This window comes from Mastigoproctus giganteus, chromosome 6 (genome assembly GCF_048544385.1).
Source record: "Mastigoproctus giganteus isolate SK-2022 chromosome 6, ASM4854438v1, whole genome shotgun sequence".
In the NCBI taxonomy this organism is placed as follows: Eukaryota; Metazoa; Arthropoda; class Arachnida; order Uropygi; family Thelyphonidae; genus Mastigoproctus; species Mastigoproctus giganteus.
In genome coordinates this window covers 206,634,433-206,688,799 of record NC_143580.1, presented here as the reverse complement: position 1 = coordinate 206,688,799, position 54,367 = coordinate 206,634,433, and the positions used below count along the sequence as shown (strand labels likewise).

At 36.7% G+C, this 54,367-nt stretch overlaps 1 protein-coding gene across 1 annotated transcript; it reads right to left on the bottom strand.

Annotated features, from left to right (window-relative positions):
* Positions 1-11,087: 11,087 nt before the first annotated feature.
* Positions 11,088-45,107, bottom strand: sll (adenosine 3'-phospho 5'-phosphosulfate transporter 1). Its single transcript, XM_090376389.1, has 4 exons — positions 44,709-45,107; positions 23,683-23,749; positions 22,171-22,379; positions 11,088-12,190 (listed from the first exon to the last, which is right to left on the bottom strand). The coding sequence occupies exons 2-4, from the start codon at positions 23,685-23,687 to the stop codon at positions 11,088-11,090; spliced, it is 1,317 nt and encodes a 438-aa protein (XP_090232515.1). The 5' UTR covers positions 23,688-23,749; positions 44,709-45,107.
* Between the last annotated feature and the right edge of the window lie 9,260 nt (positions 45,108-54,367).

The following is a 54,367-nucleotide window of genomic DNA, read 5'->3' as shown; positions in this document are numbered from 1 at the left end:
CCAAATCAAGTTTGGCATTTTAAGATTCCTCATAGAAATGTTGAGCATGATGTGTTCATGTGTTGTAGCTTATGCAGAGCAACTGCTGAATGTTAGTTCAACTCTGCCATAGTATACTGTGATGATACATGACTGTAAATTAGCCAAAACAGTATAGTGCTGGGTAGTGTGTGTTGTGTAGTAGTTTCTGTCCACTTTGCTTCCAGGAAGCAGCAATTACCAATCCATGCCATGAGGTGGGTCACCACAGATTTGTACTGCTACATAAAACCTAGCAAGGAAAAAAAATCATTCATTACCAAGGAAAAAAGGCCAGCAAGCATCCTGTACTGCCAGGAGCCCAACCTGGTAGTATCAGAAAACTGGGGCCAGAAGAGGTAGGAATAGTGTTATTAACAATGGTATGACAAAGTATTAATATAATAGATAGAAGCAAAAATAACAAGTAAGGACATAGACAGATAAGTAATTACATAGTTACATTCTATTGTGTAGAAAGCAGCAGCACTTTCCTCCTGAAAAACAAATTTTGCATACACCTGTAGGTATAGGAAGTTCATTGTATTTTCTAAAAATGTTTGTTGTTCCAGGAAAATTTATATCTATTGCAAATAAAAGCCGAAGCCAAAGTTCATTGTAGATTGGGTTATGATATAAGACATGGACCAACCTTTGTGGTTACCACAAAATTAATTTTTTGAGGCCAATAGATTGAAATGTGACACCATTTTCCTTATATCAAGCCGAGGAAGTTGGTGAAGAGACTACAAATCACTATAGTACAGGTTTATCAATAAAATCTATATAATAATTTGCTTATATCTCTCTGGTACACTTTGAACTTGAATAACTTAAAGGTCTAAACAAACTTTTATCCTGATTCCTTTTGAAATTGGTTTTATTTAGCAGTAAAATCAAGGGGGAAAAAATTCCTACCAATTTTCTAATCCTAAAAATTGATTTAGCTCCCATTAAAAGTAACTTGTCATTTACTTTTAAGAAATGACAATTTCTTAGCTTTTGGCATTAGAATTAAATCTCAGTGCCATACTTTAAACAAAGATGGCAATTTTGCTCATGGTTAACTTTATATAACAGTTTTTAGGTCCAAATAATATTTGTGCAATAATTGTAATTTTTTTCAAGAACGATATAGTCATACATGTAAAAAATATGAAATGGAATTTTACTCAAGTTTTTCTCTGTGACACCTTAGCTACCAGCGAAAGTAGCTCAGGGAAAGGATTTTGTAATTATTCGATATTAATCTTTACTTCTCTGAAATAGATTTGGCAAAATGTTTACCATGGGTATTTTAAATACATTGAAACCTCAATATAATGCTGCTCCTCTTCATACTATGATTTTGGATATACTGCATGTCCCTCAAAACGATTTATGATAAAAAATGTGTTCAAAGATTGGTTGGTTTGGATTTTATTGACACATTAGTAACTAAGGCATTAGTATAATGCACCAAAACTGGGTCATATACAAAAAATTTAAGCATTCAGTGCCATAATAAATTAGGTCACCATGTCAAGATATATAACATAGATGTAAAAAGTATAAAGATATATCAATAAAGAAATAACAAGAAAAGGTAAATTTTAAATGTGATTAAAAAGATTTACTGATTTTAAATAGCTAAAAACAGCAGACACTTGTTCATTGTCAGACAATATCTAATTGAATATATATGGCTCATCCAGATGTTTAAGGTGGTAAGAAATAAATCACATTCACATCTAAAACATGGACACTCAGTTAAAATGTAATAGATAGCTAAAATGGTGCCACAGTTCTCAGGAGAGTGACCTGCCCTCAGCAGAAATGCATGTGTAAGATGACTGAGCTATGCAGAGGTGAGCTACACTGGTGTGCAAAATTTAAGGACCAGTCAGGTTTTCACCAGTAGCTTCTCATAGGAGTGGACTGTATATGGAAAAAGCATACCAAAGGAACCTTGTGATGTACAGAAATGATGAAGGAAACAACGGAAACAAAACGGTACAGAGGGACTTTATTCAAAAATGGCAACATAGCACTGGCTGCCATGATACAGATGTATCACTGCCAATGATGAAATAATGGAAACAGGTGGTCTTCCGTAGGAGATATGGCCACCCCTAATGTCGAGGCAGGCTTTGCACCACCTGTCCATACTATGAACATTGTTGATAAGTTCTTGCGGTAACGTCCATTCCTCTGTTGGTGCCATTTTCGAGTGGTGTGGACGTGGCACTAGGCATCTCCCCAGAGCGTTCCATATGCATTTGATGGGATTTAGATTGCCGGCAATGGGCAAGCCAATCCATATGAACAATGTCCTCGCTTTCCAAAAGCATATCAACACCTGCAGTGCAATGGGATGTAGCATTATCATCCATAAACACGAACTCGGGGTCAATGTAACCTTGGAACATGCACATGGGGAACGATTACCTCAATACAGTAGTGTGCACTGGTTACAGTACCTCCTTCCACTATCTGAGGTTGTGTACATCCATCCAAAATAACGCCTCCCCAGATGAGAACACCTCGACTGCTGTATCGATCCCTTTCAGTGATGTGTGTGAGTGATACCGTGGGCAAACCTCTTACCAGATTAGCTGATGTCCAGAATCTCTGCTCAGACTGAATCTACTCTCATCAGTAAAATAGCACCTTAAGTAAAGATTTTGTGGTTGTAACCTTTAGAAATAGTGTTGGTCCTTAAGTTTTGCACACCAGTATAGAACAGCTTCTTCTCTGCAGTTCCTGCACAGGCTAGACTGCCAGTTGTGGAATACAGGCTTTATCTGATAGAGCTTGTTTGTAACCTGCCCATGCCAAAATTGTTGTCATTGGGAAAGTAATCTTGTTAAAGACCTGCCTGTAGTCTGTATAGGCAACTAACACTCAATGAGTGTCATGGGGTTCTGGTGATCTGGCCTGTTTTCAAATAACTAGCAATTTCATATTGGAAAATGGAAAAAGTGAATACTATATATAGGGTGTCTCAAAAATATTGGTACAAACATTTAGGGGAGGTAGGTAACATCTAAAGGAATGTGAATCGCACAGGAACCCATAACAGGAAACGTCACCGTAAGTTGGTAGATGGCACTGTTCATCAGTGCTCGAGGGAAAATTTCTGATTTACTCATTCAAACAGTAGTCGCCACACAAAGATCTTGCATCAATATATGAACTGTGAGCTGGCAGACATGCTCGTGTATGGATTAGCAGAGGGCAATGGACGAGCCGCTCAATGAATTTATGGAGAACATTTCCCAGACAGACATGTACCGGACCACAGTTTGTTTGCGTGTGCGCATCTATGGGTCATTTAGAGGTAACAGGAGTAGTGCGGGCAGACCATGTTTGATGGGAACTCCTGCCATGGAAGAAAGTGTGTTGAATGCCGTCCAGAATAATCCTACTACCAGCACATGTGCCGTTGCCTCTGCCTTAGGAGTGTCGTTGCAGTGTACAGCGTGTCTGGCACGATTCCTTACACCCCTTTCATCTCCAAAGGGTTCAGTTACTCTTCCCCCAAGATCGTCCTGCATGGGTGACTTTTGTGCAGTGGTTTCTCCAAGAAAGTGTTCAAGACTTGAATTTTCCAGCCTATTTTTTGTTCACAGATGAGGATTATTTCACTCGGAAAGGCTTATTCATGTGTGGGCAGGTATGGTCGGTGACTGCTCAGTCGGCCCATACCTGTTACCATTCTGCATGAACTCCACTAAATATCGGATCTTATTTGAACAAGTTCTACCAGGGTTACTTGACGATGTTCCAGCAAATGTGAGATGCAACATTTGGTTTCAGCATGATGGGGAGCCTGCCCATTATGGAAGGTGTGTTCATGACCATTTGAACAGGCGTTTTGGGCGTTGATGGATTGGCCGTGGTTGAGTGTGGTGACCAGTTCAGTTCAGGTGAGTGTGGGGACCAATTGCCTGGTCCCCACACTCACCTGATTTATCGAGCCTTGATTTCTTTCTGTGGGGCCCTCAAATCTATCGTGTATGAATCGCCTGTGGAGACTGAAATGGATCTCGTGGCGAGACTCGTCTGCACTGCTGCCACTGTCAAAGAAACTCCAGGTGTGTTCGACCGTGTCCGCCAATCCATGCTGCGTCAGTGTCACGCATGCATCGCGTCTCATGGTGGAACCTTTGAGCATTAGTTGTAACATAGTGAAATGCATCCATCTCATACTCCATTATTAATATTGTCAAATAAATGTTTGCCACTAATTACTGTCTTGTGTCAGTTCTGCCTCTGCTACTACTTTCCCGTGACATTTCCGGTTATGGGTTCCTATGCGATTCACATTCCTTTAGATGTTACCTACCTCCCCTAAATGCTTGTACCAATATTTTTGAGACACCCTGTATACTCATATCTACCATATTTCCAACAGGGAAAATTATCTAAAACTGGCTGTGTATTTGCTTTGATATGTTCAGTTGCTGAGTAATTTCTGTAAAAAAGACTGGCTAGGTAACCTGAGACATATGCCAGTACATTTTCATCATAAATATTCATATCCTCAGTACCTGGACGATTATAACTCACTTTCTTAGTGAGAATTTGGTTGTGATGGCTTGGTTTCAAAAACAGTAAAGATGATAAGACATTTCATGCATTTTTTTTTTTTTTTTGGAATAATTTAATTATTCCATAAACTATTACTTTGATTAATATCAATCCACTATTCATATAAATTAATGTATTATGTTATGAATTAGTTATTCACTTTAGCTATTCAGTTTTTTTTTTACTTTTTTTAACATTTCCTGGTTCTATCAATTATGATAAATTTTCTTAAAAAGAGAATGTAATTTGAGTAATAATTAGATATTTAGCCTAATAGCTAAATTCTCACAGCCAGCATGTATATATGTACCTAAGTCTGTCAGTTGTCACCCAAAAATTAAGTGGCAGCTTTACTGTCAAGATCAGATTATACAGGGTGATTCATACTGGTCGACATGCACCTCGCGTATGGAGCTGCGGACGGTAATGGGCGCACCGCTCTGCACTTGTACCAGGAATGTTTCCCGCACAGGCATGCTCCTCATCATACGATTTTTGCACGTGCACAGAAGGTCACGTGAGACTGGCTGTTTCACGAGAGGTACCACGAATCGAGAGCGAACGACAAGGATGTCAGACAATGAGGAGAATGTCCTACGTCTTGCAGAAGGCAATCCGAGTATGAGTACTCGAGCGATAGGCCGATTGGGTATTTCCCAATCCACTGTATGGAGGATGCTGTCAAACCAAATGAGTTCATACCATATGCAATGCGTCCAATCATTGGAGCCTGCGGATTATCCACTCCGGAGGACTTTTGCTACTTGGTTTCTTCAACAGAAACGGTTCACAAATGCTGACTTCCAGCGGGATCGCTGTTCACGCGACCTCCCGTTCAATGTCCTCTACTGCACGACGAAGGCATTTCGGACTCTGCAATGCTATGTGATTCCGATTCGTCTTTGTGCCCCCTACACCTCCTGCAAGTTTGTCACACTGGTAGTGAATCACCCTGTATACTTGTAAGATCCACTGTTGTCTTGTGGTTCAGAAACACCAAGATTTGTGCTTGTTTCACATTGCTACAGGTTGCTCGGTGGTGCTGATCCCGACTACATTGGCTTGAAAACTGCTTGATGTCTAAGTTTTTGTTGGTTTGTCTCTCAAAGACTGCATTTAAATAATATTGTTCCATCAGCTTCTAATGCATGGTTTTATAATGGACTGTGATTAATTGGACTTTATTCCCATTGCAGAGTCTTCAGCATGTAACTTCCTTACCTTACCCTGTTTGGAACCTACATCAAACAGAGTTGTACTTTGACCTATCATTGATGTTAATAGAAGGTGACCGTATACTATCTAAAATAAGAACTGATACTGAGTTGTACTACCAATTACTTGTACTGATTGGTAATAATTTTAACTAAGGTCTTTTTAAGGTGCCAAGTCTTCCGCTGCATTTGCAGTGAGTGCTACTATAGCTATTTTAATGTTTTGTTAAGACCATTATAAGACTTATTTCTGCCACTGCAATAGCAAGGTGCATGATCATAACATGACACCTGTCTGAGCTGTTTAACTACCTGATGTATACATTTTGTCATAATGGTCAATGACAGTTGTGTTGGTTTCCTCCAGTCATCTCCTCATTACTAATTAAATTGTATATACTTTCACCCTTTGATATAGTCATTATGGTGATTTTCTGAGATTCTTAACTGTTTAGCTATTTTAAATGCTTTGACATAGAAAAGAATTTTCTGTTTCTATCCTCTTTCCCTTCCTCCCCTACATAATTCCTATTTCAGTTCTCAAAAGTACCCTTGGGGTTTTCAGGTAAATCCTGAAAATTCCATTAAAGGTTCTTGTGTACAATCCCTGTTGCACCTCCTCATGGCAAGGGACAGGGATCAGGGGGACCAGGTGTCGCCTGGATGCAAAGTCACCAGAACCATACACACACACACACACACACACACACACACACCCACACACCACCAGCTTTGGCATATGCCTTACAGACAAAACTTCGGCATATAGGGGAAACCCTGGAGATTGCCTGAGAAACAAGAATACTTTGTCCTCAACTTCTAGTTTTATTTGTCAACAAATTGTGGTACAAACTTGATTTGCCCACGTTGTACAAATCTCTTGCTATCTTTTAGGAATTAGAGCAGGACCTGCCTACCAGTAATTTGCATAATCTATGTTTGCAATTTCAGAATCACCTAATACCTTGTGCAATAAAATTGCCTTTAATTGGTTCAGCCAGCTGTCATATGAAATCTCCAATAATAAAGAGCCAGTCTACTGCTTTTACTTTGAGAATAGACTCATCTATGGAAATACTTCAGCACATTCTGGAAAAACTATCTGAAAGCACAAATTCAAATTTCAAATGGTCTGTGCCTGCAACCTCTAGCTTTTCTCTGGAATACTATCTTTCAGAATAGCAGTTTTAGTTTCATATTTGTTTTAATATCATAAAAAGGGGTTGAAAAACTAAATTTTAATGCATTACACTTTCATTCCTTTTTTTTTGTACACACACACACACACACACACACACACACACACACACACACACACACACACACACACACACACAGTCCTCAACAATTTCAAGTTTTGTAGCAACATCCAACATTCCCATGGGAAGTGCATAAACGCTAAATTAAGCTGCATACTGCTTAATGTTATGAGCTGAGTTCTTATGAATATTTACCTGCTTGGATTTTTAAGTTAATCTTCAAGTATTAATAATCAACAGTACAAATTATATAATGTTCACTTTTTTGTACTTGTAAATAATGCATTATTTGCAAGTAAAACAGGAAGGTTACGACAAAAAAAAATAAATAAGGGAGTAATTCCAATGAGTATGGCAGATGGGGGAATACAGTAATGGGGTGCTTCACAAGAAATTCTTCAATGGAAAGCAGATATTGCACAGGGATGGTGCTATGATGCAAGCCCAACTGTCCAGCAGTTTTCTCTGAACAGTAATGCTCAATTGCCATAGAACTGTTTGTAGTATTCCTGTTTCACTGCTTGATATGGGACAAATTTAAAATGAACAATGGTCTGCGAGTTGAAAAATATAACAGACAGGAACTTTCCTTTTGATCAAGGTTATCTTGCCTTTTTAGGTCTTCGAGAAGACAGTCTTCCATTGAGAGAGCCTTTGTTTCCAGCCCATAGCCACAGTTCGGCACTAATAATCATGGAAGAAAGAGTGTGGGACATTAGTAATACGTTGACAGGCAAGAACTTACCACTCTGTGACCATCACTGAAGATGTGAGACAAGCTTAGCTGAAAAATATTACATCCCCAAATCTTGTGTCAAAATTGACTGATATCCCATCAGGAATACCAATTTTACTAGTAATTTTACAGACAGTTAAATGCTACTGTTAACCAAATCATGAAAACAAGCAATTGAATCACTGGTCTTTGAAATTGGAAGGCAACCAGAGGTAGGTTCATTTTTAACAAACAAATGATTCTCTGCTCAAGTAAAATCACTTTCAAAATGCAACAAAACAATAAAACACCTATTTAATATGTGCTAAATGAGCAATTCATGCATTACTGTGTCTAGATAAGCTACTAAACATGTTGCAACAAGGCATAATGATGCTGCAATTTTAGGATACAAAGTCAGTCTGCAAGATTTTTTTTTTATCACACATCGTAAACGTGTTTCTTTCATGAGTAAATAGGCAGCAACAAAAACAGTGTTTAAAAAGGAAATTGGCATTCTTCATGGCATGTTCCTCTCACATTAGAATATTATGTATAAGTAAATAAATATGTAATAGAAAATTCTATTATAACACAAAATTAAATGTTTGTTTAAAAAAAAAATTTTTTTTACTTAGCATTAGTAGCAAACAAATGATACAAGAAAGCAAACTCATACAGTATCAACCAAAAAAAAAAAAAAAAAAGAAGAAAAAAACCCCTCTCCATTTAACCTATCCATTCCCTCCAATAGTTTGTCTAGTTCTTCCTTAAATTTATTCAACCTATCCACAACTACAACCACTTGCAATCAACCATCTGCTGGCTAAAAGAACTTCCACATATCTATTCTGCAACCATTCTTCCTCAATTCAATTTGAATTTATTTTTTGAGGAAGGGTTCCATCAGCACTGAGCTTGCTTAATCCTCCATCCAAAGCCTTAAACACCTCAATCAGACCACCTTGCAGGTGCCTAGTCTCCAGATGCTGCAATTTGCAGAACTTTCTTGGTAAGTGCACCCCTTTGTTCTCCTCACCAATCTCACTGCCCTTCTCTGTACCTGTTCCAGCAGCTCTACATTCCCTAAAATGAGGCCTCCATACCTGCATGACATACTCAAGATGTGGCCTGACCACTACCTTATATAATGGGATAATCACCTCCTTATTCCTGCTAACAAAATTCCTGTATATCATTGACAAAACCCCATGAGCTGTCTTGGGAGCCTGTCTGCACTGCTCAGAGAACTTCATATCTGACTGCACAATTACCCCCCCCAGGTCTTCTTCATTTTCCACTATCCTGAGTGTAGTACCACACAGTTGGTACATTACTTTGGGATTATTGCTATCCATATGCAGTACTTTGCACTTTAACATTAAACTTCAATTGCCATTTCTCAGCTCATCTACCTAATTTTTCTAGTCTTGTTGCAGTAGCATACCATCATTACTGTTACTAACCATCCTGCCAACTTTTATATCATCTGTAACTTTCATAGCACTTTCTTTATACTATGAATTTGATGTTTTTTTTATTAATTTTTTTAATACTGCTACAGTTTATTTATCAACTAACTATTAGATACTTAGTTTTACACAGTAAGGCTTTTAATGATATTCATCATCATGGTTTATTTACAAATACAATGTAAATAGGGAAACAGTATACATATAAACAGAAAAAATTTTTACAAGCAAACCAGCAGTTCTGCTGTAAAAACCTGGTACAAGAAAAGTTTATTGTATGAGTGAGAGCCAAGTGTCTCTGTTTTGTGCCATTTGGAAAATATCAGTAGGAGATAATTGTGCAGATTCATTAAGGATTTTGTTGATGTATTGCCAGAATTGAATTTTGAGTCTCTCTCGATTCTTAAGTGCACCCCTTTGTTCTCCTCACCAATCTCTTTATGGCTGTTTCTTGGTTTGTAGAGAATAAGCGAAATAAAGTGGGCTGATGGTGAATATCTAAATTGGTGTCCAAACCATCCCAGTTGACTTTTTTGCAGAGTTGTCATCAAAGGTTCCCAAAGACTTTCTTCTAAAACTGTTGCATTGGTAATATAGTCCCTCCAGGATTATCCTAAAATACTTCTAAGGCAGGAGGTGCCAAAACTATTGATGATATTGGAAGCTTTTTTAGTAGAAACATTCCAGGTTTGTGCACCATATAGGAATAATGACAAACTAATGCTCTTATATAATCTTATTTTTGTATCTGTAGCAACAAAATTGATTAGAGTGATTTCTATATTTTATTTAAAGTTGAGTGAAATCACAAAGCCTTTTGCTTTCCTTTGACGATATGATTTAGTAATTCACTTATAAATGCACCTAGGTATTGAAAATCTTTTACTTTTTCTAGTCTATCAGTTTCATTTAATTGGATTGATCCTTCTAATTGGTTTATAAGAACTTTTGTTTTTCTGTCATTGATTTTTAGTCCAAAGATTGCTGCTGTTTGGCAAAGCATGTCAAAATGTTTTTGTGTCGATACAGTGCTGTCGTCAATAAGCATGATATTGTCTGCAAAGCTCAGATTCTGTAAGGGAAATTTACCTATAGAATTCTCTTGGTTGATCCAGAATTTGCCCTCTGTTAGCCCGAAAATATAATCTAGGGTTATTATAAAGATAAAGGGAGCTAGGGTGTCTCCCTGTAGAACAGGTTTGTGCATTTCCAACTGGCTGTTGGTTTTTTCACCGTTAATGAGGACTCTGGCAAAATAATCTTGATAGGGTGCTGCTATTGCTTTAATAATTTGTTCAGGAATTCCGTAAAATTACAATATTTCAAACATCTTTGATCTATTAACTGAGTCGAATGCTTTGGAGAAATTTATAAAGTTGAAAATTAATGGAAGATTTTTGTCTTTGGCTCCTTCAAGGGATCCCTAATGTTATTAGGGATTTCTAAATAATGTATCATATGCCACTCACTTAAAACATCTGCATGAGCTGCTAACAGGGTATCTACCAGAACACAGCAGAGACTATATGTTCCTCTGGCTGAGACCTACTAGCTCAACATTAATCTATTAACTATAGGCAAAATAAGCAAATTACACGCATTATAATAAGATATATTTAGCATTTACTTCTGGATTTTCTACATGATCATACAAAGAGTAAAACTTCTTAAACAAAACCTGTGAGAATCTATAAGAATAAAATATGTTATTACTACCATTAAATTAAGAAAAATAAAATAAAGATTTCTTTATCTATAAATATCAGTTAAAAAATATACAACAGCATACACTATCCCACAGATCAATTGCAATTAACACTTTGAAGGAGAAAAAAAATCATGACTTCTGACCATTCATCATAGTTTTAACAGTCTTTTTGGTTGACTTTTGTTTCTGATTCAAATATATCCTTAAAAATATAGCTGTAAATACAATTAATATTCCAATAATAGCTAATACAGACATTTTATGTTGGTATATTACAGAAGACAACAATATGGCAATTCCTTGACGAATAGTCATCATTATCACAAAAACAACAGGACCAAACTGAGAAATTGTGTAAAAAATAAATAGCTGTCCAAATGCTGAACAGATGGAAAGAAACAAACAGTCAGTAAAAAAATTTGAAAACTCCAACATGAACAAAACTGATTTTGAGAAGCCCCCTTGTTGAAAGAGGGATATTGAAGTAAATATGCAAGAAAAAAAATTCACACCACACATCATCTGTACTGAAGACATATGATACTGTTTAAAAAGCTCTCCTTGCCAATTTGAAGTAAAACTATCAAAGATCATGTAACCAGCAAGAATTATCACCCCTGCAGCAGTGGTTGTTATTGCAGTTTTGTCGTGTGCAGGACCTCGAGATAAAAGAAACATAGTCATTCCAACAGAGATCATAACTGCAGTGATGTATTCATGGCATTTGTAACTTTTCTTTGAGATAACTTTACCCATTAACATTACTGGTATAATTTTGGATGCTTTTGCTAAAACTTGGGTTGGAAAACTAATATACTTCAAAGCTTCATACTGACACCAACTACTCATTATATTTGATAAAGAACAATAAGAGTACTTGTACAAGGGAGCAGACAAGGGTGGCGGCTTTGAAACAAGAATGTACATTCCAGCAAAAATAAATGCTAGAACTCTGTTCACAAACACTAAGAACTGTGAGTCTACAAATTTACGGTGTTGTCCTGCAGAACTTTTATATTCTCGTGTCATTATTTTTTCTTGAAGAACACCCCAAGTCAAATAGGATATCTGGAGGCCGGAAAAACAGAAGGATAAAATAGCAACTTGTTGATATGTTGATCTTTCTGAATGTTGAGTGGAGACAGCACGAATTTCTCCTAATTCAAGGCTTGGTTTTTCCACATCATTTCCATAAATGCAGAGCTTTAGGCACTTGTGCAAGCAAATATTCTCTAAAAATAAAATAAACTATAATTAATACAGAGACATACCATATTTATCTCATTAAAAGCCACACTTAAATATTTTAAAATTCTTATTAATTCAATTCAACCTCCTCAAAATAAAAGAAATAAAATACGAAATTCATTATTCAAATTTAGTTAACTGGTTTGGTCCAAAATTGGGATATGATACTGTAGCAAAATTTTGGACCAAATTTGTAATGATATCATCATTACAAATTGGTTATATCATTACAAATTGAAAACATTTATTTTTGTTCGAGCTAACTTAAGATATGTAGCTTCTGGCTCACTACAGCACACATTTATGTTAAAATATACGTGGACTGATTACTCTTTCCTCCTCATTTTCTTGAAGAAAATTTTGGAATGTACTAATTACATAATCCAGCTGTTACATAACCCAAATACACTATACAGTGATACATTCTTCAATAAAACTTCAGCCAGAGACTAACTAATTGTTGAAATAAAATGGGCAAATGAAGTTGTTGTTGTTATTTGGTTTTTTAGGAACATTAGCAACTAAGGCCATATTGCTCTGGGGATATGCGGTGGTCATTCCCTGACCTTTCCACATCCTCCGTATTTGGTGGTCACAGGCTCGAACCCCGGTCTACTCAAGAAGCGTGTGCTATGCACTGCTGCTCCTGCCCACGGAGACGTATGAAGTAGTTTCTATATAAGGTGAATCTGCTGCTTGAAGGAAATGGCTACTGCCCTTGAAGAAATTAAATCACAGTACTCAGCAAGTTCACAGCTGCCAAACTCTGGCATAGTCTAAACATCTCACTGCACAGTTAATAATAACTTACATCACTTTATATATATACTAACAAACATTTACTAACAACACAAACACTATCACTACATTCTCCCCTGGCCTGAAAAAAAACTTGCGGCTAGGCCTGCACCACAACTGAAGAATAATAGTAAGTCAAGGTGCCCAGAGAGTGCAGAAAGCAAGAGTCAAACAAATGAAATAAAAGCCAGAAGAATGAATGAGAGTGTAAGTGTGTGAGAAAAAGAACACAAACCATAAATGTTACAGTTAAGTTCACACTAATCCTAGTTTTTATCTTTTATATTCTTTCTTATTTAGCTTAATTATTAAGCATTAGTATTTAAATTACATTACACCCCATTGCATCCCCCTCCTGGTGTGGGAGAAAGATGAATGATTAAGTGGGGGGGAAAGAAATATATATATAACCTAACAAAAAAAAAAAAAAAATATATATATATATATATAGGATATTTGCCAGTAGCATGGCAAAACAGTAGAGTGAAAAAGAACTTAACCATATAAAATAACATAGCAATAACAGAAAAATATATATGAGGGGGGAATAAAGAAGAAGAGGGCAGTATAGAAGCAACGTTCCTAAAATAATTTAGAAAATTAAGCCAATTGAAAGAAATTTAGCGGCGTCCCCTCGATGGCATCCGTTTCCGAATTATGTAAACTCTCATTAAGGTGGAAACAGACTAACAACATTACATTTCAACCAAATAAATTGAAAATAATAATTAATAAAATGAAATAAAATAGACTGACCATTATGCCCCATTTCGACAGAAGACCACGAGGCCAATAATAGTCAGGGAATCACTGCATTTTGAATGCTAAACAAATCCATGCAATGACGGAATGATACTAAAGATAAGACCGCCAATGCAATAGATTTGCATAGCAGTGGTCCTTATGCAGCGAAAAATAATAAAACAGAAAGCCTAGTACTCGCATGGCCAAACCACACCACTGACAAAACAATAGTTTAACTGAAAATATATAAAATCAAATTAGGCTATAGATGGCGGTATGAACGCAGCATTAGCACATCATCACGCTACCCCCATGTAAATATGATCAAATTAATCCAAAAATTAAATAAAGAGATAGAAATTAATAAAATATATATTAAAAATAATATAAGAAAAATAGTAGGAAAGCTAACATCGGTGGCAGCAGAAAAGCACAATCCACTACATGTTGGTTTATAATAAGCTAAATTAAAATAGGATATTTGCCAGTAGCATTGCAAAGCAGTAGAGTGAAAAAGAACTTAACCAAATAAAATAACATAACAATATGTTATTATTCTGTCGTTGCATGGATTTTTTTTTAGCGTTTGAAATGCAGCAATTCCCTGACTATTATTGGCCTCGTGGTCCTCTGTTGGGATGGGGCATAATGGTCAGTCTATTTTATTTCATTTTATTAATTATTATTTTCAATTTATTTGGTCATGTAATATTAGTCTACGTTTACACCTTAGTGAGATTTCACATAATTTGGAAACGGGTGCCATCGAGGTGGCGCTGCTAAATTTCTTTCAATTGGCTTAATCTTCTAAATTATTTTAGGAATGTTGCTTCAACACTACCCTCTTCTTCTTTATTCCCCCCCCCCATATATATTTTTCTGTTATTGTTATGTTATTTTATTTGGTTAAGTTCTTTTTCACTCTACTGGTTTGCCATGCTACTGGCAAATATCCTATTTTAATTTAGCTTATTATAAGCAACATGTAGTGGGTTGTGCTTTTCTGCTGCCACTGATGTTAACTTTTCTACTATTTTTCTTATTTATTTTTAATATATATTTTATTAATTTCTATCTCTTTATTTAATTTTTAGATTAATTTGATTATATATATTCTAAACTATTAAATAAAAAAGCATAAAAATAGAATGCAAGTAGAGTGAAAATGCAGATTATGAATGAAGTAAATGTGTCTCTTCCACCCCCCTCTCCTGATGGGTTCCCCACTGCCAGCTAACATATCCCACCCCAAAGTGGGATGGACAGTTTGACCTTCCTACGAGATTTGATACATGGACTTGACAACCATCACCGATGAAGACATATTGCAGCTTTGCTGCCAACACTCCATTTGGTGATCTGAACTGGGTACTCTAACCTGGTTTCCTTTAAAACCGCATCCCCAGGGAGGGGGATGGGTCTCTGTCTCCTCCCCTCCCTACCTCTCCAATACTTCCCCCCCAGTGGAGCTCGTCCCCCACTGACCTCTTTGGGGATGCCTACTCTATTGTTCCTATCCTTCTACCTGTTTCCCCCAGTCTAGTCTCTCCCCACCACTCTAACTAAACTGACTGAGTACACCCCTAACAATGCCGCCAAATTGAAATCAGCATCAAAAAATTCAACTGCTTTCTTGTAAACCTCTTTCAGCCTTTCCAAATTCTAGTGTTCATCCCCCCCCCCCTTTTATGCACATGCACACGTGCACGCGCACACACACACACACACACACACACACACACACACACACACGACTCTCGATCAAATCCCGGATAATCGATTTCCCGGTTAATCCAAAAATACAGGAGTCCCCAAGATACTTAGGAATACATTCCAGGACTTCTTACTTCGTCGAGTTTTATGTAACTCGGGAATGACTAGTAACATATTGCTACTATATTATTATTGACAAATCTGAATACAGCACAATACTTGTTAATGTTTGACCATTCTCATAAATTCTTGTTATTTTAATTTTCTGATCCAAATCGATTGCTTTCCTTTTCTTGATAGATTAACTAGTACCACTGTATTCTTATTTCTTAGTAGGCACCATAATAACGATCAAAATGAAATTTTCTGTAAAGAACTTCAGAGTTAAGGCAAAAACTCACTATTATCACCCCTCGAGAGCTCACATTTTACTAAAGCACATTTCTGGATTTTTGTTTGTTATTTGGTTTTTAGGAGCATTAGAAACTAAGGCCATATTGCTCCGGGGATATGCGGTGGTCATTCCCTGACCTTTCCGCATCCTCTGTATTTGGTGGTCACGGGCTCGAACCCCAGTCTAATCAAGAAGCGTGTGTGCTACGCACTGCTGCTCCTACCCACCTGGCTAAGGAGGCGCCATGTTTCTGGAGGTCACTGCCATAAAACAATAAAAACAATTTGCACTTTCCCGGTTATTGGGCTTTTCTGTTCTATTCGCGCATCTAATTATAAACAGGCAGTAAACTCGATCTTATTGCATTTGTGAAAATACCGATAGCTAGAATTCTGTGGGATTTTATGTTATTAAGGTGAAATGTGTGTCCCCTTCACTGAAATCTTCAGTTATATAAAAAAAAAAAAAAAACACCATAAATAAATTGTGAGAATCTTCTCTTCTTTCCTAATTTTTTGATAGTTACTCCGATCTCACTTCTGCAGTGTGTGTGTGCCGTGATCATCGTTATTGATTGCTTATTATTATTTTTTTTATTGCTTCAAATTTTACAATCCTAAAATTAAAAAATAAAAAAAATTTGAGCGAAAAAAAATTTACGTAAATCCATAGTTGTGTAAGTCATGGACTTACCGTATCCAAAAATGTTCAGCAACCTACGATAGATAAAAAAACTTACCACATACTACTCGCATGTCCAATATGATGCTTCCCTTTATTTTTTTGTGATGTTGCATATGGTTTGGTCACCAACATTATAATATTTCATTAAAGATTTAACGAATGCACTGTTTTCAAACTTTTGAATAATTTCAAGTTTTTGTTTAACTGAAAGTGGAACTCTTGAGTTTACCCATAATTTTTGCGATTTCTAAACAAAATATATATATATATTTTTACTATAAAAAAATTTGACATCCCTGTAAATAACGAAACAAGATTTGTCTTTTTGTGGTGCGGCCAAACACAACAATCAACGCGACGCACTAAAAGAAACTAAATATTTGGTCTCTCTTTTTTTTTTTATTTTTTTGAGTGGCAGGTGTGAAGACAGTGGGGGTTGCAAGATAATAGGCACATTAATCTCCCAATTACGACTTATAACACCATTTCTTGTCACTTATTTACGACTTGCAAAACATCTGTTTTAGATAGCATGAACCAGAGCTGTAATGCTCTGGTTCATGCCAACGCTTTTCGACCGAATGTTGTGATCACAGGAATGAAAATTACTGAATAGGGGCGAGTATGAAACTTAAATAGGGATTATTTGCCTTCGCGCATGCACGCCCACAAATCGGATATGATATATGGCCGACGAACATTAACAGAATTTGTGTAATTTAATTTCTACGGTTTCTGCAATTAATAGTTACTTATCATTATGTTGGACACTAAGTATTTTGGCCTCGTTAAATAAAAAAGGTATGTTTTTAGTTAACGGTGTGAAAGGCTAATTCTGATGCTGCTGAACAAGAAGCAGGAACTGAGGCCGCATGTTGATTAACATGAATATTCAAAGGAAAATGCGTCGAACCTTGGTAAGACGAGTCACAATCACTGCAAGAAACGTTGTATACCAGGTCATTAATTTGTGTTGCGAACAAGGGATTGTTCAGTATAGTGTGTAATTTCTGTATTGGCTTGGCCACAATTTTAAATTCGGCATCTTTAAAGAATCTGTTGAGCTGTTTGTGCCACTGTTCAACATATGGGACAGAAATAATGGGCCCCTGTACATTCAAGCAGACACCATGCTGTTGCTACTCAGCCAGCGTGGTGTGGGATGCTGACACTGTTCAGAAGTACTAAACCCTGACCACTGCGAAAGAGAGAGTCTACTGTATGTAGGAATCCCTTTCCCTATGACCTTTCATTCCTACCACCTGGGTTAGCTCTCTCACTACCCCCCTCCACTTGGTGGGTAACCCCACTGCCATCAGTCACATCCCACCCACGGGGCAGGATGGGCATTCTGCCCTGGGGACCTGTTCTGTCCCCATCCCTTTCAACCAGGTGGGTGCCCTTACTACTGCCTCCCTCTTTCTCTCTACCACTTCTTGTCTTCCCACCATCACCTTCAAACTTTAATTTTTTTTTACTGGGCTGAGCTCTCCCTGTCTATAGCTTTGGCTACCACAGGGTTTGCCCTGCCAGTGCTTTACACTCCCTACTGCACGGCCTGCCTCCTCATGGCACTGGACAGTAAACTAGGTTTTTATGTGAAAACACAGGCCCCTAGGCTAAGACGCCGAATGAACAACACAACCCCACACTAATACTACACGAACACTCACTAACCTACATAAATCTGGTCTAATGACACAAAACAATCAGAAACAAAATGAATTCGCAATAATCATCCAATCACAAAACAGGACCATACAATCACTTTGCTCTACTACCACATCCATGATGTGGAGACAAGAGGTAACCAGATAATGGAGTTCAGCCAAGATTCTCTGCATCCTTTGCCAAAGATTTCTCATAATCTGTCTTTGCTTCCCTAACCTTTGTGACTTGATTACGCACTAGGTTATATCTACCACAATTTTCTGTCACCTGATAATTTATATACATCCCATTCATTTTTCTTCTCTGCTACGAGCCTCATTAGTTCATCTACCATCCATTTAGGCCTAAACCTTGGAGCATATTTCTTAATTGGACAAAAAAGCCTAGTAGCTTCCAAGATTACTTCCGTGAATGCTTCCCATTTAGAATTTCCTGTTGGTAACATCATCAATTAATCCCAATTTATAGAATTTAAAAATTGCCTGAGACCACTGTAGTCACTTTATGAAAGCAAAAACCCGTCCCTTGCCCCTGATAGTAGTTACATCTTTAAGTAAATCACACATCAGCACACTGTGGTCACTGCCACCTAGTGGTTCCTTTATCTGCAGATTCTTAATGCATGAAGAATCACTGATGATAATCAGATCAAGAGTATTACCCCCTCTAGTTGCCTCTCAAACATGCTGCTGCTGTAGAAAACAATCATCCAATAAATCCACAAAAGCCATGCTAGTGTGCGAGTGATCAACTCACAAGTTCCAGTCAATATCTGGGAAGTTTAAATCCCCCATAAGACATTCTGATTTACTGGCCCACTATTTCTTGTACAGTTGTTCATTGTACTCATCAGCGGGGGCATAACTAGGGTATGTGGCACCCGGGTGCCAATTGAAATTTGGTGCCCCTTGAATGTTGATGCCCGGGTGCAGTACACCCCTTTCACCCTTGGGACAGCCCGTCCCTGCTCATCAGTCCTATAACATACTTCTCTCAATTTTGCTTCTCCAGTGCTTATGTCACACCAAACTGACTCAACATTGCACTGTCCACCCATGTCAGCTGGATGCTCTTCCTTAGATTTTGTGTGTTTCTAAACTAACAGCATAGCCCCTCCCTTCCTACCCTTTCTGTACATATTGTACTCCCCAAATTCCAATTCTGCATTTCTTAACTCTTTGTGACACCATGTCTCTGATATCCCAACAAGGATCTGCCTTCAACTTCTTCACCAGCACCTCAAATCCATCAAATTTATTTACTATACTCCTAGCATTAGTGTACATGCAAGTATACATGCACCTAGTCTTACTCTTAGTTATTCTAACACAGACCCTGTATTTACTTGTTCTGCGATGATTCCCAGCAGTCTCTGATATTCCCAGCACCTTGTTTTCCAGACATCTTATCATTCCAATAGAAACAGTGCAAGAATCACTTTCACCTCTGCCTGCGGCTACTGTTAATCTATTGGTCTGTGAATCCCCCCCCAAGCTAGCAGTTTTCTGACCCACCGAACACTACCTTGATAGCATCAGCAAATATTCTTTTACCCTTTCTCTTTAAGCGTATCCCATCCCTGTAGAAACAATCTCTCCTGTTAACAAGTACAGACCAGGCTGAGAGAAATTTTATCCCAGGAGCCTTGCACAATCTCTTCAGGGTCAAATTGATTGACAAGGCTCTCATCATATACTCCCTCCTATCATGTCTGGGCAGAATTGCAGACAGTTTTAAATTTAACCTTAACTTGTGACTTTTATCAACATTGACCTGTAATTGCTAAGTAAGTCTGCACACCTCCAAATCTTAATGCTATTAGTACTGATGCGTACAACATCACCCTTTGTGGCCATAAAAGATGGTATTTACTCTATGATGTCACCTTTTGTTCCTGGCAGATATACCCTGATCCTGTTCTACCTATTGTTTTGCACAATATATTTCCCGTCTCCCTGACAATAGTCACCAACAATAATTAGCTCCTGTGGTACCAGTGCATTCCGCCCTGAAGATTGTCACTGTGTGTTGCCTTTTGCAAAAGTGAGCTCTTGCTCTCAAGTTGGGCAGCTGAGAGCTTGATGGGTCCCCCGTTTTAATTACTTCGAGGGCATCTAGTCTCATAGTCTCCCATCAGAACACTGGATTGGCACCTAATTTCTTGACACTCTGCACCTAGCAAAGACATCCCCCCCCACCCCTGGCTAGATCATGTCCTGTTCCAGAAAGTAAAGTTCCAGATCTGTAAAATAATAGCATAAGAAGCATATTCTAGTTGATACCAACAATACAGAAATTGTAACTAGAAATTTTAAAATGCCAAAAACCAGTGAAACAGTTCTTTGCAGGTTTAGGGTCTCCAAAAACAAAAAACAGTAGATAGAAGATAATTTCTTATCAGAATTCCTTCTCTATTCTTTTAGAGGTATTTTCGCTAATTTTATTCATTAGACAGCCTTTATTTTATTCTCGCTATATTTTCATTTTAGTTTGTGACAGTTTTTGCCAATCATTGAGACAGCATCTCACTTGTCATCTCTTATTTCATTCCCAACCTCCAAAAAGGACTATTATACTTTAAATAACCAACATTTTACATCATCTGATTCAAGTTTAATAGAATTTCATTTTTATGTTTTGGCTCTTGTTATACCTCAAAAAGTATAATCACATGGATTGGCACCTAATCCATGTGATTACATGGATTAGGTGCCAATTACAGGTCAATCATCACTAATCCGGCAGTGTTGGGACCTGTGGGTGCCATATTAGTGAGTTTGCCGGATCATCGGTGGTCATTTTAGCACATACAGTTTACCCAACAGATAACCACCTCCTCCTACCTTTACCACATTGACTGCCAAGCTAGTTTAGGAAAAAAAAAATTTCCCAGGGGCCAAAAAATATTTAGCAAATAATTTGATTAGTTTCTAAAATAAATATTGTAATGTCAGTGTTGTTTTTTCGCTTAAAGTATAAAAAAAAAAAAAAAAAAAAAGACTTTTTTTTTTTTATGTTGCATATATGTGGCCAATGTGGCCCAGTAGGTTACTTCATTTCTTGAGAAGCCGTGTTGGCCACATACGTGTGACGCTATTACGCCATACATATGAAGGTCGTTTGTGATTAGTTTATTGCATGCATGGCAAGCGCTGCAATAAAACTAATTATGATAAAATAAACTCTCAAACATCGCAATAAGTTTGTCAGTATTGTTAGAGATTTTGTGAAAACAAGTTCATTAGCGCACTGTATTATCCATCATATTGTGTTGTGTTTTTCCACAAGTTTGTACAAGTGTGTTGTAAAAAAAAAAAAAAAAGGGAATGGCTAAAAGAAAATTATTAAAATAACAGGAACTGAGAGAAACTGCTGGAATTTACAATTAAGCAGAGTTAAACTTCTCACAGGACATACGTACAGTACGCTGTCGAGTTTTTTCAGAAGTTCAACTTTATCTGTTATGGACAATGTACAGTGTTTGCGCTTTACCACCATGAGAGGCACTTCCTTTATGCATTGGAACCATGGTTGGGGATAAACGTGAGCAGGTTATAATAATAAATGCAGAAAAACAAGTGGAAATGGCTAGCCAGTGTTTACAAGTTCGCGCCAAAAACCAATGTCACCAAAACAGTAGCGGCAGGTTGGTGTGCCGACCCGGGAAATTTGAAATTACGTTCGCGGAAATTATGTCCGAATTAGCAGCGGAACTGGATTACCAGTGGCCAGATTAGTGATGGTCGACCTGTATTCAATTATTAGTTGTGAAATTGTTTAGAAAGATGGCAAAATATAAAATAAACTTCAATCATGACTTATTTGAGTGGAATATGATAATTATTACAGTATTCAGCAAATTGCACAGAGAATAAATGTTTTAGATTACCATAAAATGCACATTTCAATATGCACATTTATATGCTACATAATTATATATATATATATTAATATACAAACCAGAATTTTCCAGGTATTTTGTTTTCTTCACATAATAAATAATAAATGCTCCTGGGGCAACAACTGTAGAATAACCAAGCAGATTCTGGGCAAGGCGGAAAAGCCACCAGTCATTCCAATCATTATTGGTGGTTATTGCATTACCAGTCCCAAGAGATTTTGCAAGTGTTAGTGAAAGCTGAATAAATAAAGGAAATATCCAGATCATCCTACCAGAAAAGAAAATAATAATTTAGCTCATTTCATTTTGTTAAGATTAACAAAATTTACATTGGCAATATTTTAAAAAAATTACAAAGAATAGACTGTGTATATGTGTATGTATATATATATATATATATAAAAAATTTAAGATATTAGTTGTAGTGGTAAGTTCTAATAGTGCAATAATAGACAAAGTTAAGCCGGCTATAATGTATAATACGAAAACTAGTAAGTTATAGCTTCTCAAGAAACCCAACGCCCTATGCAAGTGCCCAACACAAACTGGAAAAAAATATATATATGCCAAATAAAGTAAGGAAAACTTTACATGTCAATCACATTAAAAGAAAAATTAAAATGTTAATTATAGGCAATTAGATAGATTGAAAGGGACTTTTTCGAAGGCTAACCCTTTCAATGTATCAACCATAATTAACAAGCTATCTGTTTCTGTAGTCATCGTCCAGCATAACTGTGTCCAAATGATTGTCAGGTAGTATAAAATAACCAGGTAGCATAAAATAACATTAAAGATGTATAACAACCATCCAAAGGAAGCAACCATTCATTACAATAAGATATTTAATATACAGACGGATGTAATGTTTAATCTTGTAAGATGGCATTAATCGGATCTGTAACAATTAATATATATATATATATATATATATATATATATATATATATATATATATAAAAGTCAATCCTATATTTTGTTACCCAAACTGTTTTTCAGATAATCATTAGGAACAAAATTATCATCAATACAATATTCTTTTTATATATACTCTGAAAGGTATGACATAGGATAGTTATCACAAAGCAAAGAGTGGACATGAAACATTGCATTATAATATTATTACAACAGATTTGTGTACCCCCCTCTCTCTCTGCATCATAAAATTCTCACTAAATAAATAATCTATAAGAATAACAAAAAAAAAAAAAAAAAGAAAATGGATAAACTTACACAAAATTTAATGGAAAGTTCCACTGTGTATCCTTGAAACTGATTTATGTCTAGTTGTTTTACCAAATAATTTATATTATCTTGATGTATGGTCGTGTTTATGCCTACAGCAGGATTATATGCTTATGATAATTCAGTGCTAAAAGGAGTAAGTATTAACGTTCTTTCAAGATAAGAGTTTTCACTAATACAATAATTAAAATGCCATTACCTCCTAAGCAAGACCCATTTGTATGAGTAAGTTATCTCATTCATAATTAAAAAAAAAAAAAAAAAAAAAAAAAATGTTATGAATGATAATGTAACAATAAATCATGTTTACTGTGAAAACTACTTACCACATCCTTGCAGATGGGAGGGTTCAACAATATTCAGAATAAATGCTCTTGCATTCTTCTGTGAAATCTGTTAAGATTAACACAAAAATATTTCTGATTAGAACACAAAAAAATTATTTCATTTGTAAATAAATAAATATGCAATATCTTTATTTGCAACACAGGCAATTTTTGAATGCATTTTTGGAAATAAATAAAATCCTATCATTAGACTAAAAACTAAAACAAAACAAAGATTATTAGGAAATGACAATTTCAACAATATTTCCTCTAAGAAAGTTTGATTACTTATTATTAGGGCAAAGAATAGAAATTAGACTGGACTTTAATTCATACAAAACAAATATGAACTCCATCACTAAAGCAAGAAGCAATAAATAGGCCAAACAAACAATTACAGGACTAACTGGTTATGTGAGTGCACAAGTACTCCCCTCCCCCATTGTTTCAAAAGTCACTACTTATAAAGAGATGTTACTACTGCTTAACTGTTCTTCCACAGAAAACTTGAAGCTTTGTATTGGAAACTGGAAATATTTTTTTTATATCACTGGAGTGCCATCAGCATTCTATACACTTACTATTAGTTAAATCATATATATACACTAATTGCATGCTGTCACTTGACTTAAAAAAAAAGATTACTCTGAGATAACTCAAACTAGAGTCAGTGTTTAATATTTATTCTAAATATAATAAAAGGCAAGTCGTATGAATAAGATAAGTTTTTTTAAAAAAGGTATGCAGTCAGAAGACTGGTCTCGTGTATACAGGACTAAGATTGTCCTGAGTTTGCTATATAAATATACATAATTAAGTTTGAACTTCTTTAGACTACATGGCAACTCACTCACTTGTGATTAATGTACTACTACATTAATCACAAGTTGTCAGAGATTTGTGGATTGAGAATATCAATCTGATGAGAGATCAGCAACTCTTGAAACAGACTGTTATAGCAGTACCTTTTATTTTAAATGAAAGGCACAATAGTCTTTTGGTGATGTTATTTGTTTAAAAGCAGTGCAGCTCATTATTTACAAAAACAATTTGGATTATTTAGAAAAACAATTATTAACCATTTGCCATAGGGCTTGACAAACCCTAAGCACATCAAATGACCACAGCACCTATAAAATGAATTCCGATGCCTAGTATTCTCGACAATTGTTTCATTCATCTACAGCTCCATCCTGAGGCAGAGAGGCTGAATGATGAATTCTGTTTTGCAACTGTCATGAGCTGTACCTTGTCAAAGACTGGTGTAACTTTCAGCAAAGGGGTACGGTATAACTAATTATTATTACAGCCAATAAAGTATTAACAACATTCAGTTATGAATTAATCACTAGCTAAAGGGGGTGTCATGTATGCTGAAAAATAATAGGTCCACAACCAATCAGATTCAGCTTTCCTTATGATAGCATGAAAGTGCTATCATAATGAAAGCTTTTGATTATACAACATATGTTTATACAACTAATGCAACTTAGTTTATACAACAATATGTTTATACAACTAATGCAACTAATAACAAAGATTATACAACTAATGCATATTTGATAAAGGGTATTGCAAGTCTGTAAATGGTTTTATGATTTTTTCCTACTACATAAATGTATATTATTCAACCATTTAAAATTAGTAAAAGTGATAAAGAAGTACTTATGTATAGTATTTTCAAAATGACAATATTATTCAAATAACCACTGCAAACTGTAAAATAGGTACTCAAACTTTTGGAAATTATTGCAGAAGTCACTACAGCAGGTACAACACTATGTTACATGAGTATTAAGACTAAGGAATAAGCAATTAAAAAAAAAAAAGTAAACACCAAAACCTATTAAAAAAAAAGTTTAAACTGTGTAAAAGGATGAATGTCACTTAGAATGAAATGGTGCCAAGTTATTTTTGAATTATCCACAAATTACATGGTTTCCACTTTTAAGGTATTCCTCCCCTTCCCTTACAATACCTCATAAGAAAGGTTTTAATTCCCACTCCATTATTATGTAACAATATACTTAGATTCTTCACATTCATTCCATGGAAAAAAAAAAAAAAAAAAAAAAATTGTTATATATCATTTGTGCATATCACCTGTAATGCATCATATTTTATCTAACCCTCCCTCCTCTCCTTGTGTTATGTAATTTATGAATGATCACCCACCTTAATAAATTTATGTGGGGAAATAAAAATGATAAATTTCTTTACTGTTATACTGGAAAGAAAGAGGAAAATAAGTTGGGGTTACAAGAATGCTTTTATCATAGCACTGGAGATGTGCAGATATCTCCACAATTCATGAGCGGGGGTTTCAGAAAGTGGCACGGATAGTTGCAGACCTGTAGGCTTGACTTCTGTTTCTGGGAAAATAATAGAATCACTGATTAGGGAGTAGGGCAGGTCCATCTAGATAGGAATGCAGTTATACATCATCTTCATCTTTGTTTATGTTCTATGGTGGGGGATCCAAATCCACCTAGTATTATTGTCGAACATGTACTCTATGAATATTATAGGTGGCCTGAATATTATATTCAGACCACCTCACCACCAGGAAGCAGTCACACCTAGGCAGCTGCTTCCTGGTGCCCGTCCCAGGCACGTTTTCCAACCTGGTTCTACTAAAGCTCCTATTGTGCAAATTGGCACTAATCCCACACCCTGCGATAGTGCTATGCAGGTGGATGCCAACATCCCGCACCCAGGCTGCCCAAACCTGAGTGTCAGCAAAAAAATAAAATAAAATAAAATAAAAATTAATTAAATAAATAAAAATAAAATAAGAAATAAAAATAACAAATTAAAATAAAATAAAAATAATAATTAAACAACAAAAAATAATTAATTAAATTTCTTCCCACATAGCCAAAGTAAGCCAGGGGTAAAAAAAAGAAAAAAAAAAAAAACATTCACAAACAACCTGCCATTTCATTTATGGAAAAGCACACTGCAATCCTGCACCAAGTAGTCAATACTAATTGTCCTGGTGCCAGCATCCCACATTCTAGTAACTCACTAGATTGCCAGCAAAGAAAAGAAAAAATATAAAAAAATAAAAAAATAATATATATATATATATATATATATATATATATATATATATATATATATATACAGTGATAAAAAATATATATATACAATTAGGATGAGTTTCTAACCCAAAATAAAAACTTTTAGTTCAAAGACCCATGCCTGTAATTAACCAAGTAGTCAATACTAATTGTCCTGGTGCCAGCATCCCACATTCTAGTAACTCACTAGATTGCCAGCAAAGAAAAGAAAAAATATAAAAAAATAAAAAAATAATATATATATATATATATATATATATATACAGTGATAAAAAATATATATATACAATTAGGATGAGTTTCTAACCCAAAATAAAAACTTTTAGTTCAAAGACCCATGCCTGTAATTAACATTGTGATTAAACAGCACGTTGGGAATAAATAATCTGGTAACTTCTCCCATTAAACTCTGCCCCCAATGATATTGCCACATCTCTACTAATCTACTTCTAATCACTTCCCTTTCTTTAAGATCATCCATACAAGTAACATTTATCCCCTAAAAGCTTGTTCTTACACCTTTTTCTCAAGAAATAACAAAATGCTCTATAAATAGCATATAAATCTAAAATTACCCCTACAATTACCTGTAAAGCAATTGCGAAACGGTCTTGCATGCCCTTATAAAAGTCGGCATTATTACTCTCTGTAGGGATAACACTTTTGTCTAAACTTAACAATATTTATACACTTAAACCATACAGAGACTGCATATACTACGACTGGGAGAAATACTGTCTTATAATATAAATTCAAGACCCTTTTCCCCGAGTCCCCAATCAGTTTTTGTTACTCTAATAATTGCTGATATAAATTTTTTGATCTTATTACTTATATAATCAAGATGCGGGGAAAATGACAATTTGTCATCTAGTAAAATTCCTAAGTATTTAACTTGAGATCTCAAAGGTATTTGCTTTCCACTAATTATTAATTTCAGTGGGCTTCCATAATATAACTTGCCTTTCAGCAACATCATTACTGTCTTGCTATCTGAGATCTTAAGTTTATTTACACCTGCTCACATACTCAGATCTTTTACTACAACTCCCATCATCTGCCCTGATACTAATACACTGGACCGAGCACCGATCCTTGTGGACAGCCTCTATTAATAGATCTACCAAATTTCAAATGTTGTGAATATACTTGAACTCTCCTACCACTTAAATAACTTCTTAATGTTTGATACAATATTTGAGGGCAATTTATTTTTCTTAATGAGCATAAAATGCTCTCGTACCACACTTTGTCAAACGCACCTTCGAAATCTACAAATAATGCCAAAACATATTTACTTGTTGATTGTGAACTATAACTCACTAATGTATTTATAGGATCTTCGGTTGAAAGACCTTTTCTAAATCCAACCTGACCCAAAAACTCCATTTTAAACTTAATAAACACTTGTTCTAATCTTAAAATTAACAACTTCTCAAAAATTTTTCCCAAACTTGCCAACAGCGAAATAGGTCTATATCCTCTAGGATACCAGGTTCATGTACAAGCTTTAGAAGGGCAATTTTCCAGAACCCTGGAAAACTACCTTCCAACTAACACTTGTTATACATAACTACCAATATCTCAGGATAATATTCATTCGTCTTAGTTATACAATTATTTTCAATCATATCCATGTCTGAAGTTTTATTTTCATTAAATTTAAAACATATCATTAATAACTCCTGAGTAGTGAAAAACTGTATGTCATTATTTCCTACATAACTACAATTATCAACCCTAATTTTCCTTTGTTCCTTAGTGTCATCATCCATAGTATCATACACAAACAGCGCATCTGTAATAGTTTTAACGGTTGAAAGCCAATCACAAGTTTCTATATTATTTGAATTAACCGTATTAATAACATTATTAATATGCAATTTGTCTCTTGACAATTTAAACAAAAGTCCCCAGGGATCTGTATTTCCTGTTGTTAGAACAAAATCCCTCCATACAGCTAACTTATGTTCATATATTTCTTTGTGATATAGTAACAGTAATCGTGGCATGTGATGCAAGAAAGCAAGCATATGAGCTCATGTAGAATCAGCCAAAAAAAAAAAAAAAAAAAAAAAATTCACACAACCATTCCCTCTAAATGTTTGTCCAGTTCCTCCTTAAATTTATTTAACCTATCAACTTCCACAACAGATGGAAGTTTGTTCAAGCAATTAACCACCTGCTGGCTACTAAAGGCAAATTTCCGCACATCTATTCTACAGCTGTCTTTCAATTTGAATTTAAGCCCCCTTAGGTTCGTAATCTAAACAAGTGGAAGAATCCCATTTTAGAATTCAGCATGCTCAACCCATTCAAGGCCTTATATAACTCAATCAGATCACCTCGCAGGTGCGTAGTCTCCAGCCAATGCAATTTGCAGAGGCTTAAGCCACTCTTTGTAAGAGGATCCCTTCATTTCCCTCACCAATCTTGTTGCCCTTCTCTGTACACACACACAAGCAAATCTACATCCTTCCTAAAATGAGGCCTCCAGACCTGTATGCAGTACTCAAGGCGTGGCCTGACGACTGCCTTATACAGAGGGTGGTAGTAGTAGTAGTAGTGGCATGTGATGCAAGAAAGCAAGTGTATGAGCTTATGCAGCATCAGCCAAAAAGAAAAAAAAAAAAAAAAAAAAAACACCATTCCCTCCAAATGACTGTCCAGTTCTTCCTTAAATTTATTTAACCTGTCAACTTCCACAATGACAGATGGACGTTTGTTCCAGCAATTAACCACCCGCTGGCTAAAGGCAAATTTCCGCACATCTATTCTACATCTGTCTTTTCTTAATTTGAATTTATGCCCCCTTAGGTCCGTAATCTGAACAAGTGGAAGGATCCCATCAGAATTGAGCGTGCTCAACCCATTCAAGGCCTTATATACCTCAATCAGATCACCGCGCAGGTGCCTAGTCTCCAGCCACTGCAATTTGCAGAACTTAAGCCTCTCTTGGTAAGAGGATCCCTTCATTCACCTCACCAATCTTGTTGCCCTTCTCTGTACACGCTCAAGTAAATCTACATCCTTCCTAAAATGAGGCCTCCAGACTTGTATGCAGTACCCAAGGCACGGCCTGACCATTGCCTTATACAGAGGGACAATCACCTCCTTCTACCTGCTAGCAAAATTCCTATATATCATTGACAAAACCCCATGACCTGCTCTTGCAGCCTGTCTGCATTGTTCAGAAAACTTCATATCTGACTGCACAATTACTCCCAGGTCTTTTTCATTTTCTACCATCCTAAGTGTAGTACCACACAGTTGGTACGTTCCTCTGGGGTTACTTCTACCCATATGCAGTACTTTTCATTTGTCAATGTTAAACTTCAGTTGCCACTTCTCAGCCCATCTTCCCAAATTTCCTAGATCCTGTTGCAGTAGCACACTGCCATTACCAACCCTGCCAACCTTTGTATCATCTGCAAACTTCGACACTAAGCCTGATATACCTTCACCAGTATCATTGATAAATATACAAAACAACTGTGAACCCAACACCGAACCCCATGGGACTCCACTAATAACATTAGTCCATGAAGAGTAATGCTCATTGATTACCACCCTCTGTCTTCTCCCACTCAACCATCCTTTTATTCATTGTAGCAACCTACCCTTAATACCATTCTGTTCCAATTTCTACAGTAGTCTTCCATGCGCAAGTGTCAAAAACGTTCCTGAAATCCAAGTATACGATATCAAAATTATTTTTTGCATCCAGTTCCTTTGTAACCACATCATAATAACCAATCAAATTTGTCAGACAAGACTTTCCCTTAACAAACCCATGCTGTGTCTGAATTATTGCTGCAGTCTTGTCTAGATGATCCTGCAATGCATCTTTAACCAGTGACTCCATTATTTTACCCGGAACAGAAATTAAACTAACTGGTCTATAATTACTCGTGTCACCCTTCGATCCCCCTTCGTGAACTGGGGATATATTTGCACATCTCCAGTCCATGGGGACCTCCCCTGAGTCCAAGGATGCTCTCATAATTATGGCTAAGGGTTTGCTTAGTTCCTTTGCCGCATCCTTTAATATAATTGGATAGATCCCATTCACCCCAGGTGCCTTTCTTATGTTTAACTTCCACAATTTCTCCTCCACTTTTCTCACTTTGCTTATTGGAGGCTTGAAGTGGTAAAACCCATGTTTAGTCTCTAGAGCAAAGTTTCCGGCATCCCCCTTTCTTCTTCAACCCATGCACGGTTCTAAGTACTATAGGTTTTGATACCTTTTGTGTTTGGGGTTTTCATAAAAAAAAAAAAAAAAAAAAAAAGTTATTACAAAATCATTAAGCACTCTGCTACAATTTGATAACCTTCTGGCATTTTCAATCCTTAATAACTCCTCATGTGTGAATGTAGATGCAAAATACTCATTCAGCTTGTTTGCTATCTGAGCAGGATCATCAACAGTCAAACCATTGATATCAAGTGGACAAATCTGATTCATCCCCTTCCTTTTAGAGTTTATATATATTGTTTCCTTTTAATTCTGTACAGTTCTTTAAACACTAATGCATCAGCAGAATCTCTACTTCTATATCTTTGGTATTTCTTCCTAAGGGCAAACACTTCCCTTTGTAAAACCATCAAATCACCAAGGTACACATCTTTTATTTTCCTTTTAGCAGCTAAAAGTAAAGCTCTATACAGAGCATTTTGCACATAAAATGCATATTCAACAGCATTCAAACTGTTTAATTGACTCAAATTATTATCATCAAATGATATTTCTAAAGAATACTTAAATTTATTCCAGTTAATTCTTTTATACCCAAATCTTACATGATCAAATGCCAAATTACTATCTAAATGGAGATCAGTCAGCAATACATGAAACAATATGGCCCTGTGGTCACTGTTGATGCCATGAAGCACCAACATCCCAATGCCAAACTCTCCTGCTAAGTTGCTAATTTGCAAAGGTAACATCAATATTGGAACTTCCATGTAAGTTATCAAATGTGGAGGGTTTCCTCCCTATGGTTGTTTGAGAACACTTAAATTAAGGTTTAGAATAAATTCTTCCAGCATCCTACCTCTGTGGTCAACTATGGAACTGTGCCACAGTTTTGACTTGGCATTTGCATCAACAGCAACCAAAAAGTTTCCACTACCCACAATTTCCATAATTGATTCCAAACACTGCAGTGTATTCTCAATGCTATGAGAGAGGGGCCAGTAAATTGAAGCTAGATAGAATGATATCACTGGAGTTGATATGTGCACACAGATAACATTCTGTGTGCACAGACCACAAATAACAGTAACATTAATGCTCTTATTAAAAATAACAATTGCTGATTTAGGTTTATCATTATCTATATACACTGCCCTTGCTGTAATAGGAAGACCAGTTACCTTATATACCCCTCCAAAGCCACCAATATATGGCTCTTGGAAACACACAATATCTAAATTCATCTCATAGGCCATAACCCTTGCCTCATCCTTACTGACTTACTCCTTTGTGCATTTAATTGCATAATATTTATATTATCATCCTCACTATGATATTTAAAGACTCCAAATAAAAACTCACTATCCATTATTAACCTTCATACTTGCTATTTCCAAAGCTCTAATACTCTGGACAATTATTGTCCCAAACTGAATGATCACAACTTTTACCTTTCCTTTTACAATTGACACACATATGACTCATCTTTATTAATATAGTCAGCAAACACATGCCCCCCTTGGGCACAGTGTCCACATGAAACAGTTTTATGGGCACAATAGCTTGCAGAGTGTCCAAAACCTAAACATTTGAAACATTTAGCTATTACTACAAATTTTTTAAATTTATGTGATGAATAACCAATACATAACCTATCCCCCTGGAAAATACTCTTATACATCTGAGGTTCAACCCCAATTACCCAATTTATCAACTTTCTTTTATTACCAGTTTTAAACCTAAATGATATTCCCTCCTTCACTTCCTCCTCAGTATGTCCATAATCTCTTAGGTTCTTACAATACAAGTCATTTACAATTTCTTCTTGTGTCATTTCCTTTGGTACATCATAAATTAATAAACTTGGATTAGTCAATTTAATTCTATCTTGTTTAATCCCCTTTTCAGTCAGTGCTTCTGACTCAATTATCTTACTTAAATCCTCCCTGTTGTCTTCTGTTTCAATCAATAAACCTTTATTCTTAATTGTTGTTAAATTCCTTATCTTTACTTCCTTTAAATCCTGTTTAAGAGTTGTAATCACAACATCCTTTATATCCTGACTTGTTGCAAATTTAGTATCATCCTGAGCTCTCAATATAACAATGTTATTTTGATGTGGTTTCTTACTTTTCAAACCCCTTTCTTCAATTTGAGTCTTTTAATACCTTAGTATTACTCTCATGTTGGGTCAAGACCTTGATGTTTCATCATATCTGCATAAGTTTGATGATGTTGCTGTTGATTCTCCAGGATCCCAGGCAGAAATGGTTGACCTCTAACCAAATTATCAAATAAAGCAGCTCTTGTCTGCAATTCCTCTACCCTTGCTTTTAGTCTTTCATTATCTATTAATAATGCTGTGGTAATGGTAATTATTTCTAAGTCTATCCACTTATCCAACACAAAATTTGAGACTGCCTTTGTTACCCTCACTTGTTGTATAATCAATTAATTTTTTAAGCTAAGTAATTAACTCATATATTGAATTTACATCTCCCGGCCTACATTTTTGCTCATGAATGTTACTGACAATGATATCACTCTCTCTTACATTGGTTCCCGTGCTTCTCCTACTAATATCACTGCAAAAGCTATCTATATCAACCTCCAAATCCCCTTGCTGAAAATCTGCCTCATCCAATGACTTAGGTTCTAAGATCTTCAATCCCCTCCCTAATTTCCTCTATTTGCATGCCCTGATCACAATATTCTGCCTGCTTGTCAACAGGCTGACTAAGACCTGTATTTAGATTAGATCCACTACTCCCAATTGCTATTCTCACTAATCCACTACTTTCACTAATTCATGCAACTGTGCTGATTTGAGAAATATGGCACTTTAGCTGAACAAGCTTCTGTAGTATAATCCCATTTATCCTGTTCTCTAGATTCATCATCCAAAATTTTTGAAGATTTATCTCTAGAGGGTGAATTGGGAAATGGCAAGTCTTCACTGTGTGGCAGTGGAGCAATATAGGATGGTACACCGATGAGCCAAAACATTATGACCATCAAGTCGGAACACGGTATAAAAAAATATATATTCTGAGTCCGTTAATCAGTGTTACTCTTGTTCTTCAGATGGGAAAGGCAGTGGACTTAGCGAGTTTGACAAAGGCCAAATTGTAACGGCCAGACAACTGGGTCAGAGCATATCTGAAATGGCAAGGCTGATGGGGTGCTCACCATCAGCCGTGGTTAGTATATACTGAAAGTGGTCTGAGAAGGGAAAACCCATGAACCGCTGACGAGGTTTTGGATGACCATGGTTCATCGATGCTCGAGGTGAGCGAAGGCTCTCCCAGATGGTACGTGGCAACAGAAGGGCGACTGTGGCACAACTCGCCAGTAATTGGAATGCTGGTGATGGGAGTAATGTGTCACAACACACACAGTACATCAAACCCTGCTGAAAATGGGGCTGCGTAGCTGTAGGCTGCTCCAAGTGCCCATGCTAACTACGGTTCACTGGCGACAGTGCCTACAATGGGCATGCGAGCATCGAAACTGGACCTTGAGTGATTGGAAGAAGGCCATCTAGTCCAATGAATCATGTTTCCTGTTGCACAATGTGGATGGCCGGGTACATGTGCGTCATTTACCTGGAGAAGTGATGGCACCCGGATGCACTGTGGGATGAAAACAAGCCGGTGTCATGCTTTGGGTGATGTTCTGCTGGGATACCCTGGGTCCAATCATCCATGTGCTGAGCACTCTGACATCTACCACCCACCTAAACATCATTGCTGACCAGGTACACCCTTTCATGGCAATGGTCTTTCCCTCTGACAGTGCCATCTTTCAGGAGGATAATGTGCCATACCACACCGCCCGGACTGTTTGAGACTGGTTCACGGAACATGAGAAAGACTTCCAGGTATTGCCCTGGCCTCCAAATTCCCCAGACATCAATCCCATCAAGCATCTGTGGTTTCTGTTGGAACAGCAATTCCGATCTGCAGCGTCTCAACCACAGACCTTACAGGATCTACTGGTTATGTGTTGGTACCAGATACCACAAGACATTTAGAAATCCTGTAGCATCCATGCCTCGTCTGGTACGAGCTGGTTTGGCTGCACATGGAGGAGCAACATCATATTAGGTAGGTGGTCATAATGTTTTGGCTCATAGGCATATGTTGGTACTCCGAGTAAAAGTTTAAAAAGCAATGTTGTGTGTTTGGCATGACTTTTAGCTCGAGCATGTATATGGCGACTGAGTGTGGAGTACCTATCAAGAAATTCTTGAAATGAAAAGCATGACTGTACAGGGTTGTTGTCATGGTGCAAGTTCCAATGCCTCAACGCCTCCTTTTCCAGTCATTTGGCATGACTATTAGCTTGAGCATGTGGGGGGGGATGGACCTTCGTTGAAGTTTTCGTGGCACGAGTTCTCACCAGTGCTTTCAGTCATGGCAGAAATTGCCATACCTTTTCTGTTGTCAGATTTTATTTACTTGTTCTCAAAGAACAAGTAATAAATTCTGATGGCAAGGGTGTGGTCAGTGGCATTTCCTCCAACTTGATAATCACATTCACTGTACACATTTCCATATGTAACCTCAGGGTTTAACTTGCCATGCTGAAGACATGAATTCATACAGAATTTTTCAATGGTGGGAGTAGAAGTAGAAAAAAAATTAAGTCAATATATTGGACCATATGAAAACTACATATTGATACTAGGGATATATCATAATATTGAAAATTGACTTATGCTATGGCAGTTTTTTTGTATGTCATTACTTAAGGGGGCTCACTTATGTAACTGCTTGGGCAAGAGTGCTCTAACTGGCATGAATGTGTTAATTATGAAACTTGATTAAACATTTGAACAAACTAGTAATTTATCCCAAATATGTTTGATTTCGGCTTCTGTGTTGAATTATCCCTCATAATCCTATATTATATTGACTTGACTACTTGCTTCAATATGTACAGTTTGCTTTAATCTGACAAATTGCACCATTATGTGCACTTTTTAAGACTAACTCCTATTCTGTTCCTGTTCTCGTTTTTTGTTAACTCTTTTAATAAATTTTTTATGAAAACACCAAACACAAAAGATATTAAAACTGATAGTACTTAGTATCTTGCATGAGTTGAAGGCTCAGATGAAAGAAGATACTTCTTGACATTACACTTGAATTTCTGTAGATTGCAATTTTCAGGATATATGTGCAAAGGGAGGTTATTCCAGAAAACAGAAGTTGAAGATATAAAGGAGGAAGAAGAAAAGTTGATTCTATGTGTTTGAAGTAGGACAGTAAATGTATGTTGACTGGTTGCAGCATGTATTCAGACAGGTTTGGAAAAGAGTGGGGGAATTACAGAAGCTAATTCAGAACACCGCCCAAAAGGCACTGTTCTTCTGAATGAAAAGGCGTGCAGCAGAAACAACAGCTATGAGACAGAAAGTGGAGAGACTTAGTAAGGGATGGGTCATTAATTAACCCAATTTCCCTCTTCTGAATGGAGTCGAGAAGCCTGCAGAAGTTATGGGGAATAATATTCCATTGTCAGGTGGATTTGAGATTTATAGAGAGCTGTTTGGAAGAAAAGTAATGCTGAGAGCAAAAGAGAGAAACCCAGTTTTTTAGATGCAGAGGAGGCAATATTTGCGATGTGATTATGCCCAAGGGAGATTATAAGTCAGGGTTATCCCTAATAGAGATATGTGACCTTGTCCAGAAATCTCAGTTTCATCAAAGATAAGCATAGGAGGAGAATCCTTTTTGCGAAATATAAAGAGGACTCAGTTTTATAAGAATTGAAATTAACTAAGTTATATTTGTCCCACTGGAGAACTACCCAGAGTTTAGCACTTAAAGAATTGGTAGTGGGTATTCAACAAGTTGAAGCTGTCTGTGCAGGGCAAGGTTTCTAAAACTGGAATGCAATGTGCTATCATCAGCAAAACTATGGATAGGATTTCTAGTCAATGGAAGGCCATTAATATATGAGGAAACTAGTGGGAGAAAGGACTGGATCTTGGGGAACACCAGCATTAGTGGAGAAGTTAGAAGACAGAGAGCCATCTACCATCACCCAAGGTGAGCAGTCAGAGAGAAAACTGAATACCCATAACTGAAAACTGAATTAATATTATTATATATATAATAATATTAATAACTATTAATCATATTCTTTGCTACATCCTATGTCATTTAGAAGATATTCTGTTTAAAAGCTCAAAATTCTAAAGTTTATTTATAATCAATTGTTACTTTGGAAATAAACAAGGAGTTACCTTTTATTCAGTCCATAGGATTTCTTCTTTTCCAAATCTCCTTATACGAATAAATTACGAAATAATACTTAAAACAAAATTACATAATTAAAATAATTTAAAACTCAATGTATTCCTCACTATTGACACACGGACAGTCCAACACCCCAGGATCACAGCGGTGAACCCCACCCGACCCCAGAAATATTAAACCCCCCCATGCAACTTCTAGTTAAGGAAGACATTTTGTCATAAACACAAAATTGGAATACATATAAAATACTATTAAAATAAGATAAAACAAAGAAGTGAGGGAGAAATCCTTTAATTTCCTTTAATATAATCCTTTAATAAAATACTATTAAAATGTGATAAAACAAAGAAGTGAGGGATAAATCCTTTAATTTCTTTGTTTTATTGCATTTTAATAGTATTTTATTCGTATTCCAGTGAGGAATTTTTAATTGCATGGTTTTATCGCACTTTTATCTTATTTTAATAGCATTTTATTTGTATTCCAATTTCGCATTTATGACAAAATGTGTTCCTTAACTAGAAGTTGCATGGGGGTTTAATATTTCTGGGGTCGGGTGGGGTTCACCACTGTGATCCTGGGTGTTGGACTGTCCGTGTGGCAATAGTGAGGAATACATTGAGTTTTAAATTATTTTAATTATGTAATTTTGTTTTAAGTATCATTTTGTAATTTATTCGTATAAGGAGATTCGGGAAAGAAGAAATCCTACGGACTGAATAAAAGGTAACTCCTTATTTATTTCCAAAATATTAATAGAACGTAGGAAAAATTGAGCATATGTAAGCTCTCATTGATGTAGTATAAATCAATTGTTATTTGCAGAATTATTTCCAGTGTACAGGCTTCCTTTGGTTTTTATTTCTCTAGTTATCTTCAAAGAAAATGTTGTATTGCATTATCTGATCACAAGTTCATCTCAAAAGCCCTATCAAAAAGCATCAGGACATTACATCCAAGAAAATGGGTGTGAAAAGCTCATCAGTATTTTAATTTTTCATTGGAATACTGTTCAGTAAAAAAATAAATAAAATTGACTGGTTTTGAAGAATCTGAAGTCGGGGCTGTTTAGCCACGATTAGTGTTAACACGGAGGGCATTACATCTAGGTATCAGGAGTGGCAAAACAGTAGTTTTACTGTGCATTTTTGATGTAATGAGTGGCAGAATTTGTTGTTTGCATCCAGGCATTGTGATAGTATGACATGGGTTTGCTTGCATGACAACTTTGGTGTCATGATATAACAACCATTAAGTATGCTGCTGTGGGGACAATCCTTGTAATCAAATTTTTTTTTTTTTTAGTTATTTATATTCAAAGATTGGATCGTTCCACAAGCAACCTGACTAAGTATTTAAATCAGAAGTTCCAGTTTCTGAGTTTTCCTTTTCTGTCCCCCCAGTCAAGATGGTATCTGCTTAGTGTTTAGGGCAGTGTGTTGTTCTCCTTGAGAAAAACTCCATGGACATGGTAATCAAAGTAAACATAATTTAATTTTCAAAAAAAAAAAAAAAACTAACACGTTACAATATTGTAGACATATATACAATTCCTTACATATACTATTCTTATTCCTGTTTCTCTACACTAGCTAATCTGAGTTGACCATTATATGAAAACACCTGATTCATTCTTCTTGCCCTAACTAACTACTAACACTTGTACATTTACTATACCTATTTCATTTACTTCTGGATACAATTCTGTTTCATATGTTAACAATGAAATATACTACATTCATCTTTCAGTTGTGTTCTCACCACACTGTTACAATATTCAATCTGCACTAAACTGTTACAATACCAATCTTCAGTACCCTAAAGTCCCTACTTGTTACTAGTCATCGGATAAACCAACAAATCTTCATAAATTAAAACACTTTATCCAGAGTTGCTTATTTAACTTAATTATCTATCATTTTTAAAACATATTCAGAATCCTTCTTTTTACACTTTACTACCCTTCTAACACATTATAGCTATTTGTATCAATTTCATCTAATACTCATTCTTGCATTTCCCTAGCATTATGCACTAACCCTTTTTTAACATTATATACTCTGTTAGTATATCTACCTCAGAGATAATTTATCTTTCACTTCACTTTCTAGTGCTACTCCCTTTTCATTAGTTACTTTACTAATTCACTAACAGTCCTTATTAACTTAGTGTACTTAATATATCGCTCACCTACTTCTATCCTTTTCTCTTCTTCTCCAGGGAGGTTTCAAGCTTCCATCTTAGGCTCTCCAGGCTATCTTCTAAGGCTCTCCTTCATCTGCTTCAGATAATTTTCTGGAACTCTTGCGTGCTTAGGTCTGGCATCCTTTCTCCTGCTTTGAATATACAACTCCTGCTTTACTTCGGATTACTCAGATGTATCTTTCTCCAAGGGGTCGTTACCTTTCCTGGTTCACTTAACCGTCTTTCATAACTTTTTGCTTATCATACTTAGCCTTGCCATTACTTTGCTACTCTTAACTATTTTCCCCTTTCTGTCTAGGGCCCTTTTTTTTTTGCACTCCCTACATTTCTGCACTGCCCAACTTACTTTTTCTTCACTCCGTCTCCACAATCACTCTTTTAGCCACACTCCCTCTTACTCTGACACTTCTCTCTTCTTCTTGCCACTCATTCCCCACTTTTTCTCCATCGTTTTGCGCTTCCCCTCATAGGACTCTCCACCAATCCCAAGGATTCTCCTAATTTTCCACCTTTTCTATTTGTTAAAAATTCCATAACCCTTTTGCCCCGTGTGCAAACCAAGGCTTGTTCCCATAATTTTCTCGTCTAGTTCTCAGGGTAGCACAATCCTTTCAAGTCTGCCATCGTCTCCCAGGATAGCCATTTTCGCCCTTTCACATTTGCGAAAATGTTGACAACTTACCTAACAAGTCGCCACAGTGACCTGGTCTTTTTTGACCCAAACGCTAGCCCGTCGGGACTTATGTCCAGATGCCGCATAGATTAAACGTTTCTTAATCACCAACGTTTCGTTGACCTATTGTTCTGTGTCTAGTAACTCTTTTCTGCTTGTTCACTAATGACCACTCCTTCCCTGATATGGGCAGCTGCCTTTGTCTACTGTCATTTCACCCCTTTTTCTCTCATACATTTACGTTACTTTCTCCTCCATTTGAGTGCTATTCCATTTACATATCTATAATCGCTTATCTCTAAATCTAGTATTCATCCCATATATGCTTCTGTTAAATGTCAAAAATTCCCTTCCATATCAAAGATTAAATTATTCCCAAATTTCAAAATTTCCCAAAACCTCTAAATCTCCATATTCGTAAGATGACATCTTACACTGCCATGGAGATGCCCAAAAATTTAGAGGACCTGATAGTTGGTTTTGTATAGTTGTTAAAGCATACAGCATATGCCTGTTTAAGTATGTATCTCGTGAGAAAGGCAGAAGAACTTGTAGTTCTGCCTCTGGCATTTTCCTTTTTTTTTTAAATAACCCTTTATATCAGCACAGCATAGAATATTGGATTTTATTTTATTGAAAATTATAAAAGGCTCCTGCTTGCTTCATTACTTAAGGCATGAGAACAGTATAAGATGTCAATAAGTAAATGCATGAGAATGTGAAACATACAATTCATATCGATGTGTTATTATGTCTTCACACTTCAACAGTGTTAACACTGTTGAAGTGTTTACATTTATTACGATAATTTAAATTTCTATGCTAAATTAACAAAATTATACATTACTAATCTTAAATTATATATTTAGTTCATAAAATAGCTTTATATGAAAATTTGGACAAAACAGTATCCTCAAAACTTTATTGGAGACATCTGGACATTACAATGAAAATTACACCTAACTTTCTAATAGCAGTGAACTGAAACCTGACCTTTTACCTCACCTATATTGACATCTTATTAGGGTTGAATGCAAATGGGAAGTCCACGACGTGGTACAATGCACACATGGGTGTCATACATTGTACGAACATTTTTTTCTGTGTATTATAAATTACAATTATTTTATACATACATATATAACCTAATAAGATATATAAAGTTGCTTTCCTAAAATCAGATACATGTGTGGCTAACAAATGAAAATTTAAAAGCATACTTAGTATATAATCAATATAAAATAAAGCAAGGAGATCTTACACCAAGCACAACTATAGCATAATAATTATATATATACATTTATATAAATAACATTTATATACAATGTAACAGCAATTAAAAAACATACATTAAAATTGTAGAAATCTCAAAATGCTTCCAAATGCATTACACTGCTCTTACAAACATCTAAACAAGTTATAAATTTCTATTTATAACTCTCTATGACCAGACATGCCAGACCAGAGATGTTAAAAGCTGCATTGTTAAAAACTTCAGCAAAACAGTTAAGGGACCATGCACTTTTGTGGAGAAATAGAAGCATAACTGCACACTAAATTTGAGCAGGTCCACAGCCGGCCTGTCAATCCAAGCTTGAATTGACTGCCAGTGTATATTTATAAAAATGACAATATCAAAAATTCCCAACTGGGCAGAATCAAAATAGTTCACACACGCGTGCGTGCGTAAAAGTTTTAAAGCAAGTGCCACTAGATTACAGAGATGATGGATATTTGGATAGCTGTTTATTTGTACAATATGTAGTTATCATTAGTAAAAACATGCATATAATTTTCATCAATGGCAAGTCATTTATACATAAATGGAAACACATAGATTAAAGAATAAAACTTTTAGATACTTCAGATAATTAGGTGATGGAAGGAATTTCTATGAAATGTCAATGACACTGGGAAGACTGCATTCAAGTTAGTATAAAGTAAAGTAAAGCAGTGAGAAGGGTCTATGACTGTAATAATTCTGTCAAACTTGCCTATTCCAACTAATGGGTAGATATTTGTATGGAGGTTACTGTTCATTCAAGCAAACAAGATTTTCTCTGTAAAAATGGTTTACAGCATAATATGATGACTCGCTCTGAGAGTTCAAAAGAGAAACTTTGGACCATATTGTTGAATACTTTTGATTCCTTGCCTGCAGTTTCAGCTTCATTTTCTTGCTATACTCATTTGCTGTTGATGAAAGAGATGAGACATGGTATTTCTACATTTGAGGCAGCTATTCAAATGTGCTCATTCCCAATTAACTATGCTGTGTGAACTTACACTGTCAATCTTGTACTTGAGACAAGTGCCTTAGTTGATGAAACCGATCACAATCTACTGTACCTCAGCTGCTGATTGGTATCAGCACCCCTTTGGTCATTTTTTTTAGTTACTCAAAGCTATGAGGGTGTTAGCAAGTGGGGGGTAATGAGAATGAGTGCTGTAAGGAGGAGGGATACCCCAACACCTCTCATCACATTTCAAAACACTTCATTTTGTTTACTATGTGAACAACTGTTACAAAGGAGATTAAGTTGTGCCAATTTGGTCTTGATGATTGCATGTAGGCACTGTAGTGTTCACCGATGTGAATGAGTGTCATAAAGGAAGTTGGGTTCCTCTGTGAGCCTGCATGTTTGTACTTAATAAGCATATGCAGGAATTTCAGTTTCTCTATACTTCATAAATGATGGAAATCCCAACTTCTTATAGTCAGAAGCTGAGATTTTCGGAAGTAGTAAGGATCACCTTGATATTGCTGATAATTATAAAGTGGGATAATCTGATACTAATTTGTGACCTCCAACAGGTCACATTGTTGTTATTATTATTAGCTCATTTATTTACATGACTAGGTGCAAGGAAGACTGAGGCTTCCTTGCACCTAGTCATGTAAATAAATGAGCACGAGCCAAAAAAAAATTCCCAAGTTACTCTGACTGAGAGTTATTTGGTTTTTTTTTTTTTTTTTAGGAGCATTAACAACTAAGGCCATATTGCTCCGGAAATATGTGGTGGTCATTCACTGACTTTTCCACATCCTCCGTATTTGGTGGTGACGGGCTCGAACCCCGGTCTAATCAAGAAGCGTGTGCTACACACTGCTGCTCCTTCCCACCTGGCTACGGAGGCACCCTGACTGAGAGAGAGAGAGAGAGAGAGAGAGAGACAAAAGTAGAAGAGAATCACCAAGAAAGAGAAGAATGATGAGATCCAGCTCAGGACCTTCGGTGTGCCAAGCCCATACTCACCAGATGTGAGCCCCTGGGGTTAATAACTAAATTACACTGTTCTAACTTTGTTGATGGATATATGGCGAGAAATAATGTAACAATATCAAAAATATTTGTGTCCTGAACAGGTTTGATTGAAATCTACCTTATTCATTAGGCAAATACGTCAACTGTCTTGTTCAACTATTTCCCAGGTCTTCATCCAACTGGAAGCACCTAATTAATTTAATCTAAGAACTTTTATTCATTCAAATAATTGCTCCACAGCTTGAAGAAGAAAAGACACTTTTCTAAGAGTATATTTTATAAAATGATGTTAATATAATTAATATTTCATTCCTGTGTTGTGCACTGAAATGTTGACAAATATTACCACAACAGTCTCTCATTAAGTCTACTGGGTAATCAATACTCAGAATCACTAGTGCAATGATAAACAAAAGAAAGATCTGTTGTCAAATTCATTTTAATTACAAGAACCTAAATTTCTATAAACACTGCAATTCATTATCACTCTTAAGATCCCAATTTCTTGCAATTCATATATTAAAATCTTTCCCAATCATTATGAGAGTTTATTATTTACTTAAATGATATAATGATCCATCAAACTGCCTTTTCGAAACTACAACGATAATAGCCTGAGAAAAGTCTGCACTTTCTCTCTCCCAGTACACAACTTCAGTATTTATTGTGATATAGCTACATGCTCACCAACAGTAAGGAACAACTTCTATCTGGAAAACAGATTAGCTTCAAGTTCAAACGAGGTTATTTCTCAACTGCATGGAGAAGATTAGTTCAAACATTTATAGTAGTGAAGAATATATTCCGCTAGAACTTAATCGAGGTAGAAAATCGTAATAATTTTTTTTTAGCACAAATTTACACGATACAGATTTGGAAAACCGGTCGTTCTACACAGTAGTTATTATAAATGAATCGCTATTTCAGTTATTCCAAAAAAAAAAAAAAAAAATCATATTTAATCACTTCCCAATTAATTGCTTTCAATATATTACACACCAGCCATCTAATGAAACTGAAAAAAAAAGTAACTGCATTAAAGTTCAATTGCGATAAACATACGAATCCAAGTTTTGTATCCCTGATGGATGTTGTTTCCATCTAACATGATGTTTTAACAAGAAAATTGAAACTTGGAATAAACAGTTAGCCACCGGTACGGTTTCTGGAAGCTTTAAAACCCCATCCCAGCGAAGCAGACTGGATTTACACTGTTTCCCATCTAGAATCATCTCATTCGTTTACCTCATTTATTTACATGACTAAGTACATAAATGATATGTATAATCTATTTCGAAACATGTGTGGGCAGACTATGTGCAACATTTGTCTACTTACATTTCATCTCACTAAAAAGTGCACCATCATGTACTCAAGGGATCGAAGTTTTTAAGTTTTGCAGAATTATGAAAATAATCCTGAGACAACATATCAAGTAAACAGGAGTAACAATCGACAAACCAGCAGCCCATCCACCATAAATGATTTTGTGCTAAAATTTGACGATAATTATTAAAAGTTAAACAAACCAGCTCTCCGTCTGCAGAACGACACCCATTGATACCTGTGTTATGAAAAGAGGCATAGCCTGGATTTACTAAATACTGTTGTATTTCACAGTCACGAATGACAAAAAAAAGATAACGTCTACTGTCCACATAATTTATAAAAACCAAAATTCAAGCAAATATCCTAACTTTCGATGTGATGTAAATTAGTAAATCGGATAACTGCGCCCATCGTCAGAATAACTATCAATGAGAGAAAAAGATTTCTTATTTCTGAAAGCACAGTACACAGAGCAATATCTTACTACTCTGTGGTACAGTCGAGTCTCAATAATCCGATGTAAATGGACCAGAAGCAACTGGAATACTGTAAAACAAAAGATTATGTATTTTGTGACTCTATTTATTAAAAGGAATAAAAACCTTTAAACTAGTGCAATAATGGCAATAAAATTATGTAATTAACGAAAATTAATGAAATGTAAGTAAAATAAATACAAGAATCTGTACAGAAACTCCCCGACTTACGTAATACTCGACTTACGCAAGTTCGACTCTACGTAAGTTTTTACCGGCTGGAAAAAAATCGTGGAAATGTATTTTGCATCCCGTAGGAATATTGTGAAAATATTGCAATGTGAACCCTATAACACATTGTTTTTTTTTTTTTTTTTTGTAATTCGTTCCAAGACCTTGGAAGTTGAAATTTTCGCTATACAACTAAGCTATTTATCTCTAAATTTTGGTCATTTTTATAATGGAATTTGCACTACACTTTCATCGTTATCATACTCGTTATAAGAATCAATTTTGAACACCTTTGTGATATTTTTCAAAACACATTTCTGGAGGTCAATACCATAAAATAATAAAAACAATTTGCACTTTCCGGTTTATTGTTATTTTCTGTTAGTGTAATCAATTAAAAACGGTTGTAGTAAACTCGATCGTATTGCATTTGCAATAATCCTTGCACTGGAATTCTGTGGATTTTTACGTTATTATGGTGAAATGTGTTCTCCCTTCACTGAAATCTTCAATCATATAAAAAACAAATAAATTTTTCAGAATCTTCTCTTCATTCCTATTTACGTATTACAATGATGAAGGGAAAGCTACCAACGAAAAGTGTAAGTGCTAGGAATCGCAATTAAACAAAATTGATTTAGCCCAGTGGTCAGGAGCGAGAGTGCATAGCACGCGTTCCTTGAGTGGACCGGGGTTCAGGCCCATGACTACTAAATACGATAAATATTTGTATTGACGATTTATTGTAAACTCTACCGATTTTCTTGTCGTGCCGGAGTATAAACAGAAAATTTAAATGAAGGTGATTAATTAAGAAGTACGAAGCATGAAAAAGTTTGTCATCTATTGCACGTAATTAGGTATCGCTGCTTCAACAGTGAATACTATTTTAAGGGACAGTGCGCGTATAAAAGAACATGTTAAAGGATCAACATATTTCACACGGGGGCCAGTCTGCCCCAACAGTGATCACAAAACAGCGTTCAGGTGCTATATCGAAGATGGAACCGCTGTTAATAATATGGATGGAAAATCATTTTCGGAAGCGAGTGCCCCTGAGTTTAATGACCATTCAAGCAAAAGCAACAAGTATTTATAAAGATATTAAGGATAAGTGCGGCGAAACCCAAACCAAGTTAGTGGCAATCAACGGATGGTTTAATAGGTTCAAGCACCGCGCTAGTTTCCACAAGGTTAAAGTAGTAGTAGTAGTAGTGGCATGTGATGCAAGAAAGCAAGTGTATGAGCTTATGCAGCATCAGCCAAAAAAAAAAAAAAAAAAATCACACCATTTCCTACAAATGCCTGTCCAGTTCCACCTTAAATTTATTTAACCTATCAACTTCCACAACGACAGATGGAAGTTTGTTCCACCAATTAACCACCCGCTGGCTAAAGGCAAATTTCCGCACATCTATTCTACATCTGTCTTTTCTTAATTAGAATTTATGCCCCCTTAGGTTCATAATCTGAACAACTGGAAGGATCCCATCAGAATTCAGCATGCTCAACCCATTCAAGGCCTTATACACTTCAATCAGATTACCGCGAAGGTGCCTAGTCTCTAGCCACTGCAATTTGCAGGACTTAAGCCTCTCTTGGTAAGAGGATCCCTTCATTCTCCTCACCAATCTTGTTGCCCTTCTCTGTACACGCTCAAGTAAATCTACATCCTTCCTAAAATGAGACCTCCAGACCTGTATACACAGTACTCAAGGCATGGCCTGACCATTGCCTTATACAGAGGGATAATCACCACCTTTTCCCTGTTAGCAAAATTCCTATATATCATTGACAATACCCTATGAACTGCCCTGGCAGCCTGGCTGCATTGCTCAGAAAACTTCACATCTGACTGCACCATTACTCACAGGTTTTTTCATTTTCTACCACCTTAAGTGTAGTACCACACAGTTGGTACGTTTCTCTGGGGTTACTTCTACCCATATGCAGTACTTTGCATTTGTCAAGGTTAAACTTCAGTTGCCACTTCTTAGCCCATCTGCCCAAATCATCTAGATCCTGTTGCAGTAGCACACTGCCATTACTGTCATTAACAACCCTGCCAAACTTTGTATCATCTGTAAACTTCGACATTAAGCCTGATATACCTTCATTAATATCATTGATAAATATACAAAACAACAATGACCTGACACCGAACCCTGTGGGACACCACTAATAACATTAGTCCACGAAGAGCAGCACCCATTGATTACCACCCTCTGTCTTCTCCCACTTAACCATCCATTTATCCATTGTAGCAACTTACCCTTAATACCATTCTGCTCCAATTTGTACAATAGTCTTCCATGTGCAACAGTGTCAAAAGCTTTCCTGAAATCCAAATATATGATATAAAAATTATATTTTGCATCGGGTTCCTTTGTAACCACATCATAATATCCTATCAAATTTGTCAGACTAGACTTTCCCTTAACACACCCATGCTGTGTCTGAATTATTGCTACAGTCTTGTCTAGATGATCCTGCAATGCATCTTTAACCAGTGACTCCATTATTTTATCCGGAACAGAAGTTAAACTAACTGGTCTGTAATTACTCGTGTCACCCTTCGATCCCCCTTTTTGAATTGGGGATACATTTACACATCTCCAGTCCGTGGGAACCTCCCCTGAGTCCGAGGATGCTCTCATAATTATGGCTAAGAATTTGCTTAGTTGCTTTGCCGCCTCCTTTAATATAACTGGATAGATCCCATCCACCCCAGTTGCTTTTCTTATGTTTAACTTCAACAATTTCTCCTCCAATTTGCTTTCGGTTATTACAAAAGCATTAAGTATCCTGCTACAATTTAATAACCTTCTGCCATTTTCAAACCTTAATAATTCCTCATGTGTGAATGTAGATGCAAAATACTCATTCAGTTTATTTGCTATCTGAGCAGGATCATCAACAGACGAACCATCGATGTCAAGTGGACCAATCAGATTCATCCCCTTCCTTTTAGAGTTTATATAAGTAAAGAAATCTTTGCTGTTTTTCTTAGCATCTTTTGCCAAGGATTTCTCGTAATCTGCCTACGTCTACCTAACCTCCTTTGTGACCTGATTACAGACTAGCTTACATCTGCCATAGGCTTCTGAGTCGCTTGATAATTTATATGCATCCCATGCATTTTTCTTCTCTGTTAGGAGTCTCATTAGTTCATTAGATAACCATTTAGGCCTAAACCTTGAACAATATTTCTTAATAGGTATGAAACTTTTAGTAGCATCCACGATTAATTCCTTGAATGCTTCCCACTTAGAATTTACTGTTGGTAACATCGTCAGTTGATCCCACTGTACAGAATTTAAAAACTGTCTGAGACCACTGTACTCCCCTTTACGGAAGCAAAAACCCTTTCCTTTACCCCTGATGGTAATTAAATCTTTAAGTAAATCCCACATCAGTGCACTGTGAACACTGCCACGTAGTGGTTCCTTTATCTGCAAATTCTTAATACACGAATGATCACTGCTGATAACCAGATCAAGAGTATTACTTTCTTTCAAGAGTTAACGAGAGAGAGAGAAAGAGAGAGAGAGAGTGTACAAGCACATCATATTTATGAGTCATGTGAACTAGAACGACGGTCACTTTTTTTAAAAATTGTATAGATTTGTATTAACTGTATTTAAGCATATTCATTATATAATTCGCTGTAAAATTAAAGTCCAAAAAATTTAAATTCTTAGCAAATATAATGCAAATCCAAACCTACTGCGTAAAAAAAACAAAAAAAAAAAAAAAAAAACATTCTTAAAGCAATATCTGTCAACAACTGGGGTTCTGACCGTGCTAGTCTTCTCAATCTCAATCGGGTATTCATTAGATCGCTCCGGAGATATTTCTCTCCAGTCTATGACTCTGCCAGGATTAGTGCATAGTTAGGAGCCTTTAGAAATTCTGGAGCCCAAAAATTATATATAGAAGTTTATTAAATCTCAAAAGGAAAATTTTATTAGATTGAAAAATTAAGCCTTTATCTATTTCTCCCATTAGAAAACTATGCAAAAAAAATTGAAGCTTGCTATCTTATCCTATTTGGCCATAACTCTACTAGCCGCAAGGTACGTGCAATATAGAAATAAGCCACATTCAAATAAACGTGCAGGCATTATACTCCATGGGACCACTTCAGCTTGGAATCTACAGATTGAAAAAATCTATACAGTGTGCTCCTTCCTATCCCTCCACGCACTTCAATTATGATTAAATGTGGTTATTTCAGTCATTGAGTATAAGACAACTTCCTGCTGTCCACACTCGAATTTATGCTGGATTTGACACTGATGATTCGAAATCAGACAAAACGGTAAGTGTTGCAGCACTCTTACAAACTGGTTAAAGAAGCAATGCTTCTTTAACCAGTTTGTAAGAGTGTAAAAGTCGCTGGTTAAAGAAGCAATGCTTCTTTAACCAGCGACTTTAACCTTCTTGTCCAGCGTGATCACCTGGACAAGACTGCAGTTATAATTCAGACACAGCATCGGTTTGTTAAGGGGAATCAATTTGATTGGATACTATGCTTTGGTCACAAAGCAACTGGATGCAAAAAATAGTTTTGATATCATATACTTGGATTTCAGCATTTTAGGAAGGATGTAGAGTCACTTGAGCGAGTACAGAAAAGGGCGACACGATTGTTGAAGGGAACAAAGCGGTCCTCTTACTAAGAAAGGCTTACGTTCTGCAAATTTGGAGACTCTATTGTCAGGGAAACGGGGAATATGCCTTGTAAAAAGGATAGGTGGACCAGGACCAGGGTATGTCTGCCAGGGGCAAAGGTTGATGACGTTGTAGAGCAGATATCATCTTTTAAGGGCACAAAAGGTGATATAGTTGTACACGTTGGCACTAATGATATCAAGAGTAGGAGACCGGCAGAATTGCTTAACAAGTATAGGTCACCGTTGAAAAAAAGCCGTGAAATAGGGTTGAAATTGAAAGTGTCTGCAATTCTGCCCAGACACGATAGGAGGGAGTATATGATGAGAGCCTTGTCGATCAATTCGGCCCTGGAAAGATTGTGCAAGGCTCAAGGGGTAGAATTTTTTTCAGCCTGGACTGTACTTGTTAACAGGAGGGATTGCTTCTACACCGATGCGATACACTTAAATAGAAAGGGTGCAAGAATATTTGCTGATGCTATCGAGGCAGTGTTAGGTGGGTCGGAAAACTGCTAGCTTGGGGTGAGACAAAGACGAATAGATTAACAGTAGCCACTGGCAGAGGTGAAAGAGATTCTTGCACTGCTTCTATTCGAATGAGCAGAAGCCTGAAAAACAAGATGCAGGATATTTCAGCGACTGCCGGGAGTCAGCGCGGTACAAATAAACACATGGGTTGTGTTATGGTAGCTAAGAATAGAAATAGGTGCATGTATACTTGCATGTACACCAATGCTAGGAGTTTAGTAAATAAATTTGATGAATTTGAGGTATTGCTCAAAACATCAAAGGCAGATATTGTTGGGATATCAGAGACGTGGTGTCACACAGATATAAGGGATGCAGAACTGGAATTTGGGGAGTACAACGTCTACAGAAAGGATAGATTGGATAGGAAGGGAGGAGGGGTTATGCTATTAGTTAAGAAATACATAAAATCGAAGGAAGTGAAGCCAGTGGACATCGCTGGACAGTGCAGTGTCGAGTCAGTTTGGTGTGACATAAGCATTGGGAGATCAAAATTGAGAGTAGGAGTGTGCTATAGGCCTAATGACTCTGATGCGTATAATAAGATACTGTACAGGGAAATAGAGTGAGCCAGTAAATCAGAGAGTCTTATAATGGGAGATTTTAATTTCCCAGATATTGACTGGAATTTGGGGGCTGATCACTCACACACTGGCAAGGCTTTTGTGGATTTATTGGATGATTGTTTTCTACATCAGCATGTTCAGGAGGCAACTAGAGGAAGGAATACTCTTGATTTGATTATCAGCAGTGATTCTTCATGCATTAAGAATCTGCAGATAAATGAACCACTAGGTGGCAGTGATCACAGTGTGCTGAAGTGGGATTTACTCAAAGAGGTAACTACCATTAGGGGTAAAGGGAAGGGTTATTGCTTTCGTAAAGGCGACTACGATGGACTGGGACAGTATTTCAATTCTATACAGTGGGAACAACTGATGATGTTACCAACAGCAAATGCAAAATGGGAAGCATTCAAAGAACTTATCTTGGAAGCGACTAGGCTTTACATACCAACTAAGAAATATTGTTCAAGGTTTAGGCCTAAATGGATGTCAGGTGAACTGATGAGGCATATGACAGAGAAGAAACATGAATGGGATACATACAAATTAACACATGACACAGAAGCCACAGACATAGATACAAGTTGATCTGTAACAAGTGACAAAGGAGGTTAGGCAGGCGAAGGCAGATTACGAGAAATCTTTGGCAAGGGATGCAAAGAAAAACAGCAAAGAGTTCTTTACTTATGTAAACTCTAGAAGGAAGGGGATGAATCAGATTAGTCCACTTGATATCGATGGGTCAACTGTTGATGATTCTGCTCAGGTAGCTAACAAACTAAATGAATATTTTGCATCGACATTCACACATGAGGAGTTATTTAGCGAGGGGAAATGCCAGAGGTGTATTCAACTCTAGCAGTACGCTAGAGAATCTTGTAATAACTGAGAGTAAAGTGGAGGAGAAATTGTTGAAGATACACACAAGAAAGGCACCAGGGGTGGATGGGATCTATCCAGTTATATTAAAGGAGGCAGCAAAGGAAGTAAGCAAACCCTTAGCCATAATTATGGGAGCTTCCTTGGACTCTGGGGAGGTACTCACAGACTGGAGATGTGCAAATGTAACCCCAATTCACAAAGGAGGATCAAAGGCTGACACAAGTAATTATAGACCTGTGAGTTTAACTTCTGTTCCAGGAAAATTAATGGAAGCACTAGTTAAAGAAGCACTGCAGGATCATTTAGACAAGACTTCAGCTATAGCTCAGACACAGCATGGTTTTGATAGGGGAAAGTCTTGCCTGACCAATTTGATTGGATACTATGATGCAGTCACAAAGGAACTGGATGCAGGGAATAACTTTGATATTATATACTTAGATCTTAGAAAGGCTTTTGATACTGTGGCACATGGAAGACTGCTGCACAAATTGGAGCAGTGTGGCATTGGAGGCAAATTGCTGCTGTGGATAAAGGGTTGGTTGAGGGGGAGAAGACAGAGAATGGTAATCAATGGACACTGCTCCTCGTGGACTAATGTTATTAGTGGAGTCCCTCAGGGCTCAGTGTTGGGTCCATTATTGTTTTCTGTATTTATAAATGATATTGATGATGGTATATCAAGCTTAATGTCCAAGTTTGCAGACGATTCAAAGGTTGGCAGGGTTGTCAAGGACACTACTGACACTATGCTGCTGCAACAGGATCGGAAAGTTTGAGCAGATGGGCCGAGAGGTGGCAAATGAGGTTTAACATTGACAAATGTAAAGTACTACATATGGGAAACAGCAACCCCAGAGCAACGTATCAACTCTGTGGTACTACTCTGACAGTGGTAGAGAATGAAAGGGACCTGGGGGTGGTTGTGCAGGCAGATATGAAGGTCTCTGAGCAGTTCAGACGGGCTGCAAGATTCGCTCATGGTGTGTTGTCAATGATATATAGGAATTTTTCTAGCAGGGACAAGGAGGTGATTATTCCCTTGTATAAGGCAATGGTCAGGCCACACCTAGAGTACTGTATACAAGCCTGGAAGCCTCATTTCAAGAAGGATGTAGAGCTGCTGGAACGAGTACAGAGAAGGGCAACAAGATTAGTGAATGGAACAAAGGGGTGCTCTTACGAAGAAAGGCTTAAATTTTGCAAATTACAGTGTCTGGAGACTAGGCACCAGCGAGGCGATCTGATAGAGGTGTATAAAGCCTTGAATGGTTTGAGCATGCTCAATGCTGATGGGATTCTTCCTCTCGCTCAGTATAATCACCTGAGAGGGCAGAAATTCAAATTGAGGAAAGACAGATGTATTATAGACGTGCGGAAATTTGTATTTAGCCAGCGGGTGGTTGGTTGGTGGAACAGATTTCCATCCCTTGTCGTGGAAGGCCTAAATAAGTTTAAGGCCTAAATAAGTATAGCCTAAATAAGTTTAAGGCTCAGCTGGACAGGTATTTTGAACGAACAGAGCGGTGAAGTGGAAGTGTTTTTTTTTTTTTTTGGCTGATGCTGCATAAGCTTGCTTTCTTGCATCAAATGCCTCTACTAATGCTAATGCTAAATTATTGCGTCTGAAGACCAAGCACCTGCGAGGTGATGTGATTTAGGTATATAAGGCCTTGAATGGGTTGAGCAGGCTCAATTCTGATGAGATTGTTCCTTTCACTCAGAGTGGACATAAATACAGATCGAGGAAACATCGATGACATAAACTCACCAAAGTGGACATAAATTCAGATCGAGGAATGACAATTGTAGAATAGATATGAGGAAATTTGACTTTAACCAGTGGGTGGTTGATTGCGGGAACAAACCTCCATCTGTCATTGGGGAAGTGATAGCTTAAATAAATTCATGGAGGAATTAGACGAACATTTAGAGGGAATGGATGTGTAGAATGTTTTTTTTTTTTTTTTTAGCCTGATGCTACGTAAGCTCGCTTTCTTGCATCACATACCTCTACTCCTCCTCCTCCTCCTCCTCCTCCTCCTCCTACTACTACTACTACTACTACTACTACTACTACTACTACTACTACTATTTCAGGAAAGCTTATGATACTGCTGCACATGGAAGGCTACTGTACAAATTCGAGCAGTATGGCATTCCTATATTCCTATATTGAATAAAGGGATGGTTGAGTGGGAGAAGACAGAGAGTGGTAATCAATAGACACCGCTCTTCGTGGACTAATGCTATAAGTGGAGTCCCCCAGGTTTCGGTGTTGGGCCTATTTGTAGTTTTCTATATTTATC

Bases quoted from the DNA above. Each gene is read 5' to 3' on its own strand.
- sll (XM_090376389.1), bottom strand. The intron at 12,191-22,170 runs GTTTGTATATTA...TTTTATTTTTAG, and splicing joins AAAATACCTGGAAAATTCTG to AGAATATTTGCTTGCACAAG.